The 72089-nt window shown below is 39.5% G+C and overlaps 1 protein-coding gene across 4 annotated transcripts; it reads left to right on the top strand.

The window, feature by feature from the left end:
* The first annotated feature begins 25751 nt into the window (after window positions 1–25751).
* Window positions 25752–57670, top strand: LOC140727873 (MSL complex subunit 3-like). 4 transcript variants are annotated; one of them, XM_073045765.1, is made up of 14 exons: window positions 25754–26161; window positions 26523–26546; window positions 32269–32351; window positions 39100–39215; window positions 40161–40261; window positions 42183–42307; window positions 43137–43259; window positions 44763–44923; window positions 45253–45408; window positions 49280–49545; window positions 54448–54548; window positions 54800–54899; window positions 56603–56687; window positions 57097–57670. In XM_073045765.1, coding segments are annotated over exons 4-14 (1320 nt in total). In that variant the 5' UTR covers window positions 25754–26161; window positions 26523–26546; window positions 32269–32351; window positions 39100–39213; the 3' UTR covers window positions 57197–57670. The 4 variants fall into 4 exon arrangements, with proteins under 4 accessions (XP_072901864.1, XP_072901866.1, XP_072901865.1 ...); XM_073045763.1 differs by lacking the exon at window positions 26523–26546 and having other exon boundaries at window positions 25752–26161; window positions 39100–39195; XM_073045766.1 differs by lacking the exons at window positions 25754–26161; window positions 26523–26546 and adding an exon at window positions 30539–30632.
* The last annotated feature ends 14419 nt before the right edge of the window (window positions 57671–72089 follow it).

Below are 72089 nucleotides of genomic sequence, written 5' to 3' on the forward strand. Positions count from 1 at the left end.
TTCTGTGACTCTCTCCTTGCTGTGTATAATTATATATACCTTTAACAGGTGACTGCTAAGCCTCCTTCACTCCAGGAACCTAATCAATCCAGTTTCTCCAATGACTGAAGTCCACTATTAGAGGTAGCATCCTGGTTAATCTCCTCAGCACCCTCTCCAGTGCCATCGCAAAAGTCTTGGCTGTACAAACTCACATTAGGTGTCATTGAAACAGAGAGTTGTCCTGAATGAATCCAAACGAGCAGTAGAGTTGCAATGACTAATGCTAACAGGGTTTGCTACCTTTTATAAAATGTGACAATGATGCAAAAATAGAGATGCCACCATTAACACACCTATTATCTTTACCAAAGATTTGTGTGTTGCAATAATACTCTTTGTCCTTTCATGCCATTTTCATAGCAATGCTAATCTTTCATGTGGAAAGGGTAAATTGTCTGGGCCTCTGCTAATTAGGATTTATAAAAATAAGAAGTGCATTCAAAGACTCATGCTAACATTCTTACAATGTTTGAGAAAGTAGATGCAGAGTTGATCTTTCCTCTGGGTGAGAAAGTTGGAAGCAGAGTTCACAATTTCACCATAAAGGATAGCCCTTTCTTACTAAGATCAGAAGACATTTCTTCATCCAGAGGGTACTGAATCTTTGAACGTTTTTCATAGGAGAGTTGGGGAGGGTCAGCTGCTGGATATATATTAAAGATTAGAAAACCTGTAGATGCTGCAAATGCAAATAACACATGCAAAGTGCTGGAGGAACTTAGCAGGCCAGGCAGCATCAATAGAAATGAGTAAACAGTCGATGTTTCAGGCTGAGACCCTTCGTCAGGACTGGAAAAAAAGATGAGAAGTTAGAGCACAAAGGTGGGGGAAGGAGAGGACGAGGTACTAGGTGGTAAGTGATAGGTGAAACTGGGAAGGGGGAGAGGTGAAGTAAAGAGCTGGGAAGTTGATAGGTGAAAGAGCTGAAGGGCTGGAGAAGGGGGAACCTGATAGGAGAGGGTAGAACATGGAAGAAAGGGAAGGGGGACAAGCACCAGAGGGAGTTGATGGGTAGATAGGGAGATGTGGTGAGAGAGAGAGTGTGTGGCCTGATCACAGCAGTAGCAGAGGCCATGGACTGATTCGTCTGAATGGAAATAGGAAGTAGAATTGACATGGGTGGCCACCAGGAGATCCTGCTTTTTCTGGAGGTTGGAGCACAGGTGCTTGCTGAAGTGATCTCCCAATCTACATCGGGTCTCATTAATATACAGATATATCCACATCCTTTGAAGAAGGAGGACATCTCCTTAGTTCTGGGATGAAAAGCTTTATCCTGAGAGCAAGTGTGGCAAGACAGAGGAATTGCGAGACAGGGATGGCATTTTGACAAGTGACTGGGTGGTAAGCGGTATAGTCCAGGAAGCTATGAGAATCAGTGGGTTTGTAAAAGATATCAGTAGCTAAGCTGTCTCCAGAGACAGAGACAGAGACAGAGAGATGGAGAAAGGGGAGGGTAGAGTTTGAAATGGACCAGGTAAATTTGAGGGCAGGGTCGAAGTTGGAGGCAAAGTTGATGAAGTCAACGAGCTTAGCATGGGTGCATTTTGTTTGTGTTGCATATATTAAGGATTGATGGATTTTTGGATGCTAAGGGAATTAAGAATATGGGGTTGAACAAGAAAGTGGCATTGAGATAAAAAGTCAGCCGTGATCTTACTGAATGAAGAAACAGACACAAGGGGCTGAATAACCTCCTCCACTTTGATTTATTGGGTTCTTATAGAATACGATCTCCTGTGCACAAAAAGGCTAACTCGAATGGGCATATCAATTAGATTATTGACAAGTGCTCTAGGAACTCTTGAAATTATTCTGCATATATGATTTGCACCCTAATCACATCCAGACTTTTAAGTGTTGGTGCTGAATGTATAGGTTTTGAAAGTTTCAGGGGACTTTGAATTCTATTTCTAAGCTTCATTGATGAGTACATTGATTGCCTTATGAAATACAGATAACAACCAGTGTTATGTAGATAGCCAATCCAATTTCTACTAAAACAGCTTTTTTTCCACTCATAAATGGCTTTTGTCTGTATATTTTCACCACCCTCTGCTATTATGTTGATGATATGAAGATATATTTTCATCTGCTCTAAGTACCCTAGCTACCTAATCCGCCATCATAATTGTGACATGCTTTTTTCTCCAAGTTCCATTTGCACTCTCAATTGCCCTCTCACAAACATAAATATCCACCCTTTCTTAAGTCTTCTTGCAGGTTTTTCAAATTTCAAATCGAGGGAGGGTGGGAGAGTGATGGAACAAGAAATACCTCTGTGTCCTTTCTATCCTTTCCTCACATTCTCTGCAATTTAAAACTGTATTATTTCTCTTTTTTCATTCTGACATAGGTCCTTTGACCCTAGTGTTAACCCTGATTTGTTTTCCATGGATAATGCCTGAGTTGCTGAAAGTTGCTGGCATTTTCTGTTTCCCTTTCAGACTTCCAGTGTTTGAAGCTTTGTTCGCAAAGAGTGATGAGTAAAAAGTCAAAGGTCACCCAGATGATACAACAGTCTGTATTTATAATAATGAAAATAATTACTATCACATTTGTTAGGACATTTGAGAAAACAAGTGGCAATGATTCAGAGTTTCGAGGATGAGAGTGTCTGGTTATAAGCCCACAAAGTGGAACTCCCAGAGAGAAGCACAAAAGGAAGAACTCAAGGATGATTATGTGATTATTCAGGGTGAAAGCAGGTAATATTGTTTTATTTCACTCAATGTCCAATGTTTAATACTGTGACATAACTTTCTCAAATTAAGTGCAAGAACATTTGTAAGATTTTTGTTGTCCAAATGTAAAAAACTAGGTTGTGCAATGGTGAATCAGTCTGAAGGAAATGTATAGACAGTTTTGTTTTAGCCTTAGGACATAAAGATGCTTATTTCTGACAACTCCAAACTTGATCTTGCTTTAAGTCCACGCGTTCAGAAAATTGTTGTAGCCTGTCATTTTTCCATAAAAAATGTCAGTCCAACAAATAGTTAGAAAAACACGTATGTTGTTGCCTGAAAAAGTTCAAAACTGTTTTTCTTTCTCTAAAATATTGTGTTCTAGTTATACAACAGCAATATGAAATATTAAAAATATATTCTCTACTCACCCAATCTCTAAAGTATTATAGTTATGCCATATGAGCATTGGTGCACTTCACTGTGTAAAAGTTCAAGTATTTTATAGTTCCAATAAATGTTATTAACTCATTTAATTGTAATACTTCCAAAGTTTCTCACAGACAGCATTTATCGTTCCCACCCAACTTCTTGAAATAGGATTTCAATATTGTTTTACATTTTAATTACATTATTGTAGAAGTAGGCCACAATAAGAAAAAACACTACTCAACCCGGTTTTACTGTTTTCCTCCACTTCCGGTCCACCCACAACTCCACCTCAGCTGAGCTCAGAGCACGTGCAAAGAAATGCCCCTCTTATGATCAATTTTACTCCCCTTTACCATCCTCAATTCTTTGCTCTTTTTCTTATAGATTCTCACAACTCTTTTTGCTCCCTCTGGATTTCCCTTCTCCCCTCTTTCCCCTCCATGATTACTCCCCTCCTTCAAAATCTTCCCTTTCTTCATACCACTTCCTCACTTACAAATGTTTGCTATGACTATATATTCTGTCTTAATCTTCTGCGCAACATGTTCACCAAAATGTGGCTTTGAATTTTAAGTCAACTACTTACTCATGAATTAGCACACCTAATATCTGTCAGAAAAAATGTGTTTGGCAAAAGATGTTTATTTTATTTTATTTAGAGATAGAGTGCTGAATAGGCCCTTCTGGCCTTTTGAACTGTGCATGCCCAGCAAATGTTGACAACCCATGACTTAACCCTAGCCTTATCACGGGACAACTTACAATAACCAATTAACCTACTAACTGGCGTGGCTTTCGACTGTGGGATGAAACCAGAGTACCCGGAGAAAACCCACGCATTCCACAGGGAGAACACACATGTTGTGCATTCAATATTTCAATATTCATCATCGTCAACATCATCACCATGTGCTGTGTTGTATGATGTGGGCGATCATGGTCTACATGACCTTGATTATTCTTGGCAAATTTTTCTACAGAAGTGGTTCGCCATTGGCTTCTTCTGGGCAGTGTCTTTACAAAATGGGTGACCCCAGCCATTATCAATACTCTTCAGAGATTGTCTGCCGGGCGTCAGTGGTTGCATAACTAGGACTTGGGATATGCACCAGCTGCTCATATGACCATCCACCACCTGCTCCCATGGCTTCACATGACCCTGATCAAGGTGCAAATAGATGCTACACCTCACCCAAGGGTGACCTGCAGGCTAGCAGAGGGAAGGAGTGCCTTACACCTCCTTTGGTAGAGTTTTATCTCCACTCTGCATTTTCAGTAATATTTGAGTAATAATGCAAATACATTGTTCAGTTAAGCATTCTTTGTTGTTTACACACTGCATTGCGTTTTATATGTAAAACTATATAAATGGCATACGTCATCATGCCACCACATGACATGTGCGTGTCTCACTTAAGTAAAACTACAAATGTACACGAATTATCCCTGGCTCTCCTGTGTTTTTATTTCAATTCGGTTTTTTTTATGTTTTGGAGTTACAAAGCATAACAGTACAGTTTCCTTAAAGAGGACGCTGGGACTTAACTCCAAACTCCAACAGCCTGAGCTGTAATAGTGTCGTGCTAACTGCCACGGTGGTGTCATGTTGAAAGTAAAAGTGTAAATTCAAGCCGAAATAAACTGAGTAGCTTCTGTTTTCTGAACAATGGATTTAACTTTACTGAGCTATTTTATGAAACTCTGGACAACAGTGCCCTCTTGTGTAAAAGTTAGGCAAAATTTACTGGACAGAAAAATAATTTTCCAAACTGCTTCTCATAAATAGGATAAAATTTGCAGAGGCTGGAAATCCAAGCGACACTCACAAAATTCTGGAGGAACTCAGTGAGCCAGGCAGCATCTATAGAAAATGATACAGCCAAAGATTTGGGCCAATACTCTTCAGCAGGATTGCTGAACAGTCTCAGCCCGAAAAATCAACTGTACTCTTTTCCATCGATGCTGCCTGGCTTGCTGAGTTCCTCCAGAATTTTGTGTGCGTTGCATCTCATAAATTATTGGTTTACCTTAAAATGAAAAATAGAAATTTATTTTGGCCAAGGGTGTTAGAAATGGTTCTTCTAAATGTATTTAACAATGATCAGATTAGGCTTATCAAAGTTACATAAACTAGTGTCATAAAAACAAAGAATGACAGCAGTATCACAAATGTTAGTGTCAGATTGTCAACATGTTTCTGAGGGATTTTAAACATAAATTTTTAGGCAAACACGAGGAAATCTGCAGATGCTGGAAATTCAAGCAACACACACAAAATGCTGGTGGAACGCAGCAGGCCAGGCAGCATCTATAGGGAGAAGCGCTGTCAATGTTTCGGGCCGAGAATCTTCGTCAGGACTAACTGAAAGGAAAGATAGTAAGAGATTTGAAAGTAGGAGGGGGAGGGGAAAATGTGAAATGATAGGAGAAGACCGGAGGGGGTGGGGTGAAGCTGAGAGCCAGACAGGTGATTGGCAAAAGGGATACACAGCTGGAGAAGGGAAAGGATCATGGGATGGGAAGCCTAGGGAGAAAGAAAGGGGAGGGAAGCACCAGAGGGAGATGGAGAACAGGCAGAGTGATGGGCAGAGAGAGAAAAAAAACTAAATATATCAGGGATGGGCTAAGAAGGGGAGGAGGGGCATTAACGGAAGTTAGAGAAGTCAATGTTCATGCCATCAGGTTGGAGGCTACCCAGCCGGTATATAAGGTATTGTTCCTCCAACCTGAGTGTGGATTCATCTTGACAGTAGAGGAGGCCATGTATAGACATATCAGAATGGGAATGGGACATGGAATTAAAATGTGTGGCCACTGGGAGATCCTGCTTTCTCTGGTGGACAGAGCATAGGTGTTCAGCGAAACGGTCTCCCAGTCTGTGTCGGGTCTCACCAATATATAAAAGGCCACACCGGGAGCACCGGACACAGTATACCACACCAGCCGACTCACAGGTGAAGTGTCACCTCACCTAGAAGGACTGTCTGGGGCGCTGAATGGTGGTGAGGGAGGAACTGTAAGGGCAGGTGTAGCACTTGTTCCACTTACAAGGATAAGTGCCAGGAGGGAGATCGGTGGGAAGGGATGGGGGGGAAATTTTTAGATCTGATTTTGTAACATGGAACTATCCTTCATAATTGAATACAAGATGTGTATTCAAGATCAGAGATCAAACATTTTATGCATAATGGAGGTCTGAAACTGAGATAACTTATGTTTGATTTAATTTTGAAACTTTTAACCAAAAGGATTGCATAAAACTATTTCATTCAAGATAAAAGTGATGGAAAAGTTAAGCACAAGTAAATCCACTTGATGACGGAATGTATTATATCGCAAGAAATTAATCTGAAAGGTTTAGCTGTTTTGCTCCCAGCTTCTGTCAGATCCAGAACGTATTAGTTCTTATTTTACCTTTTTCATGCTGTTAAGCCACTGGCTTAACACAGAAAAATTAAACAGCTCTCCAGAGCTTATTGAAGATTTTTAAAAGACCTTTTCTCTATGACGTCACTGATGAGCTAAAACAATTGCTTTGACCTTTCTGGACATTTCTCCAGTTCATTGTCTTTTCCTTCTACATGCTGAGACTGTTTCTGTTTCCTACATACTCTCTTTTGTCATGTCTACTGCATAATTTCTCCAATTCTACCAAAATATCCCATTTTTACATGTCTCCTTTGGATAAATGGAAAAGTCAGTGTTTGTGTATCTGAGAATATCAAACAGAAAGATTGTTCACCTTTTAGAATTCACTGTATGTATAAAATAATACCTTTTGAAAAAACATTTTAAGTTAAGTGTAGGAACCGGGATCATCCTTCATAAAATGCATTAATTAAAATGTGAGTTCAATTCTGAACTAGAATTATTTAAACTTCTGGCTTGACAAACTTTCTCTCTCTCACCTCCCATGCCACAGATGAGATGGAAGAACAAACTGCTTTCGAAAGAGTTTGGAGAACTGAACTAACTGACTGGCTGCATACACTGAGAAGATCACTAATTTATTGATAGTGGCAACAGGCCAATGCTAATGTTTGAGTTCTCCTTCCTTCATAATTGGAGGATCCGGGCCATCAGAGACTGGGGGTATGCAGTCTGTGTGTGGTATCACTGAGTGCCAATGAGAAGAAACAGGGAGCTACAGGAGCTGGAGAGAGAATACATTAAGGATAGAAGATATGTACTGTATGGGATTTACATTAATGGGATGTTAACTGACAAACCATGCATCATGCCAAAGTGAGTACTTCATCGGAGTTAACTTCACATTGTGTATGCCTGATGTGAAAATTGTGACTAATGCTTGCAAGTGCCCAGTTGAATTTCTGTGCCAATTTTAAACCGCTTGGAAAGGGACATTACCATATTTCACTCCAACTGAATTGTGCTTTCCAATCATGTTGTACTGAAATAAAAAGCATTGTGTAATTAAATTACCAGGGCAGAGAGCTTCAGGGCAGAATTTTCAGAGATCAGGGTTAAAGCTGCTGAAAGAGTTGAATGATTAAACTTACGAAGAGCAACTGGCTGGAATTAGAGGAGAGCAAAGGACAGAGTTGCTGGACTAAAGTTAATGAGATAAGGGAATAGTAAAACCATGAAGGTATTTAAAAACATGGACGATAAGTTAATTTGATTTTTAACACAGAAGTTTTTTGTAGCTAAATCAAATCTAAATTCAACAATGAGATTGTTAAATGTATTACCATGCAATTTGAAAAGTTAATTATCAGGAACTTCTGATTTTACACGATTCAACTCACACAGAAAGGAACCTTCAAGTTGAGTTTAAATTTGAACCACAAAACATATTTTGGCTAAATTTCAAAAGAGGGATTTGAAAACAGAGAAAGGTTTCACAACTAGACCGGGAGCTGCTAGGGATCATTGAGAAGGTGGATAATTAGTAGAACAGCCTAGGTCTGTTTGGGCTTTGGATGAATTCAAGCTTATGGAGGTCAGAAAGTGGGAGGCTAATCAAGAGAACATTGAAGTCATAAGACAACAAAGGCAAAGATGAGGGTTTCAGCAGTTGAATAAATAGTTCAATAGTTTCATTTAATAGCAGAGAATGTATACAATATACAACCTGAAATTCTTGTTCTTTGCAGACATCCACAGAAACAGAAGAGTTCCCCAAAGAATGAGTGACAGTAAAGACGCAAAACCCCAAAGCCCTCTACTCACCCCTCCCATGCACAAGCAGCAGTAAGACAGAAACCTTCACCGCCCCCCCCACTTAATTCAGTAAAAAAGCATCAGCACCCTTCACCCACCAAGCAAGCAATAGCAAAACCCCCGGGAGAGACCACTACCTGCAGTACAACAAAAACTAATCGTTCACCCAACAATTCGACACTCCACAGGATCTCTCTCCCTAATAAAAGAACAAAGGTGTCACACAAGTGTTACACAGTGAGAAGGAGACTAACAAGCCAAAAAAAAAACACTCTCTGATTTACAATGCCTCGTTGCATTTATTTCTGACTTCTCCGACTCCAGAATTGGCAACAGACTCTCCTCCAGCAACGAGAGAGAGAGAAAAATTTGCTAAGTACAGAGCCCTCTGACAACTGATCCACTGTTCCCGATACTCCGTTTTCTCCTGTGACGCTTCATCCAGTGGCACTGGCATAGAATTGGCTCGTCCACAGGGCTGCAAAGTCTTGGAACCACGAAGGTATGTTTGACTCCTAGGCCACGTCCTTGGGATATCGAAAATCGGCCAGTCGGTGAGCCCCGGGAGTGGGTCCCATCGCCGTAAAGAACTGTAAAGAGTCTGGCTCTAGGTGAGGGTCTTCAACAAAACCCCATCCACCTTGAAAAGGAAAAAGAGAGACATGAAAGGTAGAAATTAAGCTGTTACCACAGATGAGCTCAAAGAAGTCGCTGTCTAATGCCATCATAGCTCTGCCCAATCGAGGGCAAAGCTTGATGACACAATATCACTCCATGGCCATGGCAGTTAGTCTGCCATCCACAGTTAATCACAGGAAACTAGAATCAACAAATATTCAATGATATTGTCTCGTGTTTATCGTTCAGACTTACTTTACATATTTTAAAGCTGTTGTGATGTTGTGAGAAGAAGGATGGAGAACGTAAAGCTAGTGCTTAATGGATGACCAAAAACCCAAGACAGCAAGACCGAGCAGGAAATAAAAACCCGGTTTAGTAGAAGTGAGAACCAGTCCAATTATAGAGGGTTCAAAGTGAGGTAAAAAAGGAAATAAAGACTGAAGAGAGGGAATGAGGGAAGACTGAAAGCAAGTATAAAATGGAATTAAAAACATTCTAAAGGCCTGTAAACAGAAAAAGAATTGCAATAGAGATGGTGCAACAAGGAAAATTTACTTCTGGAGGTAGACGGTAGAGCTGAGATCCCAAATGAATACTCTACTACATAAGTCTTACTCAAGGAAGAAGGTATTGTTGGAATGTTAACAAAGGAGGGTGCAGTTGAAATTCAGTGCTGAGCTAAAAATTGGCAAAGAGGAAGAAATGGAAAGGTCAGCTACACTAAAAATGATGAAATTGTGATTGAACATGTATGTATGGATTTTCAGAAGACAAAGTAGTATATAATAAACTTGTCTCCAGGCCTGAATGTATAGAATAAAAGGTAATGGAACTGCAAGGATGGAAAGTTTGCTTTGTGACAGGAACCCATAGCAGGATTGAAATAGCCCTTTCCAGACAAGAATGGGGTGTACACTGTAGTTCCTGAAAGGTTGCTAATTGTAGCAACCTTTCAGGAACTACAGTGTAGTTAATACTTATTGATAAATACTTATAAATAAACTTATAAATACTTAAATAAATACTTATTGATTTTCTTAATGTTAACTAATTATTTGGGCTTGGATGTATTGGGCATAATATTGCCCAAATCTGTAGATCACATAAAATCCGTCAGTATAGTGAACAATGGTGAGATTTCATGGATATAGTCAGATAAAATGTACTTCTATGGAAGATTAGGTATTTTATTTTGGGAGGAGAAATGAAAATGGGCAATATAAACTCAGAGCACAATCCTGGAAATGCTACTTAAACAGGGTCATCTATGGGTATAGGTACAGAGTTTATCGAAAGTGGCAGGACGAGTCGCAAAAGCAATTACAAATAGAGACACCAAGTACAAGATCAAGTAAGTCATGATGAACTATTTAAAATAAAACACTGGTCCATCTACATCACAAATGTTGTGTCCAGTTTTTGCTGCCACGCTTTAGAGAAAATGTGGAAGTTTTGGAGATCGTGCAGGAAAAATTTACCAAAATTATACTGGGGATGGGAGCCTTTGGCTATATGGAGAGTCAGGAAAATCAGTGGTGCCCTTTGATAAGACCAAAAATGATTGGGAAAGAGAGCTCAATCTTATTATTCCTATTGAGAATTGGGATAGAATTCTTCAATTAGTTAATACATCATCTATATGTGCCAAACATTCATTAATACAATTCAAGGTTGTACACAGGGCCCATATGTCCAAGGATAAATTAGCTCATTTTTATTCTTATATAAACCCTATTTGTGACAGATGTCAATTAGAAATCGCGTCTTTAACTCATATGTTTTGGTCATGTCTGCTTTTGAAAAAATATTGGAAAGATATTTTTGATATTATCTCTGCGGTACTGAACATCGATTTACAACCCCATCCTATTACCGCAATTTTTGGTTTACCGATGATGGACTCACTCCATTTATCTCCTTCCGCCTGTCGAATGATTGCTTTTCTCACTTTGATGGCTAGAAGATCTATTTTGTTGAATTGGAAGGAAATTAATCCTCCCACGGTATTTCATTGGCTTTCTCAAACTATGTTATGTCTAAATTTAGAAAAAATTAGAAGTGCTGTATTTGATACTTCTATTAAATTTGAAAAGATATGGAGACCATTTATTCAATATTTTCATATGATGTAATATGGCCCTGTGCCAAGCTTATTGGTTTTTTCAGCTTTAATCGTATTTATGTTGAGAGGATCGGAGTTGACGACATTGATGTTTATGTATGCTTGTGAGATACTATAAACAGCCCTTTTTTTTTAGTTTTTTTTTTCTTTTTTTGCTTCCTTTTTTTCCCTTAGATACTAGATTAGTAGGTTAGTCAACTTTGCATATAATTTTTTTTTCTTTTTTTATATTATATATTATGAAATATCTAGATTTACCTTGTTCATATATATACTATATGGTTCATGTTTCGGGAAAACTTACTTATACTGTATTCATTGCTTATGTATTCCTTTATGTGTAATGGGAATTTGTATGTTTGTAATCCCTTTATCAATATATTAATTGTATTTTGTTCATAATATTATTAATACTAATAAAAAGATTGAAAAAGAAAGAAAGGAAAATCAGTGGTTATTCTTGAGTATAAGGAGGTTGTAAAGTGATCTGGTAGGCTTATCTAAAATCATAAAGCGTACAGACTGAGTCAATAACATAAAATTGCTTCCAGTGGTGAAGGGGTAATGAACTAGGGGCCAATAGTGTTGGCAGATGCTGAGAGAATCGGTGGGAGGAGGGGGGGTTGGGAGTGTTGAGAGAGACAATAGGTTACCAGGAACCAATGTGATGCAAAGATATTTATTTTTACACCATAGGTGGTCAGGATCTGGGAAGTTTGGCTGAGCAGGGGATGCTATTGCATTCAAAGGGGAGTTGGATAAATATTAGAAAGGAAGGAACTTGGCGGGCAAGAGAAGGAAAGGGGGTGGAACCAGTTCGGTTGCTCTTCCATAGAGCTAGTATGGACTTGATGAGTGAATAGCCTCTTTCTATGCTATAATCACTCTGCAATTCACTGCAATAACTGCTGCTTCCAAAGTTCAAGGGAAGTGTTCCCGTTCTGATCTGGCAGATTTCATGCTGAATGGTCGAAATTAGTAACATAAGTAAAACACAAGGAAATCTGCAGATACTGGAAATTCAAACAACAACACACACAAAATGCTGGTGGAACACAGCAGGCCAGGCAGCATCTATAGGGAGAAGCGCTGTTGACATTTCGGGCTGAGACCCTTCAGCAGGACTAACCGAAAGGAAAGATAGTAAGAGATTTGAAAGCAGTGGGGGGAAGGGGAAATGTGAAATGATAGGAGAAGACCGGAGGGGGTGGGATGAAACTAAGAGCTGGAAAGGTGATTGGCGAAAGTGACACAGAGCTGGAGAAGGGAAAGGATCATGGGACGGGAGGCCTCAGGAGAAAGAAAGGTGGGGGGAGCACCAGAGGGAGATGGACAACAGGCAAACAACTAAATATGTCAGGGATGGGGTAAAAGAGGAGGAGGGGCATTAACGGAAGTTAAAGTCGATGTTCATGCCATCAGATTGGAGGCTACCCAGCCGGTATATAAGGTGTTGTTCCTCCAACCTGAGTTTGGATTCATTTTGACAGCAGAGGAGGCCATGGACTGACATATCGGAATGGGACGTGGAATTAAAATGTGTGGCCACTGGGAGATCCTGCTTTTTCTGGCGGACCGAGCGTAGGTGTTCAGCGAAACGGTCTCCCAGTCTGCGTCGGGTCTCACCAATATATAAAAGGCCACACCGGGAGCACCGGACGCAGTATATCACACCAGCCGACTCACAGGTGAAGTGTCGCCTCACCTGGAAGGACTGTCTGGGGTCCTGAATGGTGGTGAGGGAGGAAGTGTAAGGGCAGGTGTAGCACTTGTTCTGTTTACAAGGATAAGTGCCAGGAGGGAGATCAGTGGGAAGGGATGGGGGGGACGAGTGGACAAGGGAGTCACATAGGGAGCGATCCCTGCGAAAAGCGGAAAGAGGGGCGGAGGGAAAAATGTGTTTGGTAGTGGGATCCCGTTGGAGGTGGCGGAAGTTACGGAGAATTATACGTTGGACCTGGAGGCTGGTGGGGTGGTAGGTAAGGACAAAGGGAACCCTATCCCGAGTGGGGTGGCGGGTGGATGGGGTGAGGGCAGATGTGCGGGAAATGGGAGAGATGCATTTGAGAGCAGAGTTGATGGTGGATGAAGGGAAGCCCCTTTGTTTAAAAAAGGAAGACATCTCCTTCGTCCTGGAATGAAAAGCCTCATCCTGAGAGCAGATGCGGCGGAGACGGAGGAATTGTGAGAAGGGGATAGCCTTTTTGCAAGAGACACGGTGGGAAGAGGAATAGTCCAGGTAGCTGTGAGAGTCTGTAGGCTTATAGTAGATATCATATATAGGCCATCTCCAGAGATGGAGACAGAAAGATCAAGAAAGGGGAGGGAGGTGTCGGAAATGGACCAGGTAAATTTGAGGGCAGGGTGAAAGTTGGAGGCAGCGCCAATGCAGTCGTCGATGTAGTGAAGGAAAAGAGGGGGATGGATACGGGTATAGACTTGGAACATGGACTGTTCCACAAAGCCAACAAAAAAGCAGGCATAACTGGGACCCATACGGGGGCCCATGGCTACACTCTTGGTTTGGAGGAAGTGGGAGGAGCCAAAGGAGAAATCATTGAGAGTAAGAACTAATTCCGCTAGACGGAGGAGAGTGGTGGTAGAGGGGATTTGGTTAGGTCTGGAATCCAAAAAAAATCCACAAGTAAAACTACGGTTTTGGCATACATGCAAATCAGTTATGCCAGACCGCACGGCAGCTGTGAGGAACACAGATAAATAATGCCAACCAGTATTCCACCTGTAGTTCTAAATTGCTTAATTAAAATTATCTAGTTGTTCAATTTTTTTAGGAATTAAACTTCAATTAACTGAATAATTCAAATATTTTTAATGCTGAATGATCTGGAGCTATCAGAAGTAGTTTGTAAATATAATCAGTGCTGCTTCAATGAGTCCCAATTCATTTGCAATCAAACTGAACAATGCAAGCCACACAAGTAGCATTCAGCTTTACGAATGTCACAAATCCTTGTCAGAAACATAGCTCTGTTGCAGAAGCAGCACTTTGTTGAACCCAGTTTTACGATGTGTATACTGAATCACACCATGGGCCTGAAAGCACTGGGGCCAGATACCTTTGACTGAAATCACTGCCCTTAGTATTTCCATGCTGCTATTGTCCAGTAGCCCTCACATCAACGGTGATGAAATACTTTGAGAGGTTGGTCATGGCTAGAATCACCAGCTGTTTCAGGAAGGACCTGGACCTGCTACAGTTTGCCTGTTGTACAATAGGCCTACAGCAAACATGATCCCAGTGGCTCTCCACACAGCCTTGGGTCACCTGGACAATCCAAATACCTACGTCAGGATGCTGTTTATTGACTATAGCTCGGCATTTAACACCATCATTCTTACAGTTCTGGTTGAAAAGCTCCAGAACTTTGGCCTCTGCACCTCCCTCTGCAACTGGATCCTTAACTTCCTAAGCAGTAGACCATAGTCTGTGCCGATTGGAAATAACATCTCCTCCTCGCTGACAATTAACACTGGGATGTGTGCTTAGCCCACTGCTCTACTCTCTCTACACCCATGACTATGTGCTAGGCATAGCTTAAAGAGCATCTATAAATTTGCTGATGATACAACCGTCGTTGGCAGAATTTCTGATGGTGACGATAGGGCGTACGAGAGCAAGATGTACCAGCTAGTTGAGTGGTACGTCGCAGCAACAACCTTGTACTCAACGTCAGCAAGACTAGAGAGCTGATTGTGGACTTCAGAAAGCATATGAGGGATGAGAAGTGAAGAGAGTGAGCACTTTCAAGTTCCTGGCTGTCAATATCTCTGAGGACCTAACTTGGACACAACATATTGATGTAGCTACAAAGAAGGCAAAACAGAGGCTGTATTTTATTAGGAGTTTGAGGAGACTTGGTGTCAACTAAAACATTCTAAAACTTCTACAAAAGTACCATGCAGAGCATTCTTCACTGCTGGTATGCGGGGGTGGGGGTGTGGAAATGCGTGTGGGGCTACTGCACAAGATGAAGGTAAGTTGCAGAAACTTGTAAACTTAGTTTTTACATTCACCCAGGACATACCCTCTTCTCGTTGTTACCATCAGGAAGGAGGAACAGAAGCCTGAAGGCACACACTCAGCAATTCAGGAACAGCTTCTTCCCCTCCGCCATTCAATTCCGAAATGGATATCAAACCCATAAACACTACCTCACTACTTTTTTATTTGTTTTTTGCACTACTTATTTTAACTTAACAATTTAATAGACATACATATACTTAATGTAACTCAGTTTTTTTCCCTCTATATTTTATTTATCATGTATTTCATTGTACTGCTGCCATAAAGTTAACAAATTTCATGACATATACCGGTGATATTCAACCTGATTCTGATGTTGACCACACCAGGTTTGGATGCAGAGGATTAATGTTGTTGGTCCAAAACTCATTTGCCATGTCTCTTAGGTGACCCAAGATTAGCAGCTGAAGTTTGGCCTAGTTCATGTTGACTGCATTGGATTTAGTCAAACGCTAATTCAACTAAAGAAGTACCAGGCAGGTACCTTGGTGTGTGCTGTAAGTAAGAAAACACAAATAAGTGCAAGGAAATTGAAGCACTAGTGGAGGATGATATGGACATTGAAGTGTATTCCCTCAAGCTAACATAAACGTTCAATAAGATACATGGAATGATTTCCATTGTTAACCAATCAATACAATACTTGAGAAGAAATTTTCACAGAGATATGTTTACTGCACTGATTAGATTACACCTTAAGAAGACCCAGCAGATGAAGTTTCATGTGGGGAAGTGGGAGGTTAGAGGAATCAAGAGGTGAATTATTATCGAAATGGAGAGATACTGCAAGTGAGTGAAGTTCAGAGGGATCTAGGTGTTCCAATGCATGAATCACAAAAAGTTAGCAGGTACATCCAACAAGTAGTTAAAAATGGCATGTTGGCATTTTTTGTGAGAGGATTGGAGTTTAAGAATAGCAAGGCTTTGTAAAAATTGCATAGGGTGTTCAGCTGCCTCTGATACTACTTTGCCCTTTGTTTAAGAAAAAGTCACATTGTAGGGAGTTTGAAGGAGATTTATAATGCTTATTCCTGGGATGAGCACATTGTCTTATCAACAGAGGCTGGACAGCTTGGCTTTATATATCTTGGAGTTTAGAGAAATGAGGGGTGACCTTACTTAAACAAACAAGATCTTAAGGTGGCTATCAGAGTAGATTTATTAGGAGGAGAAGCACATACAAGGGGACATAGATACAAAATAAGAGGATGGTTAATTAAATCCTCTCAAAGAGTAGTGGAAACTCTGGAATCCAAAACTAGATCATTAGATATACTTAAAGTGGAAACAGATAAATATTGGAAAAATTGAGGAGCTACAGGAATTATAAATTGGCACAGAGTAGGAGCTGAGGCTGGTATAGACCTGCCATGATCATATTGATTTTTTAAATTTAAAAATTGACTTTATTCATAATAAAAAAACGAAACAATAGAAACAGTGCAAAACTTTTACATTTGAAGTTATTAATATTCAGTGTTGTTAGCTTAATCTTTAAAGAACTACCACGTCCTGGACATTCCCGTGGGTCCCAAGAGTGAAACACCCCTTGATTGTTTGAGGAGTTTCATCACAGACTCAACCCCTCCATGTGCAATAGTGGAAAGAGCCTATAACCCTGCAGCTGGACTATGCTCGGCAACGTCATTCCCTCACAGACGTGCCACTGTGCTGGGAGCCCAACGAGTTTTGAGCAGACCAAAGTGTGTCTTTCACTGAGCTGGTGATCTTCTAGCAGCATTTGGTGTCTCTCTGTGACTCTGGGAACAGCTTGTAGATCTGAGTTGTGTGTTGTGCAGCTGCTGGGAATGAACTGAGACGAGGACCTAGAACCCTTCTCCACACTGTCTTAGCAAATCCACAGTGTGCAAAGAGGCCGGTGACTGTCTCTTCCCTACCACAGCTGTCCTGAGGGCAGCATGCATTAGGGATAATATGGAGGAATCGGACTGCGTGGCACCTCTCACTGCCAACCATTGAGGTCTTGGTGCTTGTTGGTGGGTTCCAGCGGTGACATGATTTAGGCAGTTTGCTCAGGTATGTACTCCCTGTCTTGCAGAGTCTGCAGTATGTACTGTGCCGACCATTGCCTGATGAACTTGTGGTCAAAGGTGTTTTCTTGGAAGAAATCTTCTTGGCTGGACAGGCTTGAGGCAACTGCTGACCTACTCCTGCTGCTACTTTCTGTGTTTTTGTGATAGGACTGGTCACATTTTGGGAAAGGTGAGGTTCCAAGCTGAGACTGGTTATTTTTGGAACAGATGTAGCCAGGTGAAGATTTAATTGAGCTTTTTAAAATTATCCAGGGCCTAAATAAATAGGGTGCACATGAGTTGTCAAAAAATAGAAGGGAGAATTTTAAATTAAGTGAAGGATTGGGAACGAGGTGAGGATTTTCTTTTCATCCAGATGATGGAGGGATCAGGAATTCAGGACCTGAATGGGTGAAGCCAGCAGAAACTCGCTTCACAACAAAATAGTTGGTTATGCACTAGAAAGGTGAGACCTGCAGGACTACTGACTGCATGGTGGAAACTGAGGTTAGAGTGAGTAGATTTGTTATCAAATGGTACTGACCTCCTTGCATTGTAAAGTTTCTATCATTCCATATTGTCAGTTATAGGACCCAGAATCTCCCCTGCAGTAGGAACAATAACACTTTGACCATCTCTATTCACACACAGATTGGAGGATGTACCTCTTTGTGTTTCACTCTACAGATTACTAATGAGGGTTCTCCTCACTCCTCCGATTCAGAACTTATTATCATGGCTACAGGCAGAAAATATATACTTGTTCAGTTCAACTTCAATCAGCACTGTTTTGAGTTAGTAGGAACTGCTGAGTTATCCCTTGGTTCATTCCATTTTGCCTCTGATGTCAATAGCACAATGCTAGCCCATCTGAGTGAATGGCAGGCCACTGGTTCTCAATGCATTTGTAACTAACAAAAAATAAACCTTTCAAACTGGGCAGAGAAAGGGTGGCTTAGTGATGAGACAGCCCTTTTTTGCTGTCTGACAGTAATTGACTGGCAGAATAAGTTTGTACATGTTGCGCCATGATCTCAGTTTACCTTGCCCCAACCTGATTTAGGACACATGCTACTGATTCTCTAAACCTCCTTACACAATCAGGTTCAGCCAGATTGTCTACAACCTTGCTCTTCCTGTTGATCCTACACACTAACCATGCTCCAGCTGAAGCAAGTTTGGCTCACTTATCATCCGTAGTATTAGTCATAACGTTATAGAGTTTTACAGCATGGAACTCAACTTGTTCATGGCAACCGGGATGCCCATTCAAGCTAATTCTATTTGCCTGCATTTGGCTCACATCCCTCTGAAGTTTAAAGTCTAAACCTTTCCTATGCGTGTACCTGTCCAGTGTCTGTTAAATATTGGTAGTGTAACAGCCTCAACCATTTCCTCTGACAACTCGTTCACCATCCTCTGAGTGACCTCAGGATCCCTTTAAATCTTTTCCCTCTCACCTTAAACCTTTGCCTTTTAGTTTCTGACTCCCTTTCTCTGGGAAAATCACTGCATGCAATCACCTTATCTATGCTGCTCCTGATTTTAACACCTATAGAAGGTTACCCTGCATTCTCCTAAGCTCCAAGGAATGAGATCCGAGTCTGCCGGACCTCTCCCTATAACTCAGGCCCTCGAATTCTAGCAACATTCTCATGAATCCCCTTATCACACTTTCCAAATTAGTGACGTCTTTCCAATGAAGGGTAACCAAAACTGTACACACTACCCCAGGTACAGACTTACCAAGGTCTTGTACAACTTGCAATAATGCCCGAACTCCTAACTCATTCCCCCAGCTGATAAAGACCAGCATGCCAAAAGCTTTCATCACCACCCTGTCTAGCTGTGATTCCTCCTTCAGGGCACCATGCCCTTGTACTCCTAGTTCCATCTGTTATACTACACACCCTGGGGCCCTACCGTTAATTGTGAATATCCTACCGTGGTTTGATTTTCCAAAATGCAATGTGTCACACTTATCAGAATTGGCCACCATTAACCATTGCTCTACCCACTTACCTACTGTGACTGATAAAAATCTCCCTGTAAGTTTTGACAACCTTTTTCGGTGTCTACAATACCATTTATTTTAGCTTTATTTGAAGGCTTATTAGCCATGTATTGTACATTTTCATCTAAAGTGTTCATATGTGATGAACAAGAATGAGCTCAAGTCACAGGCCTCCAGTCTGAAAAAGATCCTGTAACCATCACTCTCTGCCTCCTTCTATATCGAATCTTCCAGACTAGCCTTTCATGCAAGGCTTTGTCAAAGGGCTTCCTAAAATCCATATAGATTATGTCCACCTCCCTGTCTCTCATAATCCCCTCCAGTAACTTGCATACCTCTGATGTCAAGATCACTACATGTAGACTTCTGACTTGTCTTTGTTGCCCTCCTTAAGTAACAGTCCAACATTAGCTCCCCTGCAGTCTTTCAGAGCTGGATCTATGGCTAAAGAGGATGCAAACATCTTTGTGGAGCTGCAAGAACTTCTGCTCCAAATCTCCTATAATATTAATCTTGTATCTGTATTTTCTACTTATATTACAAAACTACTGGAAACTGTTAACTTCTTTTGGTTGTACCTGTTGGATCCTGATGCTTTTATGATCCAAAGGTCCTTCAGAAGTCAAAAATGAAGCATGAAACATATTGCTTATGACTGTTTTATTAAGTATTACAAAATCAAAGAAGAAAGAAAGAAAGAAAGAAAGAGGAGCCAAGAGAACAATGTAAAGACAAAAGCAGTCTTGGTTGAATCATACTCAGAAAAATTCCAATAATAATTAGCCTGTAAAATAGCCAGATTCAAGTGAAGTGATACCTGCTACAAGAACTAATCTTCTAGAAAAATATGGATGCAACTGTCCTGTAGTTACTAAACAATTCACTGAACAATGACATGTAGTGAGTACAGAATAAGCGATTATATAAGAATACAAGCAAGGAAAGTTAAACTATAAGGAAACTAACCAATCTACACCCTGGTCCGACATACCCAATCTAGTCATAAATTTAAGCAATTCCGTCATATTGTCTCTTCATTGACCTTACAAAAAAAAAAGCCCCACTGTTTAAATTTAAGAAATTCTCAAAACAATCATTGCTTCCTTCCTATTTTAGAAATTGTTCTTGTTCAGTACTTCTGGCATTTCCATTGTTGATTGTTCATTTGGGGTCATGTGTGCCTCAAACACTTTGTTCCTTCACTTTGTAAAAGGCTTTCAATTTTGTAATATCTTCTGCACTATTTCTTTAACTAAACTATCTAATAAGACATTTCAGTGTGCTGAAAGGTTCTTGTTTTAACATGAACCACAGTGTAGCAGTCCAATCATGTCAGTCTATTGTCTCAAGTTAAAGGACAATGAAGATAAAATTGAAATACTTTTGGATGGTCCCAAAGCCTAAAGAGATAAACTTCTTGATAAACTTGGGAACTTGGCTACCCTTGTAAAATCAGAAATAACAAGTCTGGATGTTATCCTGGATTCAGATTTGAATTTGAAATCCCCACATAAGGAAAGTGACCAGAGCAGCATTTCTACACTTAAGAAATATTGCAGAGGTACATCCATTTCTGTCATATAATGATGCTGAAAAATGAATTCATGCCTTTATATAAAAAAACTAGATTATTACATCTAGACTAGACTAGATTCTGACTGTCATTCCAAAGCGATCTATGGACAAACTTCAACTCATTCAGTATCTTGCTGCTAGGCTTTTAACCAAAATCATTCCCATACCAGCTTGGCATTGGCTTCCTGTATCTTTTAGAATTGATTTTAAAGTTCTTTTACTTGTTTTTAAAACTCTTAATGGTCTGGGACCAGAGCACATCACAGAATCATTTTTGTTTTGTAATCCTGATCGAGCTCTTCTTCTGCTGGTCTCTTAAATTTAAACAATCGCCATCAAAAGATAATTGGCAGGTCAGCTTTTGTGAACTGTGTTCCTAAACTGTGGAACTCAATACTTAAAACTATTTGTTGTTGTTCAGCCGCTAAGTTGAATCCAACTCTTCGTGACATCATGGACTTGTTGGAAACTGCCTCTCTAGGATCTCCCAAGGTCATATACATTGTCTGAGTAATATTATCTATCCATCATAATCTCTGTCGTCCTCTCCTTCTTTTACCTTCTGTGTTACCCAACATGAGAGTCTTCTCCAAGGAATCCTGTCTTCTCATGATGTGCCCAAAATACCATTAGAGTAGTATCATCTGCATATCTGAAGTTGCTAAAATTTCGTCTGATAATTTTGATTCCAACATTTGAGTCCTCTAGACCAGCATTCCTCATGATGTGTTCAGCATATAGAAAAGTATAAGGGATTCAAATTCAGCTGACACTTTTAAATGCAACTCAAAACCTATTTATTTATCCTAGCTAACATCATCTTGTCTTTTATTTTCATGTTCATTTTTATCTTTTATTTTAGTTTCATGTTTGTACTTAAATCCATTGTAAAGCACTTTGAAATACATAATTTGTAAGAAAATCATGTTATTATTGTTATTATTAATATTAAGATGGCAGCGCAAGCAACCAGGGTGACACTCTTCTGTGCTCCTACACTATCTTAGATTCAGACAAGTCAACTTTTTTTCTGATCAACATAAAAGATCTCATAGTCCTCGTCTGACAAGGAGCAGGGAAGATATCTCTGAAGTATTAGTCATCATTACCAAAACAAAACATACTGTACAGTCCTTATCACAATGCAATTCATGTGCACTTGTTGCACATCGGGTCTGTGTTCCATTTCTCTGCTTCTGGGCTGGCCTCATCTCAAAAGTACACCATTAGCTTAGGAGCGTTTTGGGACAATGAGAGGTTGTGAATTTAAATCTTTAAAAAAAAATCTTTTCTATGAGAATGATTCTGGGGATGAAAGGTTGAACATATAAGGAGTGTTTGATGGCTCTGGGCCTGTCCTCACTAGAGGTTAGAAGGACTGGGGACTCTCATTGAAACTTACCAAATATTGAAAGGCCTGGATAGAGTGGACGTGATGGGCGAGCCTAGGATTAGAAGACACTGGCTCAGAATAAAACGATGTTCCTTTGTAACAGTGAAAATCTTGTCATGTATAGCATTCACACAGGGTCAGCAGTGGAGTGTAGCAATTGGCATAACTCTATTACAGAGCCAGTGACACAGATTCAGTTCCCACCGGATTCTGTGGGAGTTTGTGTGTTCTCCCAACCAAGTGGGATTCCTCCTGGTGCTCTGGTTTCCTCCCACATTCCAGGGGCAGGGGGTTGGTGGGCTGATTGGTCACATGGATGGGCTTGTTGGGCTGGTGGGGCAGGGGTTGTTGTCATGCTGTACCTCTAAATAAAACTAAATAAACAGTAGGTCAGGTTATTACACAGCGCCTTGAGGTAGTACAAGGGAAAACAGTAACAATGCAGAATGAGGAACACACTGCTGGAGGAACTCGACAGGTCAGTCAGTGCATGGGGAGAGGAATGAGCAGTCAATGAATCAGGCTGAAATCAGTCATCAGGCCACGTCTTGGCACATAAAAAAAAGACTCTATTCCTGTCCATGGATGCTGTCTTGCTGGTTGGCACTTTGTGTGCTTTCCTCAAGATTTCCAGCATCTGCAGAATCTCTTGTGTTTACCGAATGCAGAAAAAAATGTGACGGCTATAGAAAAAGTGCAGTGCCTGTAAACAATGAGGTGCAAGATCATAATGAGGTAGATTGTGAGGTGAAGAGTCCTATTTATTGTATGAGATAAACCTTCAATAGTCTTTTAAGAGCGGGTTTAGAGACTGTCTTATGTAAAGTGAATGTTAGTGTTTCTATTTATTTGTACGGGGGACTAGATACAAGTAGGCCAGCAATCATGTTTAACAGGCAGAACACCAGGCTGGCATGGACTAGATGGGCTGAAAGGCTGGTTTCTGTGCTGTACTGCTGCTCTATGACTTTAACAAAAATGAGGAGCAAGTTATTTAGGCAGTGGGTGGTAAATCTGTGGAATTCATTACCATAAACAGCTATAGAAACCCAGTTATTTGGTATATTTAAAGTGGAGGCCGGAAGGTTCCTTTTTAGTAAGTGTGTCAAAGATTATGCAGGAGAAAGCAAGAGATTGATGTTGAGAGGGAAAAGTGAATCAGTCACCATTGATAAGGCCATTCAGTGGGTTGAATGGCCTAGTTCTGCTCCTATATCTTATGATTTTTCAAACTTGAGATGTTAGGTGAAGGAAACATCATATCCATCTTCTTCTGTAGAGTCTCCAGCTGCTAAGGGCTTCGTGTGTTTGGCTCTGTGCTGAAATGGGGCCATGGCTGCGGCCTGCTCTGGGCTTTGTCTGCAGACTCACTTTGTTCTGAGTACTATTTCTCATCAGCAAGAACGACAAGTCAGCTTACAGAGAGGAGGTGCAGAGCCAACAACCTGTCTCTGAATGTGAACAAAACAAAAGAGATGTTGTTGACTTCAGGAAGGCACGGAGCAGCCACTCCCCGCTGAACATTGACGGCTCCTCTGTAGAGATCGTTAAGAGCATCAAATTTCTTGGTGTTCAGCTGGTGGAGAATCTCACCTGGTCCCTCAACACCAGCTCCATAGCAAAGAAAGCCCAGCAGCGTCTCTACTTTCTGTGAAGGCTGAGGAAAGGCCATCTCCCACCCCCATCCTCATCACATTCTACAGGGTTTGTATTGAGAGCATCCTGAGCAGCTGCATCACTGCCTGGTTCGGAAATTGCACCATCTCGGATCGCAAGACCCTGCAGTGGATAGTGAGGTCAGCTGAGAAGATCATCGGGGTCTCTCTTCCCACCATCACAGACATTTACACTACATGCTGCATCCGCAAAGGAAACAGTATTATGAAGGACCCCACGTACCCCTCATACAATCTCTTCTCCCTCCTGCCATCTGGGAAAAGGCTCCGAAGCATTCGGGATCTCACGACCAGACTATGTAACAGTTTCTTCCCCCAAGCTATCAGACTCCTCAGTACCCGAAGCCTGGACTGACACCTTGCCCTATTGTCTTGTTTATTATTTATTGTGATGCCTGCACTATTTTGTGCACTTTATGTAGTCCTGTGTAGGTCTGTAGTCTAGTGTTTTTTTCGGTGTTGTTTTTTTACGTAGTTCAGTCTAGTTTTTGTACTGTGTAATGTAACACCATGGTCCTGAAAAACGTTGTCCATTTTTACTATGTTCTGTATCAGCAGTTATGGTCGAAATGACAATAAAAGTGACTTGACTTGACTTGACTATTTTCTTCCTTTTATTGTTTGGACGATTTGCTTTTTTTTCACACGAGGTGTTTGAGTATTTTTTTAGTGGGTTATTTTGGGTTTCTGTTTTGTGGCTGCCTGTAAGAAGACAAATCTCAAGGTTGTATAATGTATGCATACTTTGATAACAAATGTTCGAAGTTTGAGTCATTGAATATTACAGCACAGAAACAGGCCCCTCGGGCCATCTGGTCTGTGCCAAACTATTAATCTGCTCATAATTGCTAACAAGTGGCTGAGCAGAAACAAAGGAGGGCAAGCTGAATTCCTCCAGCTCAGTTGGTAATCGGTTTCTTATTGTCACATGCTCGAAGTACAGTAGCTTGCCATCTGTACCAATCATTTCAGGACATCAATACATCAAGTCAAGTCAAGTCAAGTCACTTTTATTGTCAGTTCTACCATAACTGCTGGTACAGTACACAGTAAAAATGAGACAACATTTTTCAGGACCATGGTGCTACATGACACAGTACAAAAATTAGACGGAACTACATAAAAAAAATACAACACAGAGAAAGCTACACTAGACTACAGACCTACACAGGACTGCAAAAAGTGCACAAAAACAGTGCAGGCTTTACAATAAATAATAAACAGGACAATAGGGCAGTAAGGTGTCAGTCCAGGCTTCGGGTATTGAGGAGTCTGATAGCTTGGGGGAAGAAACTGTTACATAGTCTGGTCGTGAGAGCCCAAATGCTTCGATGCCTTTTCCCAGACGACAGGAGGGAGAAGAGATTGTATGAGGGGTGCGTGGGGTATTTCATAATGCTGATTGCTTTGCGGATGCAGCGTGTAGTGTAAATGTCCGTGATGGTGGGAAGAGAGACCCCGATGATCTTCTCAGCTGACCTCACTATCCACTGCAGGGTCTTGCGATCCGAGATGGTGCAATTTTTTACATCAAGTTTTTACAGGGGGAAAACAGAATATCGCGTTATAGCTACGGAGAAACTGCGGTATAGGTAAACAATATTCAAGTGTTCATCTTAGCCCATTACTTTCTAAGAAAGTAAAGCCAATTGCCTTCTTTTGTGATAAGTTTTGTAGTTATTGAAATTTGGGGTAACTTTGGTGGGAGCAGCGGCAAGGTGAACTGTTTCTTACTGGGCGAGGGTTCAGGCACTGAATCTCTCCGCCAACAGTTCTGTGATGCAGAGGAACGACGAAAAGGCTTCACTAACACGAGGAAGTCTGCAGATGCTGGAAATCGAAAGCAACAGACACAAAGGGCTGGCGGCACTTCCCGGGATCTGGAGGAGGCTGGGTCTCATCCAATCAGCGTCTAAAACCTACAATGACTACAACTCCCAGAAGCATGCGGGCGGCCGCCATCAGGGCTGCTGTTGGCTAATTTTACCGAAAACTGCGAATAGCGTAACCAGTTGGCCGAATACCGCCTCAAAAGGGAGGTGGATTGTGTGGGCCGCGGACCGGATTGGCGGAGGAGCCGCGGGATGAGCCGCTGCCGGTGTGAGGCCTGGGGCGGGTCGGCGACGCCTTTGTCTGTGGGACGGTCCCGCTGTGGCAGTAGAGTTGTCCGGTCAGGTGCCGGCCTAGCGCGGCTGTAACGGCAGGGTTAAACTGCTTCACCTCGAGCTTCATCATGAGCAAATGAACACACGGGGAATGAAATTTAAATTCCGTAAAGGGGAACGAGTTCTTTGCTTCGAGCCAGACCCGACGAAAGCCAAGGTCCTATATGATGCCAAGGTAGGGGTCCGGCCTCGAACCGCTGCCGGCCCCGGAGATGGTGGGGGGCCCAGCCCGCGGGGGATTGGGAGAGCCGGCCAAGGGGGCTGAGGCTTGGGCACATGCAAGCCCGTGGAGAAATCTGGCGGGGGTGGAGATGGAAATCCGCGTTGGATGGGGGGGGGGGGTCAGCTCATTGCCTTTGGGGTACAGGATCCATCTGGGAGCTGATTCTCATTCGGGGCCTCCGGCATGATGATTGAGGGCAGTGAGTAAAACAGTAATTTGACAGTAACCTTATTGTATGATTTTCGTTGTTTCTGTCCTTGTGCTGTGTTTCCAACGTGACCGGCAATAACACGCTATGATCGTGACTTCGAAGCCTGACTGAGCAACAGAATTTTGGGTTAAGTATTAAAAGGGTTGAAAGAAGATTCAGGTTCCTTGCTGAATTTGCCTTGCAGGCTAATCCTGACAAGATTCGACTTCTAACATATTTGTGGCTAAAATACCTTTAATCATTAATCATTGATTAATAAATTAACAGTAATTATGAAAACATCCCACTGCTTTGTTTAGTAAAGAATCCCCACTACATTTGGCAGTAAAGATGGCAATAATGTGCCTTTTTGTTATGGGTAGAGTGTAAAGAATCGAGGGTGGCACTGCATGCCATGTGCCAGCAGAAGTTTTGTGTTCCATCTTGGGCACACATGCCATAGGTTTGACAGCCTGATTTGTATAGTGTACACTTGGACCACCATGTTGGACTTCAATTTCTTTCAGCATCCAGTATGGATGGGAAGAAATTTCCTCCAACTAAACCCAATCATGGTGTTTTTGTTCCCTGTGTCACAATCTTTTGCAGTCATCTCAATTGAAACCTGATTTTTTTTTTGCAATCTTGCCATTATTTTACCTATGCTGACCTCCTAATGACACATCTGCTGCATTTCCTTACACTTACCACTAAGTTTATCTCCCAAGTGTGGCTTTCCAATGTACTGCCACCCTGTATGACCATGCACTTACCTGTGCAATGACTGTTGGCATCTTAGTACTGCCCTTATCTCATTCATCTTTTGCTCGTATCTTCACCCTCTATTGGTTGGTCTGACAGCTAAATTTTAAAACTTTATGATCTCACTCTTTATCTCTCTAACCAGTGCAATGTGTGGATATTGGTCCTCCTTCAACTCTGGAGCTTGTAATAGTGTGTTTGTTTCAGTGTTAAATGCTGGGCCTTTCATCTACACCCTATCCTTGTTATATGCGGGGGATATGTTCCTTCCAGTCGACGCATAATTTGAATAATTATGTAAATGGAGAAAATAGGGATGCATTCCAGAGGACATCCTAAATATGTTTTATCTGTAATTTATTCACATTTTCATACCAATAGGACACAAAAGCAGTACCACAAGGCAACATTTGTATTATGTTTAATCAATTTAAGGTAATATTCAACATAATAAATCATAGAAAGTTAACATACTAGGGTGTGCAGTACTCACCAACAGTGACAGGTGTGTCGCTCCGGGAGATGAGTGGTTATTGTGGTGTTGGGATCATATCAAGCACAGCAAGGGGTGAAGGAAGACTCACAGAACTCTTTAGAACACCCGGCAGCAGGAAATGACACTGGTTTGAAGAAAGTGGTGAGGGTTGTTTGCTTGGTAGCATTTTGTTTTTCAGCATAAATTTGCTTGTAGGGAAGAAGGGTTGACAGCAGGGAACGACTGAAATGCTGACTCCGTTCTAAACTTGGGTCCATGTCCATTGCCATTTATGCCAAGTGTTCCAACTTACACCATTCTCTCACCGTTGGTAAACTTCCGGGATTTTCAAAATTGTCTGTTGCTTGCAGCATCTGAGAGATAGTTCGCCGTAAAAAAACATTGAATATGGATCACACCTTGGTCAAGTGGCTGAATCAGCAATATTGTGTTAGGCGGCAGGAAACGCACTGTTATGTTAGGATGAATGCTGTCCAAATGTTTAGGATGGGCTGGCGCATTGTCAAGCAACAAAAGAACTTTAAAGGCAAGATTCTGTTCCCGTTAATAGCGCCCCAGAGCTGTGTTACCTTCAGCTGATGCTGTGCTGTTTATAATTTCCAACTTTTTTTCAAGTGTTAAAGCAGTTCTCTGCTTCTCGGCTGATAGCCCAGGGCAGGACATCGGATGCTTAGGAGGCACAGTTAAATATTTCAAGCACAAAATCACTGTACCACAGGTAAAACCAACAAAAGTTTAAGAGCACAAGATCACATATCCACACCTTGCCAGAACCAATGCGAGACTGGTGGGAGTGAGACTGTGAGGCGCACGTGACTTGTATTGGCAGGACAGCAGTGCTCCTCACATAACTGAGAGTTTTGGATGCATATAAGGAGACATTGGTAAAAATAGATTCCTCGCATAACTGTGAATCTGCATAGTCTGAAGACGCATATGCAGGCAGTCCCCGAGTTATGAAAGAGTTCTGTTCCTGAGTCCGTCTTTAAGTCGGATTTGTACGTAAGTCGGAACAAGTACATCTGGTATTATTTAGCATCAGTTAGTCAAACATTTGTCTCAGTATATATGTAACCTTTCTATGCATATAAAACACTTAAGAAATGTATGTATTCTAATAATTAAACCACTGCGTTGGTTAGTAATAATTGTAGCTTTCATTGGGGCAGGGCCTTTTGCATGGTCCATTATTCTCACTTTATCCTTTAAAATTGTTCCGATCGTTGACCGACTGTAGCTTAACGCTTTTCCAATGACAGATGACATTTCACCTCTTTCCAAACGCTTTATTATTTCCATTTTATTTTTAATCGTGATCGCTTCCCATCAACGGAACAGAAACACTGCGGACAGCAGGTCCCGAGTTCCACCAGGTCCTAAGGACCATCACACTGAATTCCCCGGGTCCTAAATTCCATTGCACTGAGATAGGTTAAATGGGACAAGTGGGGGCTGTGCTGGGTTTGGGTATTTGATCCTCCACAATATTCCGTGTGAGAATTTAAACTGGAGGTAGCAGTGTTTTTTTTTTACGAGGTCGAGTTGCGTGCTCGACTTCAACCCAGCATGGATGGTATGGGAGTCACTGGATCGACATCATCCCAGCACGGGAGTGGTCTGTCATTGGATCGAACTTCTGAACCTCCGTTCTCGAGCCCGGCACTGATCTCACTGTGCCACCAGTCAATTGGAAGGGGGGGCGGGGTCAGGGTGAATCTTGCTAAGAAAAATTTAAGCCAAATACAAAGTTACAAACTCAATGCAGTGTCAACGGCAATAACTTAAAATGGCGGACAGCGTTGCGATCTGACTTAAAATGGCAGACGGCGTCATGATCCTACTTAAAATGGTGGACAGCATTCTCCTTCCTTGGTTTGTAAGTAAGAGTTGTTCGTAAGTCGGACATTCGTAACTTGGGGACTACCTGTAACGAAGATAGGGTGTATGTGGCCTGCAGTTCGGAACCAAAAGAATTGGTGCTGAAGTTGTTAAGCCTGGTGAGACTTTGCATATTCTTCAGTGGATTTTGTGGAGACTGATTTGGTGGCGTCTCTCCAGTCCTTGGACATGTCATCTGTAGGTTATCCGTGGCAAAAGATTGTGGTCACTGCTGCCTGGTAGAGTGAGCTGTGTAAGAATTGATCAGGCTGTGTGCTGGGGCACTGAAGGTGATAATGAATTTTTATAATTGACATCTCCATTCTTTGAGGGATGACTCCAAAAAAAAAGGAAGTGGTTGAAATTTCCAAAATCTTGAAAATTTGTCTTGTGAATTACTACTTCTGGTGGAGTACATTGCCCAAGCTGGTGAGTCTTTGTTTTCTGAATCAAGCATAAGGCCCATTCTTTTAACTGTTGGAAGAATGTGAAGATGTCATTGAGCTTGTCTTCTGACTGTGTACACGCTCGAGTCTCGTTGATTCAGTGACTGAAATTGGGTTGATCTCTGCTCTGGAATGGAGGCAACATGGACTGCGCAGTTTCTCATTTGTTCAACTCCAGTAGGAAGTTCATTAGATGTGTCGTGTAACATTGCAGTGAAAAATATTCTGAAAATTGTTTGCCTGGTGGTGATATCTAGCTAGATGTCTGCTGTGTGATGGGGTCTATTGCAGGTTGTGTGTTGTGATCTGACATGGAGGTGAATTTCTTTAACAATGTTTACAACACTACTGGTTCCTTGATCTTTGTTTCTGTGATTAGTAAAGGTCATACATGATGGTTTATGTTGCTCCCTGTATTTCCTTTACAACTGATAAGTGAATATTGAGCCTGTAGATGGATGATTCTACACTGATTTGGTGGGCAGCTCTTGGGCTGCAGGGAGAGGGTTTTTTTTTATTGCTGACTATACTTTCTTTCATCAGGTAATAGCAGAACTGACATTAGGAATGTGGAGTGAGAAACAAGCTGATGTTTCAGGGCAATACACCTTTATCAGACCTGCTCTGATGAAAGAACACTGAGTAAAGATAGTACTTCTCTCCGCTGGTGCTGTTGGAGCATTTTTTAGCCTTTTGCTTTATTTTGTGAATTTGGCCACATTGTGTTTGAGTTTTGAATTCTCCCCCAACCTTTCTGGCCTACTCTATTTCAGATGTTGCTGAAGCAATCCTTTCCCATTTTACTGATGATGCTTTTGATAATCATGTTGCAGTGGTTTGCTTCATTGAAGGCCCAACGAAACTGTATTGTAAGCTTTGTTGTATATGATACACCAATATACTAAATCAGCAGGCCTTCTTGCTCTCACTGCCCTGTTGGGAAGTGGGGGGGGGGGGGGGGAAGTTAAATATGTTAATTGTCAAATACATTACCTAGATTTGACCTTCACTTTTTCACCTCCAGGTTTCATTGTATAGACTAGGTGAGCAGTAAGGTATAAACATTGGTTTAAAAATTTAATATTTAGGCCAGATAATCAGTTATACTACGCAAACTATTCAAAATGGTCAACTATATTTAAACCAATGAAACAGACTTTTCTTTTTTAAAGCTAGATAGGTAAAGATTCAAAATATTAATAAAATCAATTCACTAAATGGATAGATTTTTTGAGTATATTTTAAGAATTATGCTAGAACAATGTGGTGAATAACTTGTAAATCTATATTATGTTCACTCCAACTGCAGTTTTTGTCATTAACATCCCATAAGGAAATTATTCCCTGGTGCTTTTCAATGGGCACATGATATTATTTAAATGTTGCTGTTATTTCTAATACATGCTTGTCATTGAATAGTTCTTGTATTGTCCAAATTTGCAAACAAAGATGGCACTGACCCTAAATTAATTGTTCTAAGGCAAAGTTCTTTTTAAACTATCATTGCATTTTTCACTGGGAGTGATGCTCAGTATGACATAGTTCCATCCTTTAGTTCCTTTGCAGATTATTTTCAATCATTTGCTGTGCTTTTTCTTCCTGTTTGAACTTCTCTTTAAACTTCCATCAAAGAAGTATCTAACCATTGAGGACTGAAATCTGAAAATTCAGCATGGAGCATCAGCAGATAGAAACATAGAAAACCTACAGCACAATACAGGCCCTTTGGCCCACAAAGTTATGCCAAACACGTCCCTACCTTAGAAATTACTAGGCTTACCTATAGCCCTCTATTTTACTAAGCTCCATGTTCCTATCTAAGAGAGCCTATCGTATCTGCCTACACCACCATTGTTGGCAGCCCATTCCACGCACTCACCACTCTGTACCTACTCCCCAGCACCTTAAGCCTGTGTCCTCTTGTGGCAACCATTTCAGCCCTGGGAAAAAGCCTCTGACTACCACATGATCAATGCTTCTCATCATCTTGTACACCTCTATCAGGTCACCTTTCATCCTCCTTCGCTCCAAGGAGAAAATGCCGAGTTCACTCAACCTATTCTTATAAGGCATGCTCCCCAGTCCAGGCAACATCCTTGTAAATGTCCTCTGCACCCTTTCTATGGCTTCCACATCCTTCCTGTAGTGATTTATTGTGACTTTTTAAAAAAAAAAATTCAAGCAGGGAAATGACCGATATTATGTGTGTCTTTTTTTAAAAAAACATACAGAATGGTATTATTTTTTGTTTATACTGTTTCTGAATGTTTTCTGACTTCTCTTACAGATCGTTGATGTTGAAGTTGGTAGAGATGAGAAAGGTCGAAAAATCCCAGAATATCTGATTCATTTCAATGGTTGGAACAGAAGGTAGAAAATACTTTATTTCTTAAATAGACATTTTACCATGTGCTTGTATGAATGAATAAAGGGCTCTGCAAATGTTTCACCAAATTTCAAAACACACTGCCACCGTACACAGCATAAATGTAAAAATGAGTACTTCAGCCATGGAACTGAAGGATTAAGCATTCCACAAGTACAAGGGCAAACTAAGTTAATTGTGTAGAAATTTCATTGTCTCTTGCTTTTTGACAAAGAAATAATGTAACACAAAAGATAAGAGCAGGATTTGGCCATAAGGCCCCTTAAATCTGCAGTTGCATTCAGTATGATCATGCCTGATTTATGTTGGCCTCAGCTCCTCTTCTGTACTTGTTCCTCACATTCATCCATTCTCTAATCTTTCATATATTTATCTAGCTCCACCTTGCATCTGTTTATCTGAAAACCACCACCTGCCATAGCACAGAATTCTGGAAATGCACTATTCTCTGAGAGAAGAAATTTGCATCACTATTTTACATTGCTGGCCTGTTACTCTGTTGCCATATCTCCTTATGGTTCTCCTGCAGTACTTCCAAGATGTCAACATCAACCCTGTCAAGTTTCCTTTGGGTTTTGTTTGTTTCAATAGGGTGGCCCCTTATTTTCTGAACTCCTTCAGAGCACCCTATTGAAACAAAACTCTGTTGAAACTAACTATCCTATGGTAATGTGCCCTTTATCTTCCTCCCTTCTATTTGAACAAGGGAAGTTTGTTAGTAAGTCTTTGGGTAGCCACCTGAAATTTGGAGAGTTTTGAAGAACTTCAACCAATAGGTCCACTGCCTCTGCAACTATGTTCTTAAATCCTTTGCTTTCAGACTATTTGAATCCTGGCAATTTGCAGAGGTAAATCTGAGCCTCTAAGTTGCCATTTCCTCCATGTTATTTGAAATTATTTTAAGGATATTTCCAACATGCTCCACAGAGAAGACAGATACAAAAAATTATCATGCCTGCCATTTTTTATTTCCTGTTATTAATTCATTGGCCTTGTTGTCAAGTGTTTCCAAACTTAGCTGCCTTCTTCCTACCTATATGACCATAGAAACTCTTACTGTGTGTGTGGTATTACAGCAAGTTTCCTTTCAATCATTTTTCTTAATCTTATCAATTTTAAAGTTTTTTGCTGCCATATTCCAACATTTTCCATTCTGTGCCAAATTGTATGCCCTATTTTCCATTTAAACTTATCTGTGACCTTTGTTAATTATAGATTATAGAATCCATTTTCTAATTTCTGCTGAGTGTTATGCACCAACTCTTTGAATATCTTCTACTCTTCATCTACTGACCTGTCTTTTAACATATTTTCCCAGTCCACCTTAGACACACCTTCATACCAGTGTAATTGGCTCATTTAAGTTGTTGCATGTAGCTTTCACCCTCAGTCTGAAATTTTATCATATTGTGACCACAATTTCCTAAGAAATTTTTAACCACAATATCTCTTACTAATTCTTCCACCTTGCTTGCTGTTCTAAGAAGTAGTCCTTGATGTACACTGTACAGTTTTCTATAGTACTTTGTTCTAAGTGCTTTGTTCTTCAGGATTAAGTGCTTCTGTTACTAAGTGAAGCTTAGAAACTCTTAAGCAGCCACTTGCTTTATCTCCTTTTTAAAGTAGGAAAAAATCTCAAGTTCAGAGAGGGGTGATGAGGGGCAAAAGGAATTTTGAATCAAAGTAAAATAACCATCTCAAAGATTCAGGAATGGGATTTGTAAAAGTAGAAAAGAAATAAATTTAAATAGAAGAGAAAAAGGGACAGGAAAACTAAAATTGAATAAATTGGATAATTATCACATCAGCAACAAGGGAAAACAGTGTCAATGGAAGTGAAACGAAGATTATTGGATTAGTTTGCTTTTAAACTATGTGAATTCTGATGGTATACTATAAAATAAATTCTTTATTAGAAGATTTTTAAAAAAGTGGTGTGATGTTTTGCAATTGTCTTTTTCTGCTGCATGCATTAGTTTAAAGCTTCCTTCCCCATGTTACCATGTGTTGTATTTGATGGAACTTCATCAGATGGTTTACATTGGGAGTTATATGTGTCTGGTGGTGTTGAGTTCCAAGATTAATTGTTTCTTAGAGCCATTTTGGAAATGCCCTGAATGATTGTAGTGGCAGCAAATCCCTATTACCTGCAATGTAATGTCTTAGGGTGTATATATACCGTAGATTCCGGACTACAGAGCGCACCTGATTTTAAGCCGCTGGCACCAATTTTAGAAATAAAATCATTTTTTTAAATGTAAAGGCCGCACCGGATTTTAGGCCGCACCGGATTTTCGGCCGCAGGTGTCCCACGTTGTAATATGAGATATTTACACAGAAAGATATTACACGTGAGGATTTTTTTAACTTTTAATTAAATCCATATGGTAACAAAAACAAATACATATTGCAAATGCTTTTTTTCGAACCGTGCCCGTACGCGGCTACTTTTAAATATACGTTGCGTATACTTCTTTACTGAACAACATTCCAATATCTCCTAACGACTGGTAAAAAATATATATACTGCAGCCTACCAGGAAAAGTTATTGATACCTTTAACTTAAAAGCAGAGTTCGCTCAGATCCAAAGCCGCTCGCGTAATCCGCTCCCCCCCTCCTTTCCGTTTCATCGCAAACGGCATTTAAAAGCAGAGTTCGCTCGGATCCAAAGCCGCTCGCGTAATCCGCTCCCCCCTCCTTTCCGTTTCATCGCAAACGGCATTTAAAAGCAGAGTTCGCTCGGATCCAAAGCCGCTTGCGTAATCCGCTCCCCCCTCCTTTCCGTTTCATCGCAAACGGCATTTAAAAGCAGAGTTCGCTCAGATCCAAAGCCGCTCGCGTAATCCGCTCCCCCCTCCTTTCCGTTTCATCGCAAAAGGCATTTTCCCACAAGACGCCGCGAAACCGGGTGTGACGTCATAGCATCCCGCGATGTAGTACAGAAAACAAATATAGTTTAAACTAAGTAGGGTAGGTAGCACAATGCTTCGAGTGTTTTCCATGTTGATGAGGGTGAGTACAAATGACTGATTTACAATAATTTAATTGTGAAAGTGCGCTTGATTTATCGTACAATTTCATTGGACCTCTGTGAACTACTCATCAATTTTATTGGTCTACTGTTACGAGGCAAAATGTTTACGAGGCGGCATGAAAAAAACCTTGCATTAGCCGCTTCGGATTATTGGCCGCAAAGTTCAAAGCTGTTCAAAATGTGGGAAAAAAGTAGCGGCTTAAAATCCGGAATCTACGGTAGTTACGCATTAGTAAACATTACTTCCTGGTGCAGATTGCTGATATTTCCCTGAGCAGTCATTATAACTGCATGATGCATTTTCTCTTTAAGGTGTTACTATCCTTTTGCATAATATATAGATGCCTTCAGAAAAATACATATTGTGTACAAGAGGTCTTAGTAAGCAAAAAGGCAACAATTTGAATAACCTATTGCTCCTTATCATTTAACAGAAATCTACCTGGAACTCTTTCTTAATCCAAACTTTTCCTGCTCTACTACTACATTATTTCAGTCCATTTGTTGAAGTGATTCAGCAGATTCTTCTCAGTTTCCACCATTTATTGAAACAAATTGTGACTTACTATTTTAGTTTAATTGTGCCTTTCTTTCACTCTGGTGATTTATGAAGAAGCTTTGATTTTGTACTTGTCTGATTATTACTGCTTATATAGTAATTTTTTAATTCTCATTGTCTGTGATGCCTCTGCATCTTTTTTTTGTGTGTGTCTGTATCTCTTTAAAATCATATTTTAAAAAATGTTAAATGAGTCTTGCTGTATTTCAAACATCGCATATTGCTTTGAGACCAACCAAAATAAAACTGGTGTGAATACATTGTGTTTGTAGCTATGTTTTTCAGGACTATTGTGATAAGAATTTGGACTTAAAATAGCCAAGGACTATGTAACATTTGTTTGGCGTACTGTTATCAAATTCCATTGATGGCATCTGCTCTTCATTTTTTGAGCCTTCAGAAACAATGCATAAAGATGGTGTTTGAATCCCATCTATACATTCATTGTTTATATGTAGCTCATCTGAACACGTTCATATTGAGCACTTTCAAACAGTGCTGAGATATGCTTTAACATGTTCACTTGGTGTATGTTTGAAGCAGAGTTCATAGCCTTTATTTTTTGGTACATTTCCAGATTTCTTCAGATGTTTTTCTTGTGTTTCAGTTTATCAAAAGCTCAAATTTTTGAGAATAGAAACATATAATCAAATTTTCACATTTGTGCCAAAACTTTCCAGCTGTTGTCATGAATTGATGATAACTGGACTACTTAACAATTTGAAGAACAAAACTGTTCAGTATATCATCTGTATTGCTGAATTCTCATGTGCTTGGAAATCCCTGAACATGAACTATCTTAATTTCTTTATAAATTTTTTCATAATTATTTTATAATAAAAGTTAAAAGCTTATGAGCTTATAGATTTTTAAACTTCTGTCCTTAAATAGCTTGGTATTATTGTGTACAATATATTAATGTCACAAGTAAATTTGAATCTTGTGAAATTCTAGTTGTCCTGATTAAATTGGGATTGTCATCTTCAGCACTAGCTTGTGAGTTATATTTGCACAGTTCTTTTAAGATTTGTAGATAGCCAAGATTAGGAAATGTGTGTATTTTGCTGATTGAAGTTCACGTAATCATATCTGGAGTTGTTTATTTTGTTCTTAATTGAAGATGTGTTCCCATTCTATTTTTTTGGGGGGTAATACAGCATTCAATTGCCAGTGGGGGGGGGGGGGGGAAGGTTGATTGTAACTGGTCAATCAATGGATAGTTGAGATTTAAATTGTTTTAAGCATCTGGCCTTGCTGTAATCTACAGAATTATAATAGCTCTTCTAATAAGAGGACCTTGCATGAATTCTAATAATTTTAGTTCTATGATTATGATGATTAATGGTGTTGCCATTAAAGACTTGCAAACATTTACTTTTTTTGATTGGTTCTGTTTGGCTTAGCTTTGTGTGAGTAAGATTTGGAGAATTTGTACCATGAATCTAAAAACATAATGAATTTTTGGACTGATGAATGACAAATGTCTGTAAGCTGCAGTTGAATGTTTTGAGTAGATAGATACTTTATTGAGCCCGAAGGAAATTAGTGTCCTATTAGCATTACAAGTGCATAGACTTCAAATGTACAAATATTAGAGGAGAAGAAAGAATAAAAGAATAAGTTGCCTCAAACAGTCTTAACAGGAGGGGTCATCACTTCTCCGGCTGTAGGTTGGACACATTATAGTGCCTAATGGCCGGAGTGAGGATGAACTCATAGAGCGCTCTTTGGAGCAGCTCTGTTTTCTTATCTATTACTAAAAGTGCTCCTCTGTTCAGCCAAGGAGGCATGCAGAGAGTGAGAAACATTGTCCAGAATTGCCAGGATTTTCTGTAGGATCCTTTTGTTCTACCACAGCCTCCAGTGTGTCCAGTTTGATTCCTATAACAGAGCCAACCTTTCTAATCAGTTTATTGAGCCTTTTGGCATCATCTGTGTTGATGCCATTGCCACAGCTCACCACAGCATAGAAGATTGTACTGGTGACAACAGTCTGGTAAAACATGTGAAAGAGAGGCTTACATACTCGAAATTACCTCAGTCATCTCAGGAAGTAGTGGTGACTCTAGCCCTTCTTGTACATAGCCTGTGTTGGTGCTCCATTCAAGTCTGTCATCCAGGTGCACCCCCAGGTACTTGTAGGTTCTCACTACATCCACGTCCTCAGCATCTCCTCTGTCTTACTGATGTAGAGCTGCAGATGATTCAGCTTACACCATTTGACAAAGTCCTCCACCAGGGCCCTGTATTCATCCTCTCATCCTCAGTTTTATACACCCAACTAGTTAGAAAATGAATTATTTTATCTCAACCATCATATAAAATTCAAAATTGAAATTTAACAAATCTAATCTGGAGATTGTGGTGGCTTCTTAATTCAGTAATTTTACTCTAATTTATTTTTAATATCTTACTCTTGGATAAATTTCAGCCATTGAAATTTTATACTTATTTCAGTGCTTCATTATGATAGGAAATAAGTGGAAGTGTCTAATTTGTGTATTTTGTTTATAAATTTCCTTGGTGCAGTTTGGTGTTCTTTTCATTAAGCATCTTCAAACTTATGTCTTGGAGTAATGTAATCTTCTAATACATCTGAAAAGACTAAAAATGATATTATAAACATTGTAAATTAATGAGAATCTGGAACTATGAAGGCTGCTTTGAAGGCTAAATGTTATACTGTATTACTAAGAGTACTGCAGGGTTTTGTGTGAACAAGAAGACATTCTGAACTTTTGGCCAAGATTTGTTCTGTGTGTTATTTTTGGATGTCACATTTGCTTTCATTTGGGATTGTTCCAAGCATAATTTTTTCAAAATGTTACATCCAGTGCTTTCCATTTTTCTACACTTTGACTCCACCATGCTAAATTGACATTTTCTTAGTTGTATTGCAATTTTTTTTCCTTCAAAAATTGCTGTATATTGTTTTAATGTTTTAAACCAAATGATCTGCCCTTTTCCTAAAAGCTCTTTTAATCCTTTTACTGACCAAAGCAGTTTTACATTTGAAAATATACTTGTGCTATTGAATAGGTTAATTACCTTATTTTGCTTTAGTAACTTCCTTTGATTTTTCATTTTGTTTTTTTTTTGCCTTTTATTTTTACCTGTCTTTATCCTCCTGTCTTTAGCTGGGATAGATGGGCAGCAGAAGATCATGTACTTCGTGACACGGATGAGAATCGCAGATTACAACGTAAATTGGCCAAGAAAGCTGTGGCTCGCATGTAAGAATAATTTACGTGATGTAAGCATCATTACATACCCCAAAGTATATGCAAAATAATTATATAAAAGTACTTGGCTGCTTGGTGAGATAACTGCATAAGCCTTTCACCTGAAACCTGGTTGGTGTGAAGTTCGGAAGCTCAGTCTCCAGGATAGATGAACTGAAGTTTGAGAAACAAATGAACTATTACGTGCTTATTTCCAGTACAATATGCTGCCAGCCACATAGATAAAGTGCACACTGGACTTGGTCCCCAATAAGTACTGGCTGAAAAGGTGAGTACATGTGCTCTTTGTAGCAACTACAGTCTGCAAAGCCACAACAGGAGTTCTCCAAAGTATTTAGTGCACGTTCTTATGTTGATTGTGGCTGAAGGTATTCAAGCAAAGAATGCTTTTGGTTATAATTTGTGTTCCAAATTTAATGGTTTAAAAATAATAAACAATACAGTGATAGACAGAAACTTCAGTGATTTCTTGATTGAAATTGTCTCAGAGATTCCTATCTACAGAGCTGTGAAAAGGGTACCACGGACCACTTGCAACTTTCCCAAAGTTTTCATCACTACTGTGTCCAACAATACAAGTGTTCACCAAAAAGAAATAACATTTATGTAGCCTTCTTTGTGCTGGAATCAAACTGTTGTTAACTGCTAACTATATTAACAAAATTCAAATTGTTGAAAATAATAGTCTTAATTGCTGTCTTGGAGGGTAAAAACATGGTTTGTATAACAAATGCAGTTTATTCTGAAAAGTTACTGTTTTTTTTAAAAAAAACTTAATTGCCATAAAAAGCTAATTATTTTGTTATTCAGAGTTGTATTTTTTGTGAGCTTTTCAGTTTCTTTGGAAATATTGTCATAAAAGCTTTTTTCCTTCTGGCGACTTTTCAAATTGTAGCCTAGAAATAAATACATAATGGATTGATTTTTTTTTCAAATGTTAACTTTCATATGATTAGGAAAAACAAAGGGAAAAAGAAACGTCGTTGCCGGCTCCCTGGTGTAGACTCGGTGCTAAAATGTCTTCCTGTTGATGAAAAAGAAGAGAATGATGAAAACTGTGAGTATGTTTGTCAAAAGGTATTTCATTTTCTTGTTTGAATTTAAAGAAAGTGTCTTGTTTAGATTATTAGGATGCCTTTCTGCAGAAAGGCTGAACAAACATGCCCCATGTCTGCTAGAAGTTAGAGTGTGAGCGGATTGAGGTGTAAAAGCTTGAGCAGTCTTGACAGGATGGATACTTCATCATGAACTAACAATGAACTGAGGTCATTGCTTATTTTTAAAACTGGTCACACATTTAATGGGGAGTATCTGCAACGGGAAAATTAACAAATAACATTAAGTAAATGATGTACTAGGTATTTCTTACATTTTCTATTTTTATTGTGGGTGTCCTGTACTGTAGTGTTCTTCTTTGAAATGTGGTATGCATGTACTACCAAATGGAGCAAAGTGCTTAACTGACCAAGTGTTTTTGCTAACTCTCATTATTTGTTGCCAAGTTCCTGACTGATGCCATGTTTTTTACTTCAGCTGCTGCTTGTTCTTTTTCTCCTCCCTACACAGTAAGCATTGTAAACCTGGAAACAGAAATTAGAAAAGTATGATATCCAACATACTAGAGCTTAATGGAACATTTTTGTATCTATTCATTGCATATCATAAAAATTCTTTGGTGAATTTTTGCGCTGCTTTGAGAAATATTAAACTATTTTAAACTATAGTTTAGAGAGAGGTACAGTTATCGCTTGATAGGTATTTGCGCATATGAATCAATTTCACACACAGTATGGATGATGTTTTGGTCCGTTTAAATTAAATCAACCTGTATACATTTCAGCCAAGTGGCACAACAACTAAAACACATTGCCTGGAGTTTAATGTTCTGACTTAAATACTGATGGCAACTATGAGAGTGATTAGATGCTAGTTTTAGTCTCATCGACGCACGTATGATAACATGCGAGATGCTGATTTAGTGATCAATATGTGCAAATTTCTATTGTCATTTTTTTTCCAAGGATGGAAATCAACATCTTTTACTACTTGATGAAAATCACAAATCTTGTCACAGCTTTTGTAACACTGGTGTAAGGATCCAAGAATTTTGTGTATTATAAGTATTTCAAGTATTATAAATAGAAATCACTGTCTCATAACTACAAATATTTGATGTTGAATCTTTTTTTTTCTAACAAACATCACGAGATGAGATAATTGTGTAGAAAATGGTGTGTTCACAATTGATAATTGCATTGAAAGATGCTGTCCTATTCTCTTGGTTCTAGCCCTTTCACCTTTATTGCATCAAACCATCAGGATACATTAAAGGTTCAAAAACTGATGATTTTTGTTTTAACCCCTGGATTTGAGGGTTTTTGAAAATCAGTTTCACTCAAAAGAAAATCACTTTCACTAAGCTGCTGAGAAAGCATAAATTTAAATACAATGAAGTTGAAGAAAAAGTTACTGTAAGATTGATAGTTCATTGAATTAATTGCACAGTGTTTTAAAGTCTATACAGTAAGGAGAATCACAAATGGAAGTAATTTGAAATTCTTGGTTCAGTGATCTCTTTCAGTGCAGACAATAAGAAGAGCAGTAACATTGAACTTGTGTGAGGTGGTGGGAGATGAAGGGTTGCTTCCTTGTGTTCTATTAGCATGGTGCTATTATTTCAATGAAAATGAGGAATGGGCACGTCTAGCAGAAACTTTGTTTATGCAATATAAAGAAATTGTAAATCTGAACTTTAAGTCACTGTTAGAACATTTCTGAAGAATAAAATGAAATCATTAGCCTTTGTGACCAATGAATATTTTTCTTTTTAAACTATTTTCTTAAAAGTAGTATTGAGTTTTTAATGTGCAGTTTCTTTGTCAGTTTTCAGTTTTTTTTTGTTTAGCTTTGAGCTGGAGTTCACTTACAGCATGTGCTTGCAGTTGCCATTTTCATAAAACTACTTTTTCCCTTTGAAGCTTTAAGTGCTACTTCTAATGATGACATTGATGACGATGATGATGACGAAGATGATGTAGATGGTTCGGATGAAGAATTATTAGACTGTGAAGATGACAGTGAACCAGAAGAGATAGTAGAAATGGTAAATAAAATAGAAAATACTGAAAGCACACAGCAGGTCATAACATTTCTATGGAATGGGAATCTAAGTAACTAATATGCAGATTTTATTTGTCCCAGAAGGGGTTAAGTTTGGTAGAGTTATGGAGAAAACAAAGCAGAGTTGTCAAGAATTAGTAGTATTTAAAGACTCTTGAATGTTATTGTCAAGTAATATCAGTAGCAAAATGCTTGTTCATTTGTAAAAGATGGTATACTGGAAGTCCATCCACTTCAGAAAACTTCAGTATACTTGCAAATTTTATTTTTAATCTCCATATGTATTTTTTCCCATCTGGTTGGAAGTTGTTGAGTGCATTTTTTAAATGTATTTTCAATTACATGCTTGAAAGGGATTCAGTTATGTTACTTGTGTAGTATTATGTGGATTTGGTTAAATCCAACATGATCTTACATAAGCAACACACAAACTGCTGAAGGAACTCAGCAGGCCAGGTAGCATCTATGGAAAAGGAGAAGCAGTCAATGATTCGGGCAGAGACTCTTTACCAGTCCTAATGAAGAGTTTCAGCCTGAAATGTTGATTATATACTCTTTTCCATAAATGCTGGCATGATGAGAGTTCCTCCAGCATTTTGTGCGTGTTGCTTGGTTTTCCAGCATCTGCAGGTTTTCTCTTGTTTATGATCTTCCATAAATTCTTTTGCCTGTGGGCTGGTTTCTTTTGGCTATTACTAGTAAACTGAAGCTCAGATACTGATGGAAATCATTGATATTTTATTACTGTAGTAGTAATCATGAAGTTGTGAGAATCCTATTAAAAGCATGGAAATTGCTTCTTGATAATCTAGAAGGAAGATCAAGAGACTTGCTCTAAGAAGGAAATGGAAGAGAAAAGTATAAACATAGAAATTCCTGAAATTCTAAAGAAGAAATTAGAGGATGATTGCTATTATATCAACAAAAGGAAAAAGGTATGACTTGATCTGTAAAATACGGTTTTTATTATTTGCAACTTTTAGACTGAAATGTATCACGTTTGAATGCTGAAAGTATGTGTTAAAATTGTGGTTTTTTTCTCACTTAGCTGTTATAAGTAAGTAATCTGAGCACTTTCTAAAATGAGAATCACTACCTACTATCCTATATCTAGTTTGAAGTGACTTTTAAGTAAACTTGTACATTGTAAAATAGCTCAAATTCTAGGCTGTTTAATTTTTAAAAAAAGATGAATTACCAATTCAAGGGTATTTGTAAGTTGTCCTCTGCAAGATTCTAAAAGATTGCCGCACCTGCTTTTTAACTTCTACCCTATCCCTCCTGCAGGAACCAAGCATTCTTTCGAGGGTGAAATGTTTTACTGGTACTATTTCCATTTTAGTACATTCGCATTTGTTGCTGATAATGTAGGCAGATACAAGATAATAGAATCAGCCATTATAATATAATAGAGGCAGGGCAGATACATTTGGGACATTTAAGATAGGCACTTGGTGGAAAAATGGAGAGTTAATTTAGGAGGGAAGGGTTAGATTGATCTTAAGTAGGTTAAAAGGTCAGCACAGCATTGTGGGCTGAAGGGCCTGTACTGCACTTTAATGTTCTCTGTGGTCCCTCTGTTGGGGGAAAAAATGAATGCAAATGGATCACCATATAACAGAACATTATTGTTCATTCTAAGCTTAATGCTGAAATATTTTTCTGTCTCTCTGACCTCTGACTTTCACCTCCTACATTGTTCTGGTGACACATTGCAGCCTCCTGGATGTACAATTTCAGCTAATTGCTATTTCCAGCACTTACTCTGCTTTGCATCTGCTACTGTTATTCACTTTCCCTCCAACTTGTTCTTGTGTTCACTAGTTCTTTTGCCATCCGCTTAATTTTCTCCCTCTTCTGTCAATAAATCACACATGCCTCTATTCTGTCAGAGTTGCTCTTGATTTTTCTTCTAAAACTTTGGTGTTCTCAACATATTTATTCATTTTGTCATCACCTCTTCCAGGTTTGATGAAAAAGATTGACCTGAAATATGAACTCTTCTTCTCCTTTTTAGAGATACTTGTTGACCTGCTGAGAACATTTGGCATTTTCTGTTTTTTAATTTCAGATTTGCAGTACCTGCAATGTGTTGGTTCTAAGAAAAGGTATAATTGTATAATCAAAAAAGTTTGATTGTCAGAAAAATATAAAACTATACAGGCAATAATATATTACAGGTGATTTTCTGTCACTTGTGTTGTTTATCTTTTCAGGTTTTTATTCCTTTTGACTTCAAAATTAATAGCTAGTGAATCTAGAACTTGCATATGGGGCATGTAGACATTTAGTTTATTTTGATTGATGTGAAAGTCAAAATTGATTTTGTTGTAATATATTTTCAAGCTGTGAACTTATTGTATCTAGATTTGTTTGCATTTTCAAGAACTTTAGTTCTGCAGTTCATTAGAATAAAACAAATGGTATTGTTTTGACAGCTGGTGAAACTTCCATGCAAGACAAACATTATTAATATTTTGGAATCCTATGTGAAACATTTTGCAATTAATGCAGCTTTCTCAGCCAACGAAAGATCTCGACATCATCAGAGCAACTCGCAGATTCCAATGAATCCTCATTACATTCCACCTGAGAAGAAGTAAGTTTTTGCAAATAACGTTTGAAATCCATCTGTGGTGGATTTTATTTTTCTGTCGTGAAAGAATTGGGCTAGCCGTTCATTGTCCCTTTGTTTAGAAGTCCTAACCAACATACCACCCTGTGTGGTGCTAGAGTAGAATAACAAACTCTGCATTGTGTTCACCAGTCAAACTTGTGAAACCATACTAAGGTATATGGAGTCTGATCCAGAAACTGAATTAGATTAATTTAATATCAGATTTTAAAAAAAGTAATGTATCTGTCACCATTGTATAAGTCAGACACTTAAGTCATTTACACATTTTTTTTCTTTCTTCCCCCATATAGTGTTGAACTTTGTAAAGAAATGGTGGATGGTTTAAGAATTACATTTGACTTTACTTTGCCTATGATTTTGCTCTATCAGTATGAGCATGCCCAGTTCAAGAAGATAACTTCATCCAAATTTTTTGTTCCAATCAAGGAAACGTTGTCACATATTAGGTAAGGAAAATAGATTACATATCTGGTTGATGCTCTTACTAAAAATATTCTTTCTTTTCCCAAAGTTATCTAGAGTAAATTAACTTTGTATATACAGTGCCTTGAACAGTTTTCGGACCCCGCAACTATTTTCACATTTTAATGTCTCATTTTCAAAATTGAAAATGTATTGCTTTAGGATTTTTTGAACTACTCTACAAAATGTTATGCATCATTTCTAATCAGAAGAAAAATTCCAAAACCTGTGAACACTTTACTAGAAATTAAAAACCAAAATTATGAGGCTGAAAAAATGTTATTCCCTGCACTAACATTCCTAGGGTGCAATGTATTACCTTACCAACTCACCCACTCAGTTTGTTGATGTAGAAAATTGGAGGATCACCTGTTTTCAATGAATTTATAAGAATAAATAATCCCCTCTCTTTGTAAGGTCCAAAGGTATGGTAGCGTTTCAACAGACCAAGCCAAAATGAAGACAAAAGAGCATTCTTGATGGTCAGGAAAATTATAGTAGAGAAGCACTAGACTGAGGAAGGGTACAAGACCATCTCAAAGGCAGCCGGTGGCTGCAACCAGAGATGAAGTTCATGGCTTCATAATCTCTAATGCCTTGTATAAAAAGGGTATTTATTGAAGAGTGGCAAGGAAGAAGCTCTAACTAAAAAAAGGCATATCCTTGCTTGTTAAGACTTCACAAAGCATCACTTAGAAGATATTGTAAATGTGTGGAAGAAAGTCTTGTGGTCTTATGAGACCAAAGTGGAACACTAAGCAGTATGTGTGGCGTAAATTTAATACTGTGCATCAGCCAGGTAACAACTGTAAAGTATGGTGGAGGTAGCATCATGCTATGGGGATGTGTTTCAGCAGCAGGGACTGGAAATCTGGTCAGGATTGATGGGAAGATGAATGCTGATAAATACAGAGAGATACTGGATAAACACCTGCTAGTCTCTGCCAGAAAGATTAAACTGGGAAGGAGGTTCATCTTTCAGCAGGATAACAACTAAAGTACACTGCCAGAGGAACAATGGAGTGGCTTCAAATGAAGAAACTTGATGTCCTTGAATGGCCCAGTCAGTTTTGATCTTAATCCGATCGATCAACTCTAGCATGACCTCAAGATTGCTGTCCACTGCTGCTCCCCAGCTAACCTGGCTCAGCTTGAGTAATTCTGCAAGGAGGAATGAACAAATCTTGCCCCATCATGTTGTGCAAAGCTAATAGAGGCTTGTCCAAAAGGGCTGTAATAGCTGTGAGAGGTGGTTCAACTAAGTACTGTTATGTGTGATGAGAAAACCAGTTGGAGATGAGGTCCAGAGTTGACCCCACTGTGAACTATGCTGCTAACGAAAGAGAGAGAGAGAGAGAGAGAGAGAGATGAAGGGGGAGGGGAGACATCCTGTTGCAGATGGGAGAGAGAGAGAGAGGAGGATTAAAATGGACGATTTAGTATTATGGCTTCTTCGCTAATTGTTGACTTTAACGCCAAGGACATTTGGCCTGTTTGTGTGGATCCCTGCTGACACAGTAGAGTGATGCCAGCTGCCTGCTGAGACAGGAGGGAGTTGCCAGTTTGATGGACATGGTCAGGTAATGGATGGCTGATACCCTGTCAGGGGAGATAAAAGACGGGTCTGCTGAGACACCGGCAGACATGCCACGCGACACTGCAAGAGTGTTATGCACCCACAGGAAGGTGGGGGCTTGGAGGACTGAATCGGGGGATCGGTCACAAAGCTCACAGTGTGACGGCAGGACCGGTGGGGGCTTGTGTGTGTGTCCACTCATGCCAGAGTGAGGAGTCCACCACGGAAGAATGGTCTAGCCGAGAACGGAGGGGTCATAACTGAATGACCACATCAGTACAACAGAACAAGAAGACAACGGAAGGTTTGCCTGCTGCAGCTGCACATCTCTCGCTCACTCTCTCTCTTTCTCTCTCCAACATCACAACAGCAACTACCTCGACTTAAACTGAACTAAACTTAACTCTGCATTATCTTAAGACTATTCATTTACCCCTAGACTATGATAGAGCTTGGGTTTGATTCTTATTCCTGCACTTCTGTATTTATCATTGCTAACCTGTTTTATATGTATATTTGCATTTTTGATACTGTATTACTTAGTTTACTAATAAACACCTTTAGTTACAGTACCACCAGACTCCAACGTATCATTCCATTTCTGCTGGTTTGGTAACCCGGTCACGGTGTACGTGACAGTACTAAGCACTGCAAGAGGTGGTTCAGCTAAGTACTTTTGAACTGCTGACATCTCAGTTTTTGAATTTTTTATTTTTCATGCTTTACAATATTCCTTTGGGCTCTACTGTGGGGGGAAAAGAATATGATTCAGAAATAAATATTTGCAGTTAAAATGATTAAAACCTGTGGATGTAATATTTGTGAACAAAGGTTTGGGAGTTGAATATTTTACAAAGACATTGTATAATCAATGTCCAACATTTATATTTCAGCTACATTCCAAGGTTTCCTGGGGAAAATACTATATTTTTAAAAAAAGGAAGGGTTATACTTGTATATTTTCTCTTCAAAATACTTAACAGTTGTCCTTCTGCATCTTCTCCATATTGTTTTGTTCCATAATTCCGTGATCTACAGTATTGGTATACGGAAATGTGTTACAGAATGAAATACAGCAGCATGGAAATATACAAATAAGATTAATTTGTGCAGCTAAGCCTAGAAGTGATATCATTTGCAGTCTGCATAAGTGTTCATTCACTTTTGGTGAAAGTAAATGATTAATGTGGCAAATATGTTGAAATTTGCCACTGGCATAATTACAGACTTTATAGAAAAATGTGACATCGCTCTTTAAGAGTCAAGAAGCCATAGACAATGAAAGGTGCTGATGAATGGAAGAACTTGGGCATAATTATCTGCAGATGAAAAAAAATCAGCATTCAAGGGTATATTCTTTAGATTTAATGACCAAGACATGTCAAATATGGTGTAATTATGGTTATTAAGCAATATTTCATTTCAAGACAAGAAAATGTAGAACATTTCATTCAAAATGAAATAATTTGTTATGTATGTGGGACACATTGTTTCCTCTGTTTAGGCTGACCATGAGAAGGACTCATTAACATTTTTAAAGAAGGTGCCCATCTTCTGATTGTTTGAGAATTGTATGCTCTATCACACTGGCTCAAACAAAAATTGTCAGATTGTTTAAGAGAAAATTGCATAAATATTTCAAGCTAGGAAGCGGTAGAGTTTCTAGAGTAAGAGGTAGGGCAGCAGGAATGTTAAGTTCTAATTATATTAACAGGAACTGGCATGATTTGTTGTAGACTTGTTCACAGTATATATATATATATAATGGTAGATACAAAATTATTTTCAAGTTTATTTTTTAAACTAGGTTAAACCATGCTGTGATTAATAGGACCAGTTATAGCAATTTTGTTTTAAAAGCTGGATACTTAGGTTTGTAGTTTAATGGATTTGGAGGTATGCGGATCAGTTTAAAGCATTGAAAATCTCTAACCCTGTTGAGGATGTTGGGGAGAGGGCCAGTATCAAAGGTCAGAGTTGGAGAATACTGATGCAAATTCAATAGGTTAGCAGTTATTCTGCCTATTGGTAATCCATTTTTAGTATGGTTTAGATAAAGAGCGATGGTTCTTTAATCCTGTACCTTTTTCTGAACTCTTCAAGTATTGAATAGTTCCTTGTCTGGATTACTTTGGGATAACTATGATCAAGTGTAGTTCATTTGTTGACTTTCAATATTAATGTGTACACCTTTTTTATTTTGTACTTGTTGAGTTTTTAATTATCATTGATATTTACAAAGAATTGTAAATAATTTACTGTTTGTTAATTTTTAATAGACCTCATAAGGAACATTCACCAAGTCCTCCTCCTCTTCTGAACCCATCAACCCCTCAATCCACAGACAGCCAGCCATTGTCAGGTGACCCTTCAACACCGAAGCGACGTAGGATTGATCCTGAATCCGTTCAGTCGTTGAGGCGGTCTATGCGGCATGTATCAGGCTGTGATCGATTATCTGAAAGCAATGCATCTCCTCAGTCAAAGCGCCGGTTTTATGAAACCGCCACCCAAATGCCCAGATTACTTTTGCACTTGGAGAAAAGTAAGTGTTTGAATTCCTTTTCTGGGTTACATAGAACAGTACACATTAGTACAAGCCCTTTGGCCCTCAATAATGTGCCGACCTTTTACCCTACTCCAAGATCAATCTAACCATTACCTCACACTTAGCCTTCCATTTTTCTTTCATCTATATGCTTCTCAGAGGCTCTTAAATGCCCTTGATGTATTTGCTGCTACCAACACCCATGGCAGTGTGTTCCATACACTTATCATCCTTCTGTGTTTTTAAAAATAAAATTATATTTGACATCACCCCTTATCTCATATTAGCCATTGCCATCCTGTGAAAAATCTTTTCATTTAACTCCTTTATTAAGTCATCTTTCATTATCCTCCACTCTAAAGGGAAAGCCCTAGCTCCAGGCAGCGTTGTGGAAAATCTCATCTGCACCCTCTTTAAAGCTTCCATATCCTTCCAATAATAAGGTGACCAGAACCGAACAGGAATACAGTTCTGGAAGTGTAGTCTAACCAAAGTTTTGTAGTGCTGCAACATTTCTTCACAGCTCTTGAACTCAGTACCCTGATTGATGAAGGCCAATGCATCATATGCTCTTTTTAGCACCTTATTAACTTGTGCAACAACTCTGAGGGATCTCTATGGATGTGGACCCCAAGATCCCTCTGTACCTCTATACTGCTGAGAATCTTACCGTTAACCTTGTACTCTGCCTTCACGTTCAACCTTCCAAAGTATATCACTTCTCATTTTACGAGATTGAACTCCATCTGCCACTTCTCAGCCTAGTTCTGCATCCTAAAAGTGTCCCGTTGTAACCTACAATAATCTCCTATATTATTTACAACACCAGCAACCTTCATGTCGTCTGCACTGTAACAGAGGGACATTTTTTGTTAGTTAAAGATTGCAATTTTAACTGTGAAATGTTGCTATTGGTGCCTGGGGCGTAATGATATTAAAATCTGAAGCATTGTAATGAATTACTGTTTTAGGTTGGGTCACATCCAAACAATAGAATTAATGAATTGGAATCAGATTGATGCAAGCACAACTGCTATTTCTGTAATAGAGCTCTGAATTAAAGTCTGCTTGATTAGTTAAGACTGGCATTGTCCCAGGGCATTATACTGATGATAAATCTTAATTGAGATAGTTTTCCAAAAGTATCTCATATTTTCAGATAAGAGCTTTCCTTTTCAGTTGTAACAGCCGGAACAGTAAAGGGGAGGAACCAGCAGTTTTTTCTGAAAGTTATTTCTGAGTCGTTGAACCATTAATGGGAGGTAGGGTAAAGTATTGGGGCAATGTGAGAATAGGAAGCTGATGCTTTGGCTTGAGGCTTTAGAACTGAGGCGCAGATGAAGAACAGGTGTTTTTAAATTTTCCTGTTACTCTGTGACCTGGTGAAGATAAATTGGTTGTACAGCAGAGGAATGCTGCTCTTGCTAGATATGGGAAGTTAAAAAATGTTTGTACTCTCTGACTACTTTTAGATGCACCCAGCTAAGCTTCTGACAGACCAGGTCAAGGAATTGCAGGTGCATTTGGATGTACTCTGGATCATTTGTGGAAGCTGTGGGTTTCAGTCAGGCACCCAAGGTCCAGGCTAATGGATGACCACCAGGAAAAGTAAATGGGGTGGGGGGGGGTGACAGATAGTATTGTTTTCCTGTGGCCCATTCCTCTGATTAACAGGTTTACACCTTTGGAAACTGTTGGGGGCAATGCCCTTTCCGAGGCTGGCAGCAGTGGCCAGGTCAGTGGCACCGTGCCCGATTCTGAGGCAAAGAAGAGAAGGGTGAAGTCAGGCAGAATAATAATGATAAGGGCACCATAGCAAGAGGTGAAGATGGGTATTTCTGTGGCTGCATGTTGCCTCCCTGGTGCCAGAGTCAAGGGTGTCTTGCAGTGGGTACAGTACATGCTGAGGGAGGAGAGTGAGCAGCCAGAGGTGTTATTCACATAGGTATCAATGACCTAGGCAGGAGCAAAGTCGAAGTTCTGCAAAGTGATTTTAGGAGCTAGGTAGAAAGTATAAAAGGAACTTCCAGGGTTGTAATCTCGGGGTTACCACCCATGCCAGGTGCTAGTGAGATGAGAAATAAACATCCAGTACATGGCTGAGCAATGGTGCAGGAAGGAGGCCTTCAAACTTGTGGATCATTGGTCATTCCAGGCAGTTGGGACCTGTGCCAAGAAGAGAGTTTGCCTCTGAACTGGAAGGGAACATATCCTCACTGGGCAATTTACTAGTGATACTTCGAATGGTTTAAAATTGAGTGGCAGGTGGATGGGAACCAAAACAGTAGGGCAATAGCCAGTAGGATTGAATGCAAGAGAGATAGTATGACAAGAAAGACTAAAAGGGATAGGCTAATAAACCTGATGAGGCTGATGGGCTGAAATGCATTTCATTGCTAGTTGTATTATGGGTAAGGAGAATGAACTTAAAGCTTGGATCAGTACATGGAATTATGGTGCTGTTGCCATTAGTGACCTGGTTACATAAGGGACAGGACTGGTGGCTGAACATTCCTGGGTTCTTTTGTTTTAAACCTCATAGAGAAGATGGAAAAAGATTGAGGGGTTGCATGACTGTTAAGGGAGAATGTCACAGCAGCACTCACAGGACACACTGGAAGGCTCATCCACAGAGGAGCTCAGAAATAAGAAAGATGCAATTATGCTGGTAGAATTATTATATAGGCTCCCCAATAGCCACCAAAAGGTGTTGGAATAAATTGTAATCAGATTATGGAAAGGTGGAGAAACAAGAGGGCTGCCCTAATTGTGGAGGTTGCATTCCCCAGTGTTAATTGGAACTACCTAATAAGTTTAGATGGGATAGAGTTAGACCATTCAAGAGGGATTCTTAAAATAGATCATGAGCCATCCAAATAGATGAGAACATACTGGACCTGGTTTTGGGAAATGAGCAAGATCAGGTGACAAACTATGGTGGGTGAATATTTTGGGAATAATGAGTTTTAAGATGGTTATGTGTAATGGTGCATTTGCATTTTGTGGGAAGGTACAGAATTGGGGGAGTGCAAATTACGACAGGATAAAACAGGTGCTAAGGGGTGCAGGTTCTGTTGGGCAAGTCCACATCTGACTTCTTGTGTTAGATGAGTTGGTTAAGAACCAGCTGTTCAGAGTTCAGGACCAGCATGTTCTGTTAAGAATTAAGGACAGGATAAGGATAGTAGGGTAAGGGAACCTTTCATGACCCGAGAGGTAGCACTGGATCTTCTGAAAACTATTTAAAGTGGATAAGTTCCCAGGGCCTGAATGACATGTCTCAGAATATTGATAGAAATACGTGAGGAGGTTGCTGAGAATAAAGACCTTTGTGTCCTCAAGCACAGGCAAGGTTCAAAAGGACTGGCAAAGAGCAAATGTGCCTCTTTGAAATGAGGATAATACAGGTAATGATAGGGAAGCTGTTGGAGAGAATACTGGGTGCTAGGGTTTATGCATATTTGAAAAAACATGGTCTGCTTAAGGACAACCAGCATGGCTTTGTGCAGGCCAGCTCATATTATACAGACTTGAATGTTCTTGAGGTGCCAAAGGAACTTGATGTAGGTAAGGCAGTGGACATTATCTACATGGACTTTAGTAATACATTTGATATGGTTGGTAATGGTTTGTTGATTCAGAAGATAAAGATGCATGGGAACAAGGTGAATTTGAAGTTTGGATTTGCAAGTGTCTTGTCCTCAGAAGACAGACAATAATGATAGAAGACTGTTATTCTGGCTGGGGATCTGTGAGGATCGATGCTCCCGCACCTCTTTGTGATAATGTCAGTGATTTGTATGAAAATGTAGATGGGTGTATTGGAAGTTTGTGGATGACATCACAGCTGGTCGAGTTGTGGGCAGTGTGAAGGACTGTCAAATGATACAGCGGGATTATTACGGATATGGGCCGAAAAGTGGCAAGTAGAGTTTAATTCAGGCAATTGTAAAGTGCTCCCCTTTGGGAGGTCAAATGGAAGGAGAAAGAATACATTTAAGGGTTGGCTCTATAATAGCTTTGAGAGTGGACATAGTGGCAAGGAAGGCATATAGAATGCATGCTTTTATTGGTAGGGGTGTTGAGTGTAAGTGTAAAGTGTAAGTTCATGCTGGAGCTTTATGAAAATTCAGTCAGACCACACTTGGAATATTGTACAGAGTTCCAGTCACCCATCATACTACATGAAGAATGTGGGAAGTGTGGAGAGGTTGCTGCCTGGATTACTGCATGTGAGTTATAAAGAAAGATTGGACAGACTTGTGTTGTTCTCCCAAGTGGTGGAGGCTGAGGGGGAGACCTTATAGATGTCTTAAAATTGAGCAGCATAGTTGGAGTAGACAGGATCTATTTCCCAGGGTAGAAATGTCATACACCAAAGATAATGTTTTTTAAATTAGAGGGGGGATGTTTAAAGGCAGCTTCAGGGGATAGTTTTCTTTTAAGCAGAGAATGGTGGTTGCCTGGAATGGGTTACCACGTGTATAAGTGGAAGCAGGCAGTTGATGGCTTTTAGATAAAAAAATGAACATAAAGGGAATGACGGGATATTGATAATCCACAGTATGAGATCTTTTCGTATAAATTGGCAGTAAGATTGGCCTTTCCGGTGCTATACTATTATGTTCCATAAATGTACTTTCTATTGTGATTATTAAGTTCTGTTTTAATTATTTACAAGTATAATAACTTCATTTAATATCAGAGAAATTGTATTTTGTGATTGTCATTTTTTTCCCCTTGAATGTTATGTAGTAGTTATGGATTGGTACAATGTTAAGTAGCTGATGGGTTGTACACGAAAATAGCCCTTCATGTTTTTTTTTCCTTGGTATCTTATTAACATTCTCTGCCTCTGATCACTGGTTTACACTTGTGTCATGTGCATATATTTTTCAGAAACACCTGTCCATAGTGGGAGTTCATCTCCTGTTGCCCTCACGCCTAGTAAAGAAGGGGTTGCAGTATTTGATAGCAGAAGGAGTAATGAACTAAGTGAGGTAGGAATCATGAACTTCTTTCTCAACTTAGATGATAGACAATATTTCAAGTAAAATTCTAGCTTTTGTTTCAAATAAATGTCAGCATTGCCTGTGATGTCCATGTCTTGTGAATGAAAAAGAGAGGAAAAAAATACTATTGGTTAGGTTATGATAGTAGGAAATAAAACTGATATGGTTTTGTCACTGTTTTTTCATTTTAAATTAGCAAATGCTTGTGACTGAGAACTCTTTTGTATTGGGTTTAATAGGTATTATCTTGGAAAATGATGCCAGATAATTATCCATTAACTGAACAGCCTCCTGCACCTTCTTACATCTATGGAGCTCAACATCTGTTGCGACTGTTCGGTAAGCTCGTGTAAACTTTATTTTCATGATGATACTGGCTGAAGAGAAAGTGTCTTGTTCCTCATTTCAAATGGATGATGCATGTTTGCTTAAATAGAAGAAAAAAAGAATAATAATAGAAAGTTTCATAATAGAAATCCAAACAATCTGTGGAATTCCACCTTTATGATAACCCTACAAAATGTATGTTGTGGGAAACAGCAGAAAAATAGTATGATTTAAGTATTTTTTTCAAGCAACCATTGAAAGTGCCGTGGGCTTCAGTCAAGGTGCCTTTTCCTTTTCTGTAAAGCATAAGTTCATCTTGTAATATCTAACTTGAAAATATATTTTATTAAGCATTCAAAGCCAATTAGAATAACAAACATTATATAAATGTAAGGTATTCCTTGCATTCAAATAAATTGAATTTGTCACAACATTGTAATATCTGGAATTTTGAATTTGCTGTATAATTATGATCCAAGTAAACTTTTAAAAGATATCCAGATTTAATTTACATTTTGCTAGTGTTAGTGATGATTTAAATATTAAAATAAAAATTTAATAATGATCATATTACTAATTTTTTCTGTTGAAGACAGTTGATGTTTGAAATAGAATCAGTGAACGGTATTTTTGAAACAATTCCAGTATTGACTTAGGAAGTTAAGCACCCAATGAAGGTTTGATTATGCTAGTTTAGATTTTGCTTGTATTGCACTTTAAGATTAGGATGGCAGTTAATGCCATGCTAACCACAAAGCGCAATTTGGCAGGAAAGATGGTTAGGATGGCACTGTGATGTAACAATTAGTACAACACTTTAGAGCACGAGCAATCAGTGATCAGTGTTCATTCTGCTCCAATGTGGACAAGGAGTTTGCACGCTTTCCCTATGACTGTGCCAGTTTCCTCCCACGTTCCAAAAGATGTATGAGTTGGAGTTAGTAAGTTCTGGGCATGCTATGTTCGTGCCAGAAGCATGGTGATATTTGCAGGCTGACAAAAGCACATTATCATACTATGCTTTGATGTACATGTGACAAATAAAGCTAATCTTTAAATGCTATCATCACTTCTAGCAAATGTTAATTCACCAAAGGGTGCCGGAGGGAAGGAAGAAATAGACTGAAATATAATGGAATGTTCTGATGAGCAAGTGGTACAAAATGAATACAAATATGTATAATGTCATAGAGAAATGTGGAAGTACATAGAAAGCAATCCTCTTTTGCCATAAGCCTACAGGTATGTAGGTTCATAGAGAAATCATTCCTCCACTCCTTTTCACTATCGTCTAATCTCTACATTCTCATCAACTCCAGCGCTCCACTTGCCCCAGAGGCTAGTGATAATCTTTCTATATACCTGTAGTTCAGAGGGACCAAATCTTGTCTCAACCCATAAGTCTTTAGAGATGTGGGAGGAAAGCAAAGCTCTTGGCGAAACCTACACAGTCACATGGAGAACGTACACAGACTGCATTGGAAGTCCGGACTGAATGCTGGCTGCTGGTACCCAGTAGCTCTTGCTGTGCTACTGACACCCCAGCACCTCTATAAATAGTACAAATGTATGTTATGCTATGGAGTTCTAGGTAAATATCTGGAAATTAAAAATTTTTGTTTATTGGTGTTCATATGGATTAAATAAAGCATGAATATGATCACTGTTTCATTTCATTATAAATTGATGTATGGCCTTGATCTGTTTTATAATAGTGAAGCTGCCAGAGCTCTTGGGCAAAATGCAAATTACTGACAGGAATGTCAAAGTCTTGGTAAAACATCTCGAGTTGTTTCTAAGGTAAGATTTTAAAATGTGCTCAGAAATTTATGGAATCTTACACTCTGAAGCAGATTGTGCCAACTTGATCTGTGGAAGACTAATCCTCAGTACTGTCTCAGATCTTATGACCATAAGATGTAGGAACAGAATTGGGCTATTTGGCCCATCCAATCTGCTCTGCCGTTCTATCCTGGCTGACTTATTATCCCTCACAACCCCATTCTTCTGCCTTCTCCCCATAACCTTTGATACCCTTATTAATCCAGAATCTCTAAACATACCCAAAGGAAGTGCAGATAAATAAAAGATTGGCACTTATCAGAAGAAAGGCAAAATCTGTAACAATAAATATCTTCCTGCATTTTTCAGCCTTACTTGAACAACCTTTTAATGAATTACAGCTTATTTTGTATATTTTTATCTGTAGGTTTTTAGCTGAATACCAAGAAGACTTTTTTCCAGAATCTGCATATGTAGCTGCATCTGAAGCTTACTATTCTACAAAACGTCCTCAGGCTGTCTATTGAAGAACCAGCAGAACTGTAAATTAACCCACATTGTTACTTTTAGCCTTGTGGTTATAGTCTGAAGAAAGTAAATTGTCTTCAGCAGCTGAGAAGAAAGGAGGGCCTGTGTTCTCTTAAGTGGTGCTGCTTGCCGGAATTCTGTTGACTACATTGTGGAGATGGACCACATTGTGTTTGAACTTGCTGCTTTGCTTTCATCTCTGCTTGTTGCCCTGAGCACATCCCGTTCTTCTTTGATGAAGCAAATGACTGCATGTAGAAGTTTCTTCTGCAAATGGACAAAATGCATCCTGAAATGCAAATTGCATTTATTGAGCAAGACTTTAATTTCTGTACAAAATTATTTGGGTGTCCATCTTAAAGAATTGACTAACTGTGTTTTAAGGTGAGATTCTGAAATGACACAATTTAAGAAAAAGTTATGTCATTTGCAGTAGTGCTTGTTATCAGAAATAAATTTTTGCTCTATGGTAAGACTCTTTAATGTTAGTTATTTTATTTACTTAGCAATACAGCATGAAGTAGGTCCTTTGAGCCACGTCATCCCTGCAACCCCAATTAACCCTGACAGAATCACACAACAGTTTACAATGACCCAGTACATCTCTGGACTGTGGAGGAAACAGGAGCACCGAGGAAAACCGACGCATTCCACGGGGAGGAAGTACAGGGACTCCTTACAGAATGGCGCAGAATTGAACTCCAAACTCTGGAAAGCCCCGAGCTATAATAGCACCCTGCTAACCGCTACACTACTATGGTGTCCATGATACCACTATGTTCCTATTTAAATATCAGTGGTCTTGTGCTTCTGTGAGTGTTAATTGAGTGGAGTACCACTACTTGTATACTATTGGGATAATAATGTTGAAACTATTATCAAAAAAGCTCTTAATTTTATTCCTTGGAACCACACTTCCTTTGTCTATTCTGGCAAGTTTATGGATTGCTTTTTTGTGGCTGTATGATTATGGAAGGGAAACTTAATTTGGCAGGATGAAATATGGTTCTAGCTGCTTCTCAATCAAACATTCCAGGGACAGTCTTCCATCCACTATTCAATCCAGCATAATGACAATCTACCACTTCAAACTGATGATCTGTAATATTTGGGAGGAAATTCAACTAGTTATGAAAATTGATATTTTTCCATGTGTAGTTCTTGGTTGATCATGTCATAATTGTGATAGGTGGTTGGAGACTTTGCTTAGGTATCAGCAGTAATGTCTTTGATAAATATTGATAGTATTTTAGCTGGAAAGTACAGATTGAACTTTAGATAGTTGTATGGTGGCAGAGCATTTATCAGTGGTACAGCTCCTGGATTCATTGCCCCATAGCACAAAGGGACAGATTCAGTCCAAACTTTGGGTGGTGGTGTGTGGAGTTTGCAAATTCTCCCATTGAGCACCTGGATTTCCTCCAGGTACTCTGATTATCTCCCACATCCCAAAGATTTGCTGTTTGGGAGATAAATTGATGACTGTAAATTGCCTGTCATCTGTAAATGAATGGTAGAATCTGAGAGAGATGACAGGAATGTAGGGAAAATAATTTAAGAAATACACAGTACAGAAACAGGTCCTTCCACCCGATTCCACACCAACCATCAACCACCCATTTATACTCATTTTATAGTTAATCCTTTTTTTTTTAAAAGAGTCTTACCCATTTAGTAAATCAGAGTAAGATGAAAACAAAATGTTGCTTTTGAATATATCCTGATATATATGAAGAAAGGAACAATTAACATTTTGATTCAGTGACCTTTCAGTTCCTCTTTCTACAGAATGTTGCCTAACTTGAGTTTTTCTAGTACGTTATTATTGGATTTACAACATAGATTTTTTTTTCTGATTAATAATTCAGAGGCTTGTACTAACGATCCTGGAACTAGAGTTTAGTTTGCAGCAAGGTAGATTTGGAAAATGTATTAAATTAATAATCTGGAACTTGACACAACTATTGTCAGTACTGATTTCAAAAGCAAACAGGTTGTCATTAAAAACCATCTAATTTTCTGGGACGGAAACCTGCTGCCTTTGCCTGATCTGTTAGACACCCAGCTCCATCAATGTGGGTGTCTTAAAAATACTTTTAAGTCCTAGCAAGTCTCTTGGTTCTCACCGTATTCTCAAGGGGTAATTAATTACAGGCAGATGTTACAAAAGTTGTCCTGGACAGCAATACCCAGGGGCATGGGTTGGAGACATATTTTGCTTGAACCCATATAATTTTTTAAATTTTGCCCTTTTATTTGCAGAAGTTCCAAAACAAATGGCTATGGAAAAGTTATATGAATTAATATTAACACTTGAAGTCAAAATATCTGAAAGCCTAATATTAGTTGCCCATCTGAACTGTTTCTCTTCTTTCTCACCCCTCCATTCAAGGTGTTAAATCTGCATAAAACACGGGGATTCAGATTAATTTGACAGATTGGCAGTGGAAGCTAAAGTCTCTTAAAAGGAAGTAATTTCTGTTAAGATTTAATCCAACTTTAATACTGTACAACTTCTCTTAGTTGAAAATATTGGTGTGAGTAACTTGTATTTTTTTTTAAAAAAGCTTTTCTACACCATATTGCATCAGCAAGAGCCTTCCTGATTACAGGGCTACATTTGTATTTGTCTTTCATAGAGCAAAATCGACCCAGGGAATTTGTCTCCAGGTGACCCACATAGGCAGACTTGCAACAGCTGGATTTTCAGGAGCCACTTACAAAAGTAGAAATTTGGGGATAAAGTTCCAGAGCTTGGTGCATTTATTTATGGAGCTGTATCAGAAGTAGTAGTTTAATACAGGGTTATGTGAGACTGGTTGTGCTTTGCTTTTTGATTTCTGGCAACTTTATCTCCTCTCCTGTGCCTGTCGAAATCACCTATAGTGGAGTAATGGCAAGTGAGAGTTTTTTTTGATGTCGATTGTTACCTGGTTATGGTTATAAAATGGGTGTTTTCCCTCTGACTGCATTTATTTTGTTAACACTCCCATATGGTGTTGTTAATCAACTTAAAAGTTATTCTGTTTCTGTTGACCATTGCTTTCCAGTGCTATTCCTCTGTTCATGCCCCTCCTGGGAAAATCCTACTTCTCATTAGGTGAAATTAATTTTCACTAAGGTTCTAAGTGTTTACTGGAAGTATATGGCCAATTGTGTAAAAACAGATGCTGACATTTAAAAAAAAACCCGCCAAGTTTGTATTTTTTTTATTGGCAGAGTTATAAAACCATTAACTAATCCTTCGGCTTCCCATATTTAATTCTGCCATTATTTTGAGTTCAAAAGATATCAAACTGTGCTGAATTAATACGATGGATTTTTTCCACTGGAATCTGAGCTGATTTATCATTTTCACTTGTAATCCTTGGATTCTAAGGTTCTTTTCTGCTAAATTTGTCAGTTAATCATTCCACAAATCAGCTCATTTTAGAATATTGAATTAAGAGTGTTAAGAAATACGAATCTAGCATATCATCTTCAATTATATGTTTGTGACTGCTTAATTAGTTGTAGATTAAAATTGAGCTTGTAGACCAAAGTTTCTAAACTATTATTGAACTGAAATATTTTACCAAAAGTCATTACTGAGAATTCATAAGAAAAATTACTTTGCACTAATTAGATCAGTATTCTATTAATATTAAACATTTATTTGCTTGGACCACTAGCTACCTTGGATATTGAGAATTTACAACTTTGTGAAGTTTACATGAACTATTTCATCAATTGTCAACTGATAATATGTTTGAGGCTTGTTTGATCATTTCACAAAATCTGCTAACAGAGTTGACTCAACTGTATTAACAACTTATTCATTTAAATTGCTGTGGTTTAGCATGAGTTATATGACATCAGAAAAGCCTGTTCTTCTGTGAACAGGAAATGGGTTTAAAATGTAATTCAGTTCATTTGTAAGAAGAAAACATTTGAATTTCTTACTGAATTATGAATCGTGGCATAGCAGAATTTCTAATTGTATTTTCTAGTGACCAATGCAGAAACTACGGTAGCTATAACATTTAGAAATTTGTCTTGGACTTTACTGTCTTTGGATAGAGTTACTATTGGAAACACTTTATTTGGATGATTACTTTCTTATATATTCTTTGCAAAATTGCATTTATCCAAAGTTGGTGTCGGTGTTTATTTGTTTAAATGCAACCAAATAATTATGATTGTTTTTTAAAAAATCCACAACAAAGGAGCTAAGACCACTCAATTACAAAGAGCAAACTGCGTATTTTAGTTGCTCTGGCATCTGTTTATCTGTGCTCGTAGTACCAATACCTGAAGACAGTATTTGAATTTAGCTTGTAAAATATTCTAGTGAGGTTTTTTTTGCTACTTGTTTTGAGAATTGAAGCACTATTTTTAAACTGTTTGTAAATGCTCATTGCTAATCTAGCAGACATTTTCCCATTCACAGTGTTGATGCTGATTTGAATTAAGATTGTTAACTAAGATACTAGGAGAGTTTTCCTATCTTTCAAGAGAGTGAATCAAATTCTGTTTGGTATTCCACAGAATGATTGGCACCCTCAAGTAAAAGTTCCTATGTTGCTTCACGTTGTCCTTGTGCTGTGCAAGAGGATGTTGAATTTAATGTGGGCAGAGGAGAAGAGGGTTTGAAGTTGTTCACTGATTCTTGTGCCATTACTGCTGAAGAAATCTCCTTAGGAAAAATTCCTAACAAAGGAACCATCTCGAGGTTATTTTGGCCTGGTGAAATTGTTAAATAGGCCAGTTTGGAAGAGCTATGAAGTGTATTGGCTTGGAGAAATTTTTAAAAATCTGCAAAATAATGACAGGAACAAGTCAAGGACTGTGAACACGTAGACCAAACAAATGTCTTTGTTTTTGTCAAGTGGTAAGAGAGATGTCCTTTTTTTTAAACTTCTGCTCACCATCTTGTGAACTCATTTTCTGGATTGAAGTAATTGAAAATGGACATTTGGAAATTATCTCTGATCGAGTAAATCAGAGATAATTTCCAAATAAGTTATTTGTTGCATGCCCATTGATGAGGTAGAAGAATCAATGCATCTTTATAAGAAGAGTAGTCTGTGTCCGTGAACTGAAATAACTTGAGTCTAGTGTCTGGATGTAACTGGTTTGGGGGGTGGGGGGTATTCCTTTCCTTATTTGGGAGGAGAACAATGATGTAATGCTACCTGTAATCTTTGGGCTAAAGCAAATGAAAAGTGGACACAGGCTAGTCTGATAAATCAGAACCAACTGAATTGAAGTATAATGGTGCAGAACTGATGAGGAAAAAGAATAATAATAAAAAGTTTTGGAGGCGGACCAGCGATAACTCAGAGCTAACTATTGCAAGGAAGCCCCCAATACCTGGGGTAGGGAGGGATCCCCTATTTCAGTGTTGTAAGTGGGAAAAGTAGTTTTGGGTGAGTATTGTTAACATTCAGGAATTGTTAACCCCAGGTCAACATAACTTGTATGGATACAGCATTTGCACTTGATATAATAAAATAAATACAATAAAGTTGCAAGTAGTCTGAATTACTTAGGGTTTGTGTTGTCTTTTACCGAACCTATGTTAGTTGACCATGGTAAGAATCAACAGGTAAATAAGGAATTGAGGTGAGCGTATTCCCTAAGTCTTATTCATGATTCATTAAGCCCACTGTTCACCTTTTTTTGGAGGTTTTGACCCTCGTAAGAAACTATAGTATTTTGTGCACAACGACAATACAAAAATTGTAATGAAACAATAAATTGTTTCAACAAGAGTATGGAATTCAAGCTTGCATTAAGTTTTTCTTTAGAAAGTGGAAAGTGAGCGGTAGCTTTTACTTTCAAGTTCCACTACATTAAGTGCACAGTGGTAGCAGTTCATTCCTTGTGACTGACCTGCCAACAGAGGATATTGAGGTAATAATGGTAAAAAGTAAATTTAATCTTTAAGTATTTGTACTTTGTGTTGGATGGTAACCTTCTAATATGAAAGCAATGACTGTTTTCTCTGGTGAATAGCTAGAACTTGATGGAGGAATAAAGCAATGACTGCTCCCGGCCACGAGGCGGAGTGGGGTGGGGAGAAACAAGTAAAGAAGATGCAAAGCTGAAATGCACTTGTGCTCCACAGCTAAAACTCACTGAGTACAGAAAGTGTGTGTTGGTGGGGGGGGGGGGGGGGGGGGGGGGGGGTTGGAGGAAGTGTTCAAAAATGTGAAGGTAAAAGGTAGAAAATGTTGGAACTACTCAATGTAGAAAATCTGTGGAGAGAGAGAAACAGTTAAAATTTCAAATTAATTGTTTCATCAGAACTTCCAAAATTTAGAAATCAAACATGCTTCCAAATACTTTAACACATTATACTGGTAAAGTATTTCCCCTCTATCCTTTAGTACAGATGAAGAGGCTGAAATTGGACTGCTGTATTTGGAGAAGACCTAATTTTGGAGGACTAAATGTTATTTTGCTGTAACAATTCTATTCCCTGAAGGACTTGATGAACACGGATATGGATAAAATAGATACTGGGTTTGTTGCTGCAGAGTAACAAATCAGTGCTCTGGTTTTCTGATATACAATGTGCCTACATTAACAAAGTCATGTCACTTAATCAACAATCTAGTAGTATCTTTTGGGTGGCACTCATTGTTTTTGCCACGGCAATTTAATAGTGGCTCACCTGAGATCTGGGTTCTCTATTTCTTTTTCATGCAAAAGGCTTAGAGATCAACCTTCTGAGGATGAAAGCTACAATTTCATTAAAGCTTCTGAATTTTAATAGCATGTTAGAAAAGTTTTTAAAAAAACATCAGTTTTCTTGCCTTTAGCAAAAGAAAAACTAGAACTAATTCTATAGTACCCAAGTCCATTAACTTGTGCCTTAGCATGGGGAAAAGTGGCACACTTCTTCTCTGCCTTTTATAGGGGAAGATTGGTTTGAACAAGCCAGGCTATCACTACCTTACATGTGCTAACAGCCCAATAATTTGTGAACAGATTTTATAAACATTTTCTGCACCCTCATCAATACCTCCAAAAGATGTCTTCCAACTATATGCATTTTAGTGCTGTCCAACCATGGTTTGATGTAGGTTTAGTATAACTTCAACAGTTCAATTAAAATCTTTCTTTGCCCAAGAAGTGCAGGGTGAGCTGCGTTATTGACTATCGTCCAGTAGCACTCACATCTATGGTGATGAAGTGCTTTGCTTATGGCTAGAATCAACTCCTATCTTAGCAAGGAGTTGCACCAATTCCCATAAACCATTGGTGATAGGCAAATTGCAGTGTGATCTCACTGGCTCTTCATGTGGTCTAGGATCACCTGGTCAGTACTAATATCTATGTCAGGATGCTGTTTATTGACTACAGCTCAGTACTTGATCGAAAAGCTCCAAAACCTGGGCCTCTGCACCTCCCTTTGAAATTGCATGCTTAACTTCCTGACTGGATCTTTTACTCCAAATCGGAAGCCCACAATCTGTGTGGATCGGAAATAACATCACCTTGCTGATACTCAACACTGGCACACTTCAGGGCCATGTGCTTCGCGAACTGCTCTACTCTCCACACGAATAACTGCAGAGTGGCAAATTTGACAAATGTAATCTATAAGTTTGCTGACAAAGCAACTACCGGTATTTAACAATTTCAGATGGTGAGAGGGTGTACAGGACGGAAATTTATCAGCTAGATGTGTGGTGTTGCAGTAACAACATTGTATTCAATTTCAGTAAGACCAAAGAACTGAGTGTGGATTTCAGAAAGGTTAAGTTGAGGGAACACAGACCAGTCCCCAGGAATCAAAAGTAGAAAGGGTGAGCAGTTGGAAGTGCCTGGGTGTCAGTATCTCTGAGGATCTAGCCTGGGCCCAACAGTTGCTGCAGTTACAAAGAAGGCAGGAGAGCGGCTATATTTCATTAGGAGTTACATCGAGATTTGATATGTCAGCAAAGACACTCATAAATTTACACAGATGTACTGTGGAAAGCATTCTAAATGGCTGCATCACCATGTAGTACAAGAGCTTCACCATTTCATCAGCTGATCCAATATTCCCCTCTGGCCTAGTCTCCTGCCTTCTCTCCATGCCCAGACCAATTAATCTATCAATCTGTGCCTTAAATATACTTAAAGACTTGGCCTCCGCAGCTGCCGGTGGCAAAGATTCCCACAGATTAACCACTCTCTTGTCTGAAGAAATTCCTCATCTCCATTCTAAAAGCACACCCCTTTATTCTGAGGCTGTGTTCTCTGATCTTAGGCTCTCCCACCATTTGGAAGCATCCTCTCCATATCCACTCTAACATGGCCTTTCACCATTTGATAGGTTTCAATGAGGTCACCTCTCATTGTTCTGAATTCTGGTGAATACAGGCCCAGAGCCATCAAATGCTCTTCATGCGACAAACCATTCAATCCTGGAATCATTTTCGTGAACCTCCTTTGAACACTACAGTTTCTGCACATCCTTTCTAAGATAAGAGGCCCAAACCTGCTCACAATACACCCAAGTGAGGCCTCACCAGTGCTTTATAAAGTCTCAACATTATAGTTTTTATTTGCATTTTCTCTATTTTTTAGAATATAGTATTGAAAATGCACATCAGGTATCAATGACAGGTAGTTGGGGCAAATATGGAAGAGAAAGGTAACCAGGTTATGATATAATGTTTGGAGGTTGATTAGTGATCTTGGTCTTTGATAGTTATCTGGAAAATATGTATAAACTAAAGGCTATGCAGGTGCATTAGAGGCAGTATTAATGGGGGTACACTGAAAAGAAGGAACACATTCATGCTGTTGACAATGTTCTTTCAATGTATGGAAGACAACATTTACCATGAGCTTAGCCTTCAGCCTAGCTGAAGGACTTGACCTTCACTATATCGGAACAATAAGAAGGACTAACTACAAACTTTTGAGTGGTTCAGGTGTTGCCCCATTCTTGAAAATGTAACTAAAGGGAGTTATGGTGCTGAAGGTGAACTTTGCTGTTAGAATATCTTGAGATACAGATATGGCAACTGTCAAATATTATGAAGACTTCATTAAAAATGCTTAAAGAAGCTATTTTACTCTTCACTAGACCCTAACCTCATTATGATAGGTAGCATGTTGCTGCTGTGGTTTGGCATTTTCAGGTACAAATCTCTGGAGTTCACAGAGAATGGTGCAAAAAACAAAAACTGCATTGTTGAATCTTGAAGTGGAAGACCATGCATATACACTTGGAGGCCTCTTTATTAGGTACTGGAGATATCTAATAATGTGGCCACTGAGTGCAGAACAAAGAAAGTAGCTATGTCTCCAGTCCTAAAATTCTAGGATCAAAAGTGATGTTACTATTCAGAAGGAATACAAATGGGTTAGCAGCTCTGGGTTAACTTACAACTTATTATCTTGATGAATTTTAAATCTATGCAGCACAGCACACACTTGCAAATAAAGGCAATTAAAATGTTTAAGTCTGCATTTTTCAGGTTTTAAAGACCTGGTGAGAAGAAGCAACCTCAGCATCACAGGACTGTTTTGAAAATGTGGTTTGGCACATAATTAGGGAATGGCTATCTACAACCATTACATTAACATGAATGAATATACAAGTTCTGTGGCTGGCTATATAGAAATGCATTGAGGACATCACCATTATTAAACACCTGTGAGGGCAGATCAGACTGCTGTTCACTCTGTTGACCCATGACTGTGCTGCAACATACAGCCCGAACCACATCATCAAGTTCACCGATGATACAACCGTGGTGGGTCTCATCAGCAAGAATGACGAGTCAATTACAGAGAGGAGGTGCAGTGGCTAACAGACTGGTGCAGAGCCAACAACCTGTCTCTGAATGTGAACAAAACAAAAGAGATGGTTGTTGATTTCAGGAGGGCATGGAGCAACCACTCCCCACTGAACATCGATGGCTCCTCGGTAGAGATCATTAAGAGCACCAAATTTCTTGGAGAATCTCACCTGGTCCCTCAACACCAGCTCCATAGCAAAGAAAGCCCAGCAGCGTCTCTACTTTCTGCAAAGGCTGAGGAAAGTCTGTCTCCCACCCCCCATCCTCATCACATTCTACAGGGGTTGTATTGAGAGCATCCTGAGCAGCTGCATCACTACCTGGTTCGGAAATTGCACCATCTCGGATCGCAAGACCCTGCAGCGGATAGTGAGGTCAGCTGAAAAGATCATCGGGGTTTCTCTTGCCGCCATCACAGACATCTACACTACACGCTGCATCCGCAAAGGAAACAGCATTATGAAGGACCCCACGCACCCCCTCACACAATCTCTTCTGCCATCTGGGAAAAGGCTCCGAAGCATTCGGGCTCTCACAACCAGACTATGTAACAGTTTCTTCCCCCAAGCTATCAGACTCCTCAATACCCAGAGCCTGGACTGACTCCTTGCCCCATTGTCCTGTTTATTATTTATTGTAATGCCTGCACTGTTTTTGTGCACTATATGCAGTCCTGTGTAGGTCTGTAGTCTAGTGTAGCTTTCTCTGTTTTTTTTAATGTAGTTCAGCCTGTGTCATGTAACACCATGGTCCTGAAAAACATTGTCTCATTTTTACTATGTACTGTACCAGCAGTTATGGTCAAAATGACAATAAAAGTGACTTGACTTGACTTGTTAGCAGAAGTCTGGGCTTTGCTGAGAGCTCTGGATGTTGGTCTTCAGTTCGAGGAATAAGAGCTGCACTTTCCTGTTGCATCAGGAAGGCAAAACGAGATTATTCCCAGATATTTACAGCTATTTCTGTGACACCCAAGATACGAGATGCTTGTGGCAGGGTACTTAGACCATTATGGTCTTAGATATTTGCCCTGTCTATTAACAATAGTGGGCCTCTTCCTGCTAGTCTCAATGTCTTTTATACACAGTTTGATGCCCAAAACGATATGCGGATGGAGAAGCCCCCCCCCCCCCCCCCCCAAGAGGAGCAAGAACTCTGTCTGGTTTCAGCTGGCGTGAGGGTCAAGGTCAACCCATGTAAAGCTGCAGGGCCTGGTAACATACCTGGTCAAGAGCTGAGAGACAGACATCTTCAACATCTCTTTGGATCAGTCCACTGTCCCTGCAGGCTACGGTACATTTCCAAGAGGGCTCTGGTATCCTGCTTTATTAATTACTGTCCCATGGCAGTGATGTCAACAATAAAGAAGCGCTTGGAATAGTTGGTTATGGACCACGTTAAATCCCATCTCTCTGCTACATCAGAGCCTTTCCACTTCATTTATTGCTCAAATCGGTCCTCTGATGGTGCTATAGCTTCTGACCTCCACTCTGTCCTGTCCTACAGGAAAATGGTGCCTCACGCAGCAGGATGCTGTTCATTAACTTCAGCTCGGCGATTGATACTTGGAAGCTGGTGGGTAAACTGTCCTGGGTGGGTCTCAATACCTTTCTCTGTAACTGGATCTTGGACATCTTGACAGAAAGACCACAGTTAATCCACATTGGCTCAATCATGCTGAGCTCTGGCACCTCCAGAGCTGTGTGCTCAGCCCGCGGCTGATGCATGACTGTACTGCTAGATCCATCTCAAACCAAATCACCAAGTTTGCAGATGACTCGGCAGTGGCTGGACTCATCAGCCTGAATGATGAGATGGCTTACAGCGAAGAGGTTCAGTGGCTTGTAGAATGGTGCAGGCACGATAGCTTGGCTCTCAACATGGACAAGACTGAAGAGATAATTGTGTACTTTAGGAAGGTGCAGGTTGACCACTCCTGACCACACACAAATGGCTCCTTCACAGAGAGAATTAGTAGCACCAAATTTCTGGGAGTGCACATAATGAATATTCTCACCTGGTCCCTCAATACCACCTCTTTCATGAGAAAGCACTGCAGAGTATCTACTGTCAGAGGAGACGGGTGTGCAAGGCTTCCCTTAGCCCAGTCTAATTTTTACAGTAGCATCACTGAAAGTGTCTGTCCAGCTACAGCTCTGTCTGGTACAGAAATTGCAGGACCCTATTGAGAGGATCACTGGGTCTCTCTTCCTCCAGTAATCCCTCCCACCCATCCCACAATCCCTTTGACCCCCTTACCATCAGGAGGTACCATAGCATTAGGACAAGGAGTGTTAGGGCGGGAAACGGCTTCTTGCCCCAGACCATGAGACTACTGAACTCCTTGTCATCTGCCAGGTCTTGTCACTTATTAGATGCCATCACCGTTAAACTGCTTACTTTTAAAGTTGTGTCATAAATGCACCTTATGATAAATGTCAATCTTTTGGAATATGTTTTATTATTTGTTAATTTATTTGTGGTTATTTGTACTGTGTTGTGTACCTTGGTCTAGAGGAATGCTGTTTTGTTTTGGTGGTATACAGCTACATGGTTGAATGACAATGAACTCGGAACTAGAATTGGAAGTCGCTACAGTATTTTAAATGCAGAAATGACCTTCAATTTCTTACCACCCTCCACTAATTCCTCATTTTGAATTCCTATTTGAAGCCAAACTAGAAGGAAATTAGAGAGAATAATATTTAATGTAGAGACCAGCTTTGCAATTGCCTTTTACAATGTACTAATAGCAGTCAAATGAAAGCTTTCCTCTACTTTTATTATTTCATTCAACAGCTTAACTTGTATGTAAGAGCAGTTTCAATATTCTTTTGTGTCTTTAACCACGTGGCTCATTCTTGTATTCTTAGAGTACAACACACGAACAGGCCCTTTGGCCCATTTAGTCCATGCTGAAACAATTTAAACTTCCTACTCCCATCAACCTGCACTGGGACCACAGTCCTCCATACCCCTACCATCCATGTACCTATCCAGACTTCTCTTAAATGCTGAAATCAAGCTCACATGCACCACTTGTTCTGGTAGCCTGTTCCACTCTCTCATGATCCTCTGAGTAAAGGGGTTTCTCCTCATGTTCCCCTTAAACTTCTCACCTTTCACAACTTAACTCATGACCTCTGGTAGTAATCCCACCAAACCTCAGTGGAAAAGGTCTGCTTGCATTAACCTTCATAATTTTCTATACCTCTATCAAATCTTCTCTCCTCCTCCTAAGGAATACAGTCCTATTCAACCTTCCCATATAACTCAGGTCCTCCAGATCCGGCAACATCCTTGTAAATTTTCTCTTTTTCAAGCTTGTTTACATCTTTCCTGTGGGTAGGTGACCAAAACTGCACTCAATACTCCAAATTAGGCCTCACTAATGTCTTGTACAAACTCAACATAACAACTCATCTTCTGTACTCAATACTTAGATTTATGAAGTCCAATGTGCCAAAAGCTTTCTTTAAGCCCTATCTACCTGTGACATCAGTTTCAATGAATTATATACATGTATTCCCAGATCCCTCTGTTCTACCACACTCCTCAGTGCCCTAGCGTTCAATGTGTAAGACCTACTGTGATAGGTCCTACTGAAGTGCAGAACCTCACACTTAATTGCATTAAATTCCATCTGCCATTTTCAGCTTATTTTTCCAGCTGACACAGATCACTCTGCAACCCATGATAGTTTTCCTAGCTGTCCATTACACCCCTAATCTTGGTATTATCCGGAAATTTGCTGTTTCAGGTGACCATATTACCATCCAGGTTGCTGATATAGATAGCAAACAACAGGGACCCAGCACTGATCCCTGTGGCACACCACTCAGAGAGGCAACCATTTACTATTGCTCTCTAGCTTCTCCTAAAAAGCCAAAGTCTAATCCAATTTACCATCTCATCTTGAATGCTGAGTGACTGAACCTTTTTAACCATCCTCCCATGTGGGACCTTGTCAAATGCCTTGCTAAAGTCCATGTAGACAACGTCCACTGTCTTACCTTCACCTAGTTTCCTGTTAAGTTCCTTGGAAGAACTCTATAAGATTGGTTAGACATGACCTACCATGCACCCAACCATGCTGACTATCCTTAATCATCTCTTGTCTATCCAAATGCTCATGTATCCAGCCCCTTCCAATATTGCTTTAAAATTGCTGGCCACTCTCTCCTACTTCAGCCTTGCAGCTACACTCTCAGTACTGCAAATCATTTTTTTCTCTTGTGACTTTTCTACTCTGAATTTGAGTTTGGAATTCTGTAAACAAGCCAGATGTTTAAATTTAGTTTGAGCTGAATTCTAGAAATTAATGAGCGAACACGAGGAAATCTGCAGATGCTGGAACTTCAAACCAACTGTTGTCTAGAAATTAAATTAATGGATTGGAAAGTGCAGATGGACTTCAAGATGGTGCTGGTGAACCACAGTAATGCTCAATGGGCTATGTACAACACCTCTAAATGTACCTCTTTTCAATTACTCTCACTGTGATGTGCAGTATGTAATTTAAGCAATGTATTTTTAAATCGACTTGATGTACTACAAATTCCACAATCTTCAAAAGGACTCGGACTGGACTCTCAAGCAAGCAGGTATGGCATCTTTAAGTGAATGAAGTTATATTGCCATGGCTAGAAGCAAGGTAGGAGGAAGGGGTTACAAAGCAGCCTGAAACATGGAGGGCTGAGGCCTCCTTACCCAGCATCATGTTAACAGATGCGCAATCACTGGAGAACAAAACTGATGACCTGAGGACAAGATTGGTGTATTGAAGGGAAATGAAAAATTGTTGTGTTCTGTGTTTTAGCGAGATGTGGCTTACCTATAGTACACCTGATATGGCGATCAGATCTAATGCCCTTCCCTTGGACAACATTGGTGGCATGGAGAGGGGAGACTTGCAGCTTGGGCAATTGCCGGTCTTCCAATAAAAAACCCTGCCCAGGCTTGCGCCCTGGAAACTTTCCAAGGTGCAAATCCATGGTCTATCGAGACTAATGGGGGCCTACATGGCGATCAGAACTAAAGGCTTCTTGGTATGCATGAAGGACCGCACTGCCTATTTGGAAAAGACAAAAGATGTGTTTCATGATCT

Source organism: Hemitrygon akajei, chromosome 5 (assembly GCF_048418815.1).
Source record: "Hemitrygon akajei chromosome 5, sHemAka1.3, whole genome shotgun sequence".
In the NCBI taxonomy this organism is placed as follows: Eukaryota; Metazoa; Chordata; class Chondrichthyes; order Myliobatiformes; family Dasyatidae; genus Hemitrygon; species Hemitrygon akajei.

What these genes read in the sequence shown, in the direction of transcription:
- LOC140727873 (XM_073045763.1), top strand. Translation starts at nt 26,063, where the DNA reads ATGAACACACGGGGAATGAAATTTAAATTCCGTAAAGGGGAACGAGTT. An exon ending in TTCAATGGTTGGAACAGAAG is followed by an intron (nt 32,352 to 39,099) that starts GTAGAAAATACT and finishes TCCTGTCTTTAG; the next exon opens with CTGGGATAGATGGGCAGCAG. An exon ending in GGAGTAATGAACTAAGTGAG is followed by an intron (nt 54,549 to 54,799) that starts GTAGGAATCATG and finishes TGGGTTTAATAG; the next exon opens with GTATTATCTTGGAAAATGAT.